A 72,089-nucleotide genomic window follows, 5' to 3' on the forward strand; every position below is an offset into this window, starting at 1 on the left:
CGACTTGACTATCTTTTGGTTTTAGAGTGTCCCCTCAAAGTATTTTCTTAATTATCTTTTGTTTTCTACTTGACTTAATTTTTACAAGGGAGAATCTTCTGATTTCTAGATTTCTCTTTCAATTTCTAAAAATTAAAAGAACCATTTTAGTTTGCTTAATTAATTGATAAATTGATTCCATCATGAGTGAAAAACATAGTTGATTATTTAAATTCTTTTCAGTTTACTGGAGCTTCTAAAATGACCTCGCATGTAGGTCTTTTGGAAAATGTCCTTTCTACATGTACATGAGAAATGTGTGTGCTCTGCTGTCTATCATCTGCTTAAGAGTTCTATGTGTGTCTGTTAAGTATTTTTGAATCATACTATTGAATTTTTCTGTTTTTACTAATGTCCAGATATTCCACTAATTACTGAAACAGAAGTATTGACATTCATAATTATTTCTCTTATATCTGAGTTAATGCTCTGTGTTTGAGGCTCTGCTTTTTGGTTGGTTTGTATGTTTCAATGTTTTAGGATTTCTAACTCTCTCTCTCTCTCTGCCCCTCTCTCTCTTCTGGTATATACCTACAATCATAGTACTTAAAATTGAGTCAGGAGGATAAGAAGGTCCTGGTCAGCCATGGCAATACAGAAAGACCTTTTCTCAAAAGAAAAGTATATATCTTATTGTCTTATGAAACATTTTGTCTCAAATGCAATATTACCCACGTCCATAGCCACTCCATCTTTACTGAGCTTGGTGACTGGATGAAACAACTTTTCCTATACTTCTATTTCTATTTTATTTTCAGCATTCAATGTAAAGTGCTTCACCGTAATGTGCAGAGCATCTCTCTGAAATTCAGTGTATCATCACAATATGCAGAACAATACATCACCAAAAATAAAGTGCCTTTATGCATTGTACATCATACCTCCACAATGAGCAGCACATCACCACAATGTACAGACCACCATCACCTTTCCTTTCTCTCTCTCTCCCAGGCAAATGATCAGAGCTGCAGTGCATTATCACAATATGAAGTGCATCACAACTATATGCAGTACATTACCATGATATGCAAGGAAGCATTTCAGTGTACAGTGAACCACAACAACATGTAGAACATTACTCACAGTGCTGTGCATTTCCAAAATGGACAGTGAATTACCTAAAGACAATATAGGGTTGGATCATGTTTTTAATTTGCTTTGTCCTTGTGTAATTTTTGAGTGAATGTTTATTTTTTTAAATTAGAGAATATCCTCTGATATTAAATAGTTATATGGTAGCAAACAGATAACAAGGGGCTTTGATATCCCTGCACTCATCACTTGGCCTTGTTTGCAGTGTCTAGTTCCCATCTCTGTCTCTTTGAATTTCACCTTCAGAATTCCCACTCATGACAGATGTTGTAGGCAAACCACATTTCCCCTTTCTCTGAGATTATTAAGACAGTCTTGCATTATAAAGAACTCCGTGAAGTGTGTCTTTCTTTCTGAGAGTGTGTACATTTTGAAGCACCTAATCAGCAAAGTCTTCACTTAGAAGCTGGCAATTAAGGATGTCCTGGATTTGAATGTGTCATCTTTCCATGACAGGACTATTAATGTCTGTGGAGGTCACAACAAGGTACAAGGTGGCTCTATTATTTGGCTGGTATGATAGCTGGCCATCTTTGAACTTTTCCTCACTAAAGAGTAGCCTCTGTGTAGCCCCTGTCCCCAGAAAAGCAAATGGCTCAGTTTTCATGCTCAGCGTCCTTTAGAGGGTTCCAGTTGAACTACTGTGACTACTCAAGGAGAACTTTGTTCTCTCTTCTCTCTTGATTCCTCTTTCCCTGCCTCTCTTCATCATTATCACATCCATTCCTTCTTTCCTTTTCTCTGTTCCCAAGCAAATGTACATATGTGCCTAGTGTCTGAAAATGTTCCACGAGAGTATTTTCAAAAGAAACCCCTCAAAAACTCCAAGAAAGGGATGATCACACATGTACAAGCTTTTATAGACTCCTTTCTCTTATATTTATCTCTGATGCCCGGCTAGCTGTAATTTAAACACAATTTATGATTCCAGTCAAGGTCCCGATTACATTTAGTTTGCTAGTGATGGGTTCAATTCATTTTGACCAGAAAAAATGATGCATGACCTGTCAAGCTTCCGATCTCTAGGGCTTCGAGGTTTGCCAAAGCTATCTTTTTATATTTAGAAGTGCCCCACACTTCCCTCTTGACATTTTACAATGAACAGCATTAAAGAAAATCTCACCTGCTCAGAGGTTAGGTGTAGTATGTTCTGATCTATCACCGAGAGAGAAGAACAGCTTTAGCAAACTGCATTCTTCATGAGAAAAACTGAATGAACAAGTGGGTGTTTAGTTTATGACAAGGTAGATTTTTGACATGCTGCTATTATTGCCCATGTTGCTGCATACAAGAATAAAAGACCTACAGAGAGTTGGGTGAAAAAAAAAAGGCAGGGAGATCAGCAACTAATTTTAGAGTATTTTTTTCTTATGAATTTATAGAATCCACACATAATTTATAAACATTTCACATTACTAACTTGAAAGCCAGTCTTCATTTGGAGCTTTTAAATTCATAAGGAATTTAAAATTATGAAATTTGAGACAATGCATAGGCCCACGATAGCTAAGTGCACACAATTTTTTTTTTGTTTAAACAAAGTGAAGCCACCAAGTCATCACGACAAATGGAGAGTAAATTTTGATAGGAAACATCAGGGAAAAATACTGTCATATAGATGACAGGTCTTCCCTTTCCTCTGTCCACATAGTACAGCAATTTGCAACACACTCTAGATCTCACTGTCAGAGATGAACAGAAGCTGAGGATAGCTGCCTGTCATTGTGGCAGATGTCAGTCCAATGCAATCATTGCAGGAGGCCTGTTTGAGGCTGAGAGAAAAGGGTGAAGATAGCTGGACATGGAGATTGACCACACAATGGTACTCCCAGGTGAAAATACCCAGGATCTATTTTTGAAACACAAATAAGACACTGAATATGCCTGCTATGTTGGTCAACATGCTAGATACTGCTCAATTTCTCAAAAGTTTGTGATATCGAAGTGTCCTAGTTTGCTTTCTATGGCTGTGATAAAACACCATAACCAAAAGGAACTTGGAGAGACAAAAAAATTTATGTTGCTTATATATCCCAATTACAGTCCATCATGAAGGGAACTCAAGGCAAGAACCTGGAGACAAGAGCTAAAGCAGAGGCTTGAAGAGTGTTGATTACTGGTTTTGAGGTTTGTTTTTTGAAATGCTATTTGTAGGCTTTTTAAAAAACTGACCCTGGAGTACATATTTTTCATTAATTTCTTTATTTATATTATATATTAATTTATTTATTCATATCACAGCCCCTTCCCTCCTCTCTTCCTAGTCCCACTCATACAAACCTCTTTCTCTATTACCTTTTCCTTTTGCCTCAGAGGGAGAGAAGCCCTCCATGGGTACTAAATCACCTTGGCACATCAAATTTTATCAAGACTAAGTTTATCCTCTCCCACTGAGTCCAAACAAGGAAGCCCAGCTAGGGCAAAGAGATCCAAGGGCAGACAGAAGAGTCAGAGACAGTCTCTGCTCCAACTGGTAGGGGATCTAGATGAAGACCAAGCTGCACACCAGCTACATATATTTAGGGGCCCTAGGTCCAGTACATTTATGTTCTTTGGCTGGTGGTTCAATCTCTATGAGCTCCATGGGCCCAGGTTAATTGATTCTGTAGGTCTTCCTGTGAAGTCCTTAAGACTCGTGGATCCCTTAAATCTTACCCCTACTCTTTTACAAGACTCTGTACACTCTGAAAGTGTTTGGCTGTGGATCTCTGCATCTGTCTGCATAAATTGCTGTATGAAACCTAGCAGAATACAGCTATGATAGGATCTTCTCTGCAAGAATAGCAGAGTATAATTAATAGTGTCATGGGTTGGCTCTCTCCCATGGGATGAATCTCAAGTTGGAGCAGTCATTTGTTGGTCATTTCCCCAATCTCTGCTCCATCTTTATCCCTGCTCATCTTGTAGGTAGGAAAACAGCTGGATTAAAGGGTTTTTGGGTGTGTTAGTGTCCCTCTCCCTCCACTGGAAGTTCTGCCTGGCTTCAAGAGCTGGCCACTTTCTTCTCCATATCCTGACATGGTAGGAGTCTCAGCTAGGGCCATCAGCATAGACCTCTAGGAGGCGCCTAGTCCCAAAGATGCCCTCCTTCTTATTGCTGTTCTCTCTCCAGGCCTTCTCTGGCCTCACAACACCTGATCCCAGTCCAATCTCACTCTTTATCCCTCTTCTCAACCAGTTCCCTCCCTCTATCCACTTCCAATGTCTATTTTAATTCCATTTGTGAGTTTCAATTATCCTTTCTTAGGTCCTACTTGTTACTTAGCTTCTTTGGGTTTGTGGATTGTAGCATGGTTACACTGTGTTTATGTGGCTAATATCCACTTTTAAGTGAGTACATACCATGCGTTTTCTTCTGCATCTGGGTTACATGACTCAGGATGATCTTTTATAGTGTCCTAAATATGCCTGAAAATTCATGATATCTTTGTTTTTAATAGCTGAGTAGTATTTGATTGTCTAAATGTACTACAAGTTCTTTATTCATTTTTTGGTTAAAGGACATTCCATTGTTTCCAGTTTCTAGCTATTACGAATAAAGCTGCTATGAACATGGTTGGGCAACTGCCATTGTGGTATTATAACGGAACATCTTTTGAGTATATGCTCAAGAGTGATATAGCTGGGTCTTGAGGTAAAATCTATTCCCAATTGTCTGACAATTGTTTACAGACCTACAATGAGAAATTTTCAACTTCATATAGAAAAACAAAAAAACCTAGGATATTCAAAACAATCCTCATTATTAATATAACTTTTTGAGGTCTTACCATCTCTGATTCCAAACTGTACTACAGGGCAATAGTAATTAAAACCACATAGTATTGACATAAAAACAGACAGGTTGATCTATGAAATAGAATTTAAGACCCATAAATAAACCCGCACACCTATGGACACTTGAGTTTTGATGAAGGACACAAAACCATACAATGTAAAAAAAGAAAGCATCTTCAGAAAATGAATCTTGTCTAACTGGGTGGCTACATGCAGAAGAATGCAAATAGATCCATATTTATCACTCTGGATGAAACTCATGTCTAAATCAAACAAAGACTTCACAATAAACCAGACACAGTAAATCTAATAGAAGATAAATGGGGAAATGCCTTAAACACATTGGAGAAAACTTCCTGAACAGAATGTCAATAGTTCAGCCAGTACAGTCAACAATTAATAAGTTGGACCTCGTGAAACTCAAAAGCTCTGTAAGGCAAAGGAGGCCATCAATGGGACAAAACAGCAGCCTATAGAATGGTAAAATATATTCACCAACCCTCCATATAACAGAGGACTAATATCCAAAATATATAAAGAACTTGAGAAATTAGACACCAACAAACCAAATAACCCAGTTTTAAAATGGGGCACAGAGTTAATCAGAGAATTCTCAATAGCAGAATTTCTAATAGGCTGAAAGCACTTAAGTAAATGTTTAATGCCCTTAGGCATAATGAAAATGCAAGTCAGAATAACTGAGATTCCATTTTATACTTGTCAGAATAGCTAGGATCAAATACTCAAGTGACAGCAAATGTTGGCAATGATGTGGAACAAGAGGAATACTCCTACATGGCTGGTGGGAGTGCAAACTTACAACCACTGTAGCAGGATGGTTTCCTGCTGCTGCTACATTATTTGCAATAAGAGTAGTGACTGGGGAGGAACTAATGTGGAAGGTGGAAGAGCAGGAGAGATGATGGCTGGAGACGTCCACGTGTCTTTAGCAGTCTCAGGTAGTTATTCATATCTAGGTTAGTTAATTGGGTTTACAATTCTAATTGTGTGGGCATTACCAAATATATGTTAATTGAGCATTACCAAATATATGTACCAACTGGATAGCCACTAAGTATTAAGAGTCTTCATTCTATCGAGTACTGCAGGATGGCGTGTATTATCTGGGCTCAGCCAAGCATTGTGAACAGTGTGATGCATTGGCTGATCTAGCCCCACGATGGCATCTCATGGGTGCCAGGGCCAGTGTTTCTGGCCAGCCTGAGCAGCAGTGCGGTGGGAACACGCTGCTGCTCTTGGCCTCAAACCTTGTCTAGTTGGGAACATGGCAGCCCCCTAAGAACAAGCCAGATCAGGTGCCGCCGTTTTAAAAATTATCCATTACAACCACTTTGGAAATTAATTTGGTTTTGAGAATTTTGCCTCTAGTAGACAATGACTTGAAGAATGTTAGTCATTTGACCTGACTGAGCTTCTGGCTTAAAGCTACCAAAGTCAGTGATTGTAGGGTCTGAATAATTGGCTCCTGATCTCTGCATATTTACACATCAGATACCCCTGCATCAATTCCTAGCAAGGTTTCAAGTAAAAAATGTATTTATATAGAGGAATGGGTAGCTAAATATGTCTCCTCTTTTCCTCTTACATTTATTGGGTTCCAGGGAATCATGCTTCTTTTAGTTTGATTTCCATTGCTGTGATAGAACACTGAAGACAACTCAGGGAAGAACATGTTTATTTGGCTTATGCTTCCTGGTCATACTCATTGAGGGAAACAAAGGAAAGAATGAAGCAGAGGGCATAGAGCAATGGTGTTGATTGGTTTAATTTCATTGCTTATTCTTTGTTCCTGTCCACGTGATCCCACATCTGACCTATAGCTGTTCTAGGTTCCTCTGTTCCACATGAAAGAAAGTCCAACCAGGCAAAGTAAGGTCTTTCTCCATAGTCTCATCGGCCTGCTCACACATTAGTCTCCTGCTGGCCTCCTAGTCTGCGCAGTTCAAATTACCACCAATTTTCCAAGGCATCTGCAGCTGTGTTCATGTCAAAGGCATGTTAAAGCACAGACTCTAAGGACAGAATGAGTATGCTTTAAAAAAAAAAACACCTAACTTTTTTATTTGATCTGGTAGTCTATAGAGATGTATACAATCTTGATCAATGTGAAGAGGCACAAAGATTGCACAATTGTTTAGGACATTTTGTTATGTGCTACTGTTTCACCTTTCTGAATGATGCCCCATTTATTTTCTTCCCTTGCCAGAAGTCTGTCTGTCTCCATATTAATGAATGTGCTAACAAAATTTTCTAATTGCTCTGGAGGATTGTCTAATTGGAAAAAAAATAGCTTTATTGAGAAGGCAAATGTTCTTTTAAAAGGAAGAAATTGCAGGACACTACTTCTTTGGGCATGCAAATCTAGTCCCAGGGTCTGACTTGTTCAGGCCCTAGGTCTTGAGTTCCCACCACATGCCTCCAGGCTCTAAACAAAAAGACGTTACTCTGAGCACACTGCTACCCATATACCTTTATCTACTGAAATCCAGCCCCACAAAGAACCTGCAAAGCATGTGCCATGCTCCTTCTCAAACTGCATCCTGGTCTACTACTAGTACCATGTTACTTCATCCCATTTGACTCTGAACTCCAAGCCCCAACTTAGGGCTAGGCCTGCCCACCCATGAGAAACATCTGCCTAGGAAGATATTTGGAGCCCTCAGGGAGCTCTGAGAAAATCCATTCTCCGTCCTAGAACCATATCTTCAGATTTCCTCTATTATCATCTCCTGCTTTTACCTTTAGCAAGACACTCTCTGAGGGATAAGTAACATACTCTCTCAGGTACTCTTGGACCAACTGCACCTCTGTAAGAAGAGTGAGTCACCACAATGGCCCACCATGTGCAGCAGTCCACGCATGCTCAGCAGGTGATTCCGCATTCACTAACCAAAGAACCTTACTGACACCCAGACATGAACAAAGACAGGGCAGCTGATCCACCCGCACAAGCTATGCAGAACAAACAGTTATGGACCAAAGGGATGTGGGCAGAGGGTGCATAGGTGTTCCACACTATTTCTTGAGTTTGTTTCTGCTTCTCATCTGCTTCCCTGGATCTGTGTTGTTGACTCTGAACCTTTTTACTCGCTACCTGTAAGGACCATCTCAGGCTAGGGCAACACACCTCATTCTCATTTCTTAATTATCATGAACTAAATCAATGGAGACAGCTTTTCTAAACAAAAGTATCATTCATAAGATTAGACCTTCCTATATGCAGCCTTGTTATGACCCTTGATAGTGTTCATCCAACTGCATTTACCACTTTTGGCTTTGTACCTGCTCACAGGTCCCTTGTATTTCACCTGAATTTCATTGTATCACCTACATCTACTGCCTTCACTCAGACATGCCAGGCTTTCTGGGATTCTGAAGTAAACACAGATAAGAACATAGACAGATGCTCGGATGACCAATGGCAGTTCACATTACTGTGCACACTGCAGGAAGTCTGGCAAGAGAAAGCTGTGAGCACCCAGAGGGTCATCGTGGAAGACGCTGCTGATCGTGCAGCATCAGAGAGCCCCACTAAACTGAAGAGACAGCTTAGTCAGTAAAAGTGCTACCATGTGTGCAAGCACGAAGATCTGACTTCATAGCCTCAGCATCCATAACAAGAGCTAGGGCTGCAGTGTGTCTTTAATTTGAGCATGAGGAAGGGAGACACAGGAGCATCCCTGGGCATGCTAGCCAGTCAGTGAGTAATCAGCAAACTACAGGTTCAATGAGAAACCTTGTCCAATAAATAAGCAAATAAAAAAGGTAGAGAAAGGAAAACAGCCAGTCTTGACTCTGGCCCCACATACACAGAAATGAATATGCATCCCGTTACCCTAACCCTGCACAAACACATCTTAAAAAAAAAAATCCAAATCATTCTTTTATTTGACTTGTAAGAAAATAGAGTTGTAAAGAGTCGTTTCCTTGGTAGCCCCACCCCTTCAGAAGCAAGGACATGGAAGGCAGAGATCAGCTGTCACAAGCAGACATATTAGCACATCTCACAGACAGATGGAAAATAACAGTCCTGCAGAGTGGATAGTTGATATTCATCCTCTGTTTTCACTTCCTCTTACTAATAGGCTCATTGCTGCTGTCCCTACATAGACTTCCCAGCCATTTCTTAATGGTGGACTGTAAAACACACTCTAAATACACAGTGCTGAATAAGATGAGGAAAATCAATATTTCTTCCTTGTCTATTTTTTTAGCCTTGCATAATGTAAGTGATTTTAATTTTTAAAAGCACTGGCTTTGATAAGGGAATATGCAGACTGCATACTTTCTGATTTTAGACATCAGAATAGGAAAAAAGAGAAGTAACTTTTGAATTTCAAATTATTTAAGAAAAGTCTTCCTTTTGCTTTGATATGTCTACAACTAATAAGACAGATTAGAAACCCTAGAGTAACAGCAACAGAAAAGCAACACCACAGCTGTAAAGACAAAACCATTATAAGTTGCACAGTTAAAATGAATGTCAGGGAAGCTTTGACTTCCATACCCTTCTCTTCTCATATCTAGCCTATTAAGATAGGTAGGCTTAATATTTGAGGTGATATAAGGGTGAGACCAAGCCAACCAATCTGTCCAGCAAGGAATTATCATGGGAAAAACTGAGCATATGACTTGAACCAATATTGCGAAACCTAAGATTGTCTACAGACTGTAGAACCAGAGATCAGGAAAGCACAGAAATGTGGAAGTCTAGCAATATCCTAAATATCAATACATCAAGGGCCTGAAGATCTCCTGAATCATCACATTGCATGCCGTGTTCTCTGTGCCAGGACTCAAAGCTGCTGCCTTGTCCTGACCTTGTTCTGACAGTCATTCATCCTCCTGTTTGGCACGTATAAAAGCTCTTCTTGCTGTGAATGTCTCTTCTTGTCATCTGTATGGACTCGTAGCCTTGAACTCTTTAGTCTAATAAAAATAAATCACAAGCAAGACCATTAGGTAGGCACAGAATAAATTCACAAGGTTGAGAAAGCCTGTGGTTAGCCACAAGCTCAAAGTTTTAGTTAAATCAGGATGTATTAGCCTCCAGACTTTCAGAAAGTTCTTGTAAGTCTGTGGGAACTCAGCTCAGGCATAGCTGAGAGTCCAGTGCTATGATTTAAGATAAAAGGAGATACTTGACAATCTTACTTGGATTCTTTACATTTAAAAGTAAGACTGTTTTCCAGAAGTCTTCAAGAGAGATTAAAAGAAGGCAGAGATGGCTGAGCAAAGAGATTGGAAAGTTTGTCTAAAAGTAGAATGTAGCAGGCAACATAAAACTTAGGAATTGCTTTTCACTTTAGAGAAATGTAGCAACTCGTAGTGTGAAAATATATAAAAATAGTACCATTCCACACTAACTCTGGCTACTTACTCTCTGGCCCCATGGTGTCACTGCCTTTATGGCTAGCCCCATTTAGTGACCACCCATCTTGTGGTTCTCTGATCGGAAGCTCTGAAATCTCTCTACCTGGCTGTTATGTTCCCATGGCAGGCCACTGCCACACTAGTCCCAAGCTTTTAAAGGGCACCTATTGGGAAAGAAAATTAGCATCAAAATACAAACATTACCAGGGTTGTAATGTAACTTCATTAAACAATAGTAACTTCTCTCAGAAAGGACCCAGCCCAACACACACTTGTTTATGCTTCTGAGGCTCAGGTGCTACAGCAGTTACCAGAAAAACTGTCCCATGGGAGTCTCTGAGATAAAGCTTGACCTCCATAATCAGCCAAGTAGTGAGAGACTTCCATAGAGGTCACAGATATACTGAGTCAATCAGTAGCTAAAAAGCATTTCCTGTCACAGCCTCTAAATCTATGACTGCATTAGTTATATGCTTTGTACTTATTATCATGCTTAAAAGTTCCTGGGTGAACAATTAAAAGAGAAAAGACTTATTTAAATTGTGGTTACACAAGTTTTCTCTGATCTTGTGAGGTGGTAGGAGTTAGACAAATCTCTGGCAGGCAGACATACTAGGAAAGGAAAATCTAGGTAGATTAAGATTATTGAATTCCTGCTTCTACTATGACAAAGATTTGGTGGGCTTTTCCTGTCATAATGAACCATTCAGTGAAATTCTCAAACTTTGCATCAAGAAGGGGCTTTTGGGGAAGTCTTCTGCAGTGAGAACCAACCAGTTTGCTATTATTCGCCAAGGTTATCTAATCCTTCAAAATAGCCAAATCAGCCAATTCTAACAAAAAGAGAACTCATCTGACTACTAAACATGAAAGTTTTAACTCTATCATGAGAACTCAAGACAGCATCTTGTGTTAACTCCCAAAGGAAAATTTACCTCTTTATATGCTTCTCCCCAACCCTGTGTGTGTGTGTGTGCATGCATGTGTACACATGTATGCCTGCTTCTATTTTCAATAAAACATAGCTGACAGCGCCAGCGCTGCCCGCGGTACCGAGCTCGGGTGTAGGCCTGGGGGATTAAAGAAATACTCAGACTCGGGTCATCCGTTGTGAGAGAATGCCAATGCCTTTACTGAGCAGGTTCAATATATATACACCAAGCCAGGGAAGGAAAAATACAAACTCAGGAAAAAACAAGAACTCAACTGGGGGGCAATAGAATATCAAGTATAAATTCCCCTCCTGGGGCACCATGTATTAGTCAGGATGTGAAAAAGCAGGAACTCAACTAGGGGCCAATAGGATTTCAAGAGTAAATTCCCTTCCTGGGGCACCATGCCTTAGTCAGGATGTTTTGATCCTAGAGGAACCGCATAATGTTACTTAGTAGACAGCAGCATACAGAAAGGCTCAGCCAGGGCATAGCAGCCCTTTGGGGTCCTACACATAGCTAAAGGAGTGATAAGACCTTACTTTTCCTGTCCTTTTCTTCTTCACATCAGCAGAGTAGAAAAATCCATTCCCGCAGCATTAAGTGATGACATCAGTTCTTTGACTCCATGTGGTTGACCAGAACATAAAAGTAAGTATATTGTGATTGGAATGGTAAATGTTCCACACAGTCTCATCCATTGGAACAGTTGGTCCCCAGTTAGAGGTATTGTTTAGGGAAGTCATAGAACCTCAAAGAGATGAAGCCTTGATGGAGGAAGTACATCATTAGGGGCAGTCAGTGAGTGCCCCAGCCTGTGGGGGATTCCACAAGACCCTAGGGAAGGAGGTGAAAGAATGAAGAGTCAAGAGACACAAAGGAGAGCAAGTCTAGGGTTCTGATCAAGCTCTCTAACTTTAATTTCAGGAGGCAGGAACGGGGAAGTTTAGGCAAGATCATTGTTTAAGGCTATCCCATTTTCATATCCTCATTGCCCAAGACCATCCGACTGCTGTGACTGGCTCCTAGGAAATACCAGATGTTCTTTAAGTTCCTGGGACCTGAGACTTGAGAACGTCCTTTCTTAACCTTGTACTTTAACTGACTTTGTTTTCCAGAACAGCAGGTAATTTCATGAGATTCTCTTAGAACAGCAGGTAATTTCATGAGTTTTGCTTTCGGCATCTCCTCCCTTTTAACAATATTTAATTGAGGCTGGCAGGTGAATACGGACATTAAGAGATCTCATCGACAGATGAGTGGATATTAGCCAGGGGGAGAAAGTCTTGACCTGATCCTCCCAGTATCATTTGTAACAGTGTTATGGGAGGAGAGGGTTATTTTTCTCATAGGCTGTTTAGGATATCAAGAGTTCTAGTCAGCCCCTTTGAGACATAAGAAATGAACACCAACCTCTATGCAATCAGTTTGCTTCACGGGGGACTCAGAAGCAGACAATTTGGGTCCTCCCTCTGTGGTACCTCATCACGCACCCCTTGCAGATACCCACATTGTGTCGGCCGGCACCAACTTGCACAGATCTGAGGTCTATGCAACTTCTTAAGGAGCTGTGTCATTGCAAGGCTCAGCCACGCCTCTATCAGCCAAATCAAGTCTATGATAATGTACTTGTAGAGGTTTAGATGCCATGGAGTCAATTTGTTGTTTTACAAAGCCCATGAGTCTTTTAAAGGCACAAGGCTGAAAGCCAAAAGGAGAAGGGGACCAACCACAGAGCCCAGGATAGAGGGGAGAAGGGTAGTAAGCCAGAGAGAGGCAGAAAACCCATTTTTTTAAGCCACTCCTCTTCTTGTTCTCATTGTTTCTTTTGCCATTCTAATTTCTCTCTGATCATGGCCATACTATCTCTAACTACCCCTGTGTGGTCAGTACAAAAACAGCATTCCTCCTTGAAGGCAGCACAGAGCCCCCCCTTGCTGAAGGAAAAGCAGATCGAGCCCTCTGCGATTTTGGAGGACTACTTCAGACAGCAAAACCAGGATTTTTCCATATTAGTGAAGCCAATCTCTAGCTGTTCGATGTCCTTGGTCAATGGCCTGTTGAAGTTCTGAGTAGTGCTAGTCCCGAGGCTGGCATCAGGATTAGAACCTCCAACACCACAAGTGTCTCATTTTTATCTGGAAAGGAAAAAAGAAGGGAATTCTCAAGGAGATCTCTCTTCCCTGGATCTCAATTGTTATCCATTTTATCTACAATTGGGTCTGGCTTTGTGAAGGTATCTATTTGTCTCATTTTCTGGTAGCCATCTAGTTGTGCCTTCTTTGGTATCAAACAGACATATTGATCCTTGGCCCCATATGAGATCTGGGTCCTGGCCGTTCCATTTAAAGATAAGAGGGTCTTCCACATAACTGTGCCATAGTTTTTATTAGTCTCAGGGTGCCATAGGTGATCAGCAGCAGATTTGCCACGAGCGTCCAGTTTTAGAAAATTGAGAACAACAAGGCATGATGGAGAATATTTTTAGGGGACCCCTTCTGGGGGTATAACTCCCCATCTTTTGTTTTTCAAAAGCCAATTTTTTTAGAGTTCCTTGCATAACCAGAGCAAAAGCATCAGTAGCTGCTCCTCCCACTCTCAGAGAGTTATGAAGATATTATTTTAAAGTTCCACAATATCTGTTTTACAATAGTTTGTCCTTGAGGACTGTAAGGAATCCCAGTAATATGAGTAATATTAAATTGTCAACAAAACATCTCAAATGTCTGACTGCAATAGCCAGTTCCATTATCTATCTTAATCTGATGTGGAACACCAAGCATAGAAAGATAATATAGGCAATAACTAGTTACATTTTTAGTTGCTTCTACTGGTAAAGCAGTTGCAACTAGAAAGCTTGAAAAAGTGTCAAGTCACATGTACATGTTTTAATTTTCCAAAATCAGAAATGAGTAACATCCACTTTTCATAACTGATTAGATATAAGTCCTCAATGATTAACACCATTATGAAAAAATTGAAGACACTGAGAACAAGTTTTTGCAATTTGACTTGCACACTCTGTAGAAATATCAAATTATTGTCTCAAGCTATTATTATTTTAATGATATAAAGAATGAGATTTTATGGCCAGTTGTTTCTGTAAGGCCTATAATCTACCTGGTATACAAATCTGCTGTGGCATTGCCCTGGGGTCCAGGTAATTCAGTATGAGCTCTTAAATGTCTTACAAAGTTAAGGAAAAGTACATGTTTCTTAAATTAAGCTGTATTTGTAAAATTTGAGAATCAGCAATATCTAAAAAAGAACAATTTCAAGCAATTATAAACCATGAGCTATATACTGGCTATGAGTATACAAATTGAAAGCTTGACTTTTCAGCATTTCAAACAGTGGCTACAGCACGTAATTCAATTATTTGTGCTGAACCAGGGGGAAATTGAAGAGAATGCACATGTGATCCAGTTACATATACTGCCTTCCCATTAGATAAGCTGTCTGTAAATACAGTAAACACATTTTCTATGTGCTGCATGCATAAATTTACAAGAAATACAAAGACTACATAAAGGAAAACTGTAACAACTTGTCTTTTGGATAATGATTATCAAACTTGTCTAAAAAGTTGGTCATGTAATAGGCCAAATATCAGTATTCTTTAATAACCAATTTAATTGCTGTTTGGAATAAGGAATATTTCATTAAGTTCTTTTTCAAAATACTTCTGTGATCCTGACCTACAATTCTGTATTAACAGAGCAACAGTTTCATAATAGGATGTTCGACTTTACTTGCAGATGAAGAAGGATGAATCCACATTAATGGTCCCTCTTGCCAAAGGACTGCTGTGAGCACATGAGTAGCAATAATGCAAACAGCCAACAATTTATCAAAGTCTATATAATCTATCTGTTGATAACTAACAGCTTACTCTACTTTCTGCAAAGCTATTCCTCCTTCATCAATTAATTGTTGAGGGGAATTAGGATTTGAATCCCCCTTTAGAACATCAAACAGAGGCTTATGTCCTCTTGTAGTGAGCTTAAGGTGAGGTCTTAGCCAATTAGCATCTTCCAGAAGCTTTTAAAAATAATTTAAAGTAAATAAAGTATCTTTTCTTATTTGAATTTTCTGTGCCACATTTGTTTAGGAATATAACTGATTTATCAAATATTGCCTTTGAATGTTTTGTGGAGCAACAAGCACTCCCCAAAATTGTAAAGCTCATTGTATGAGAGTGAAGGCTTGCATTAAAACTCCTTCCGATGGATCAGCTAATAAAATATCATACAATGAATAATATACACTGAGAGAGTCAAATTCTTAATTTCTTGTATTAAAGCAACAACAAATTTTCTACATAATGTAATGCTAATAGACATTCCTTGAGGCAAAACTTTCTAGTGGTCTCACTTCATGGACTCTCTAAAATTACAAGCAAACTCACTGAATGTAAACCTCCCACCTTCACCAGGATGTAAAGGAATGGTATAAAAATACTCTTCTAAATCTATAATAATTCTGTATGTATTTCCTGGAATGGCAGCTGGAGTGGGCAAGTCAGGCTGTAATGCCCCACAAGGTTCATAAATCTTAAGTTTGAACTTTGTTTTGGATTAATTGAATAACCAATCCCTTGTAACTGAGTGAGAATATCAGATAAAGGCCAAGTTGAAGGACAATCTTGTCCTCTCTTACTCTTTGAACAATTCTTTTATTAGCAGGCATAGTATGGCATGAAGGGAAGCAGGCATAATTTTAATTTCTCCAGCATTATCATTATCTATAACTCCTGGCCCATAAGCTGTCTGTTGTGAATGTGTTTGGGTCTGAGACATTTCCTCCCCAAAGAAGAAGCAAGGCAATAAACAAATTCTGGAAAACACTTTTCTAGGGGCTGGTCATGGTGATCATGACAAAAGGAATGTCACACAAGCTTCTGCTGAGCCCACTCAGGAAGCTGAGAGAGGAAGGGCTGCAAGTGGGGTGGATCTGGAAACCCTCACTGTCACTTGCTGGGAGCCAAACTCATGAAATTACCTGCTGTTCTAAGAGAATCTCATGAAATTACCTGCTGTTCTCGAAAACCTAGTCAGTTAAAGTACCAAGTTAAGAAAGGATGTTTGAAGTCCCAGGTCCCAGGAACTTAAAGAACATCTCAAAATGTGATTCATATTTTTTTCTGTGATCCATGAAGTTTGAAGCAATTCAAATCCTAAATGCATCTTGAAGTCATTACTTTCTAACTACTTTGATAAAACACCATGACTAAAGTACCTTCTAGAATAAAGCGTTATTTTGGGCTTACAGTTTCAGAAGGCTAGAATCTCCAATGGTGAGGAGTAGGTAGCAGATGGCAAGCAGCTAGAACAGCAGCTGAGAGCTCACCTTTGAACTGAAGGAAGGAGAACATACTAGAATAGTAATAATAGAATAAGTAACTTAAAAAGCCTGCCCCATAACACAGCTCTTCAAATAAGGTGATGCCTCCTAATCCTTCTCAAACAGTTGCACTGGGAGTTAATTATTCAAACATATGGTCCTGTGGGTGTCATTCTTATTCAAATCATCATGCAGCTGAAGCCTCAAAGCAGGTGCTAGAGGGATGTTTTTAACCCTACTTATTTGGAATTAGGAGAACCATTAAGCGGCACTGTGTATTGGGAAAGGCTGTTAAGTTTGATGGGAGGTAAATGTTAGCTTTGCTACACTACTAAAGTCTGTAATAAATACTCTTTGAGTAACAAGACAGATTCCCAATTGGAGAATCAGTGCCCATCAGATTGACCTATTATTCCTGAGTCCTTGTTGAAGAAATGTAATCGAATACCAGCAAAACAACAAGACTTGGTGGGCTTATTATTCTGTCAGAGTAAAACAGAAAATCAATAACTATTATGACCAGAAGTTGATCATGGCTGTGGTACCATCAATGTAGGACTGCTTGTTCACATTTGAATATATCAGAATATAGAGATGAAACAAAAAAAAAATCAGACAATAAAAGCCCTCTTCCCTGCAGCTCTCCCCTAGTGACCCATAATGTCCAGCTGGACTTCAACTCCTAAAGTTTCAACCTCTCAAAACAGGGAAATCATAGGGGGATGAAATATTTAAATACATTTGCTCATGAGAAACACTTCACATTCAAGTCACCAGGCAAAAGGAGCAGATTGAAAGTCAGTGTGTATTTTATGGTGAACGTCCTCCCAGAGATTGAAGTCAAAAGCCTCACATATGTTGCTAACTTCTTTCTGCCTGTCAGTTCTTCAGGGGTCTCTACAACATGATCAGGTCAAGACTACCTGCCTAAACTGTGTACTCAGTGTTCTATCACCTCTATGTTCAGCAGCCTCACCATTTCCTTTCCACGACACCGACCTGTTTCTGCTAGAGATAATAATAATAATAATAATAATAATAATGCCATAATTCACTGGCTACCTGTAAATTTAAATTTTAAATATGGAACAATTTTATTCTCTGTAAGAACTGAGCCTTCAAACTTTGAGTCTTAAGGTATATTTGTGTGACATAATACTTTCCAGCTTTAGAAATAAAGCTGTGGGAACAAGATGATATCCCAATAAGGGTACATGAAACATTCAAGCCTAGAAACAGAATATCTACACACGCACACACACACACACACACACACACATACACACACACACACACTTGCCTCCTTTCCCTTGGATGGCTTTCTAACAAATTATTTACGAAGCGTTCATCTACTCTCTGCTCTTGTAGAATCAGTGGACCGCAAAATATGATTTTATTACATGTGAGAGATCTAGTCTAATTTTTTTGTCAGCTTGATTGATTGAGCCATGAGAACATTGTCAAATATTGTTCTGGGTGTTTCTGTGAATATTTTGGGAGGATTTGGACATTTTAAAATTAAGTGGGAAGGAGTAAAATCTCCAATGTGAGTAGATCCTACTCAATGTCTTTGGGGTCTAAATGGAATAAGAGAATTCCCAATTTCTTCTCATATACATTTTATTGGTTCTGTTTTTCTTGAAAGCTCTAGTTAATACACCTGGATAGGGATTAGAAAACAATAAGAATAATGAGGAATCAGACATACTGGTCTGTGTATCACCATGTGAAAATAACACAGATAGGTGAATATTAACTTGATAAAAAGTAGAAATGCTGAATCTTTTGAAGAAGGTGAGTAAGAGATAAGAAAATGGAAGACATTAAGAGCATCTAGAGGAGGAATCTGCATGTGATTCTCCAGAGGCAACAAAAATTAAATACATACACATACACACATGCATGTGCACACACACACACATATGTGTGTGTGTATGTATGTATGTATGTATGTATGTATGTATGCATGTATATGAAGAATCTTGCCAGCTCCTGACAGAACCACCAGCACTTCTGTTGCCTATAAGCCCTGCCAGTAGACTTTCTGAGATACTGATGACAAAGCAAGGCAAAATTCTACCTCCCTCTGCACCCATGCCATTTCTCTCTTCCCATTAAAATATGTGGCCCACTCTTCCAGTGTTGCAGCCAACAGAAAATGGCAGAAACAATGCTGTGCAACGTGGATGTCTCTGATCCACAGTGAGATTGAGACCTGGAGACCTGCTAAAGGATGATTGTTTATGATGACCTGAGCCATGTTACTTGCTTAACTGCCTTATGTGAGGTCCTGCATAGATGAGAAACTGTAGGGTTCATCTGATAGTCCTAGGAAACTACCCTGACCCAGCAGAATTTCACATGAACTGTCAGACCAGTGGTTATGCTGTCTCTCACTATGCTTGACATGATCTGCTATATTACTGTGGCAATAAATAGAACTGCTATTTGAACTGTTTCCATTGGTTTTTCAGTTTTGCTGGTCCTTGATTACATTTCCTGATTATGATTCTAGCTTATTCTTGGTTATTTCTTCATCAGCGTTGTATAGCTGAGGGGCTCTGATTCCACTGCCCTGAGTAGTCATCTGCCTGGTGTTAATATGTTCATGAATTGCTTTCCATTGAGTACTGTCATTCTCTGGGAAGAAATGAGAAAATGATGGGTCCTCTATGAAACTACTAGTCCTTGACCACCCACTGTGGTAACATTTTGCCTCTTGTAGCAAGCAAAATATGTGACACATTGTTCCCTTCTGAATAATGTGCAACTCTTCCCTATTTCTATTCCTGTGGACAGGGCAAGGTGACCAAACAAGACAGATTTCACAGATAATAGTGGTTAGTCATTGAGACAAAAATTGAATGGCTTGTCATGGAAATGGAGTTTCCAGTTTTCAGACAATTATTTTTCACACAACTTTAGAGTCATAACTAGACCCCCACATATATATTCAATCCTTTTTCTCAATAGGTATGCATCTTTTCTAGACCCTTCCTGGAATCCTGTAGTTGTAAAGTTCACGGATTTTGGAGAAACCTTCTTAGGGAGTCTAGGCCTCTTGAGGACCCTTCTTAGTGGTTGGGAGAGAAATCCTTGATGAAGAGCCTGCCTTTCCTCTCATGCAAAACTGGGTTGCCAGTATTGGAGGATCTGGCTTCTGCATTCTGACACTCACCAGAAGCCTGGCTTCAGCTTTGTTTGAATCAGTGGTTGCCCAATCACGTGAATGAGTGAGCGATTAAATGAATGCTGGGCAAGTCCTGCCCAGAGGGATTCTTTTTATGCTTATTTCTGTCTTCTCTTCATTCCCCTCTATTGTCTGTTACAGAGAAAGGAAATCTGGCCTGTCTACTGAGCTCACTTTAATTTACTGGAAAATGAACGCTCGTCTTAGGTATGAGTTTCCCAGTAGCCTATGTTACATGAGTGGCATTATCCTGGTTCTCAGATTATATTGACAGTACCTGTAAGACACCACCTTCTGGGAAACAAAATAATCACAGGAGGTAAAAGGAGGGAGGGGTCTGGGTTGGAGAGGGCAGAGTAAGGGGAGAAGAGGGGCAGGATCAGATATTGGCAGGGGGAGACAGAAGAGAAGCCCAGGGAGTCAGAAGAATGAATGGAAATATGTAATTGCAGGTGTCAGGAGCAGGTGGGAGGAACCTCTAGAAAGTCTCAGAGACCTGGGATGTGAGAGGCTTCCAGAACTCAGTGGGGATGACCTTAGCAGAAATGCCCAACAATTGGGAGACAGAACCTGGAGAGAATACCTCTAGATAGACATGGCCTCAGTGGAAAGATGAGATCATCAACCTACCTTCAAATTTTTTGACCAGAATTGTTTCTGTCTAAAAGAAATGCTGGGATAAACATGGAACAGGACATCTAGTGACTGGCCCAACTTCAGATTCATCCCATGGGCAGGCGCCAAACCATAACACTATTATTAATGCCATGTTGTACTTGCAGACAGAAGCCCAGCATGGCTATCCTCTGAGAAGCTCTAAGAGCAGCTGACTGAGACAGATGCATACGCTTAACAGCCAACCACTGGAGTGAGGTTGGGGACCCCTATGGAACAGTTAGGAGAAGCATTGAAGGAGCTGAAGGTGATGTCAAACCCATTGAAAGAACAACAGTATCAACTAACCTGGATCCCTGGGAGTTCCCAGAGACTAAGCCAACAACCAAAAAGCATACACTAGCTGACATGTGGCTCCCCCCAGCATATATGTAGCAGAGAATTATCTTGTCTGGCTTCAGTGGGAATGGATCCACCTAATTCTGCAGAGACTTGATGCCCCAGGGAGACAGGGAGCACCCTCTTATAGGCAAAGGGCAGGGGGAGGAAGTGAAGAACTCTTGAAGAACAGACCAGAAAGGGGATCAACATTTGCAATGTAAATAAATAAATAAATAAATAAATAATTTTAAAAATTCACCCTCTGTGTGTACATTGCTTCTGTTGATCATTTTCCTCTGTATTTTTGTCTGCAAGCTTCCTAATTGTCTTTTTTCCACCATGACATGAAATTTCCCATCATACCAATAGCTCCTAGAGTCACCCCTCTATTCTGGAACCCTACTTGTTTCCAAGATCTTAAGTGAGTTTGTCTTCTTCTCCTTTGTTGTTGTTTCCAAGCTTACCCCATTAATCTTCAACCTCATCAAACCACACAAACTTTCCCCTAACATGGGTATCATATAAATTAAATATCCACTACTTCAATGTATGCTGAAAAACTTCACCCAGGGGCTATGGGGTGACTGTAGTGTTCTGCTCTCCAAGGGAAGCTGAACATACTTTGAAGAGTTGATTGACTGGCCCTCCTTTTGAATGAGCTAGAGTGGACTGGTTCCCACAATTTAACTATTGCCCAACAGTCTGACTTAGGGTCACAGCAAACTCCCTCATATTGATTAAATATCAGTTCCCTTATATTGATTAAATAGCTGACAGTTGTTCAAAATCTCCGTGTCTTGCTTAAGGTTTGTACACTTAAACAACTATCATAGTGTATTGTTCAGGTTTCTTAAAAGTTCCTTGTTGCTTCACTGTAGAGAGCTTTTGTGGTTGCATTATAGGAATTTGGCAGGAATTTGCTATTGGACTAGGACATAGAAGTAGGCTGAGGCAGGAATTTGACTTTGGGCTAGGACTCAGATAGGAGGCCCAGATAAAGAATATTTACATTGGGGCTAATACAAAGCTCAAGGCAAACTCAGCTTATGAATGTGTGGCATTCCTTTTATCTTGGTCATCCTGACAAACCCCTAGAAACAGTGATCTCAGGACTTTTTTTATTGTCTTGTTTGTTCCTTGACTGTTTGTGTGTATTGCCTTGTTTGTTCCTTGATCTAGAACTGATATTATTATTTGCATGTACTTAAAATGGTATAAAAGCAGAATGGGTAAAAGTAAACCTGCTTCAACCTCAAAACTGTCTGGGGTCATGCTACAGTGTTGTCTAATTGTCTTTTAATTTTTAATCCTCACTCCCTCCCTGGAGAACCCATTGATTGACTGAGCTGGCTGAATCACTTCACAACCTATTCTGACCCCTGCAGAGGCATTGAACTCTAAATGACCTTGGTCACTATATACATAGGAGGTCATTTTATTAAGTTCCTGGTAGATACTGAGGCTGTGGTTTATGTTTTTAAAACCTTGGTGGGGCCAGTTACAAATAAAAAGGTGACAATTTGGGGACCCACTGTCATAGTTAAAGAAAACAATGTCACCATTGCATCATGTGACGTCTGTTCTTAGCACAATAGTTATTTCAGTTACTATTTTCATTCTTTTGATGAAACACATGTTTGGACTCATAGATCTGGATTACATTCATTTCTGCTGTGGGAGGCTTTTCAGAAGAATGAGCTCCTGATTGTAGCAGTAGGAGTTACTTGCATCTTAGTGGATCAGGAGTTAAAGTAAAGGAAATGCTGGCTTCTTCCCTTTGCCATTTTTGTTCAGTCCAGGATTCCAGCCCATTGCATGGTGCTGCCATGTTCAAGGCAGGCCTTATGCCATATGCCTTCAGTTAACCATCTGTGGTAACCCCTCATATATGTTTGCTTTTATCACTCCCTGGTAGTGATTCCTTATTTTTCTTGTACATATGACAGGCAACCAGAAGTCATTAGGTTGGTAGCTTATATTGAGTGCCCAACACTCTACTTTCCCAAGCTAAGCTCACCAAAAGTCAAAACAGTCTCTGTTGCTCTCAGAGAGCCATCACCATTGTAACCTTCATAGCACTTTCCAATCATGCTTAATTTACCATGTAGCCCCATAGCAAAAGTTTCTACCACATCCCAAACAGCACCACCAGCTGGAAACCAAGCATTCAAATAGCTGAGCCTGTTTGGACATTGCACAGTCCTACCACAAAAGATTTATTGAAATTGGACCTGAGTAAAAATAGGGGAAATTTATCACCTCTAAGTCACAAATTTCCAAAGATAAAAGTCTAAATCATTTTTATAGGAGGGTGGGTGGAAAAAATCCCATTTTCCTATATCATTTATTTAGATTCAGTTTCATATATACATTTTCCTTCCGTTTGTAGGGCAGTGCCTTCCAATATCTTCTTTGAAAACCATGTTCACACCTGGCTTCTCATGAAGTGTTTTAAACACATCAATTTCGAAAGTAAAAAAGTGATAGTCAGGAAAGGAGTGGGCTCCATTAAAATATTTTTCTTTAGCATTCAGAGCAATTTCTAAGATGGATGAGTTACTACAAATTGGAGGAGGGAAGAAAGGAAGCAGAGAATGGAAGGAAACCACCAGAATGTTCTTACTCTGTATCTCTAAACTGATGGAACAAAAAACCAAAACATTGCCTCCTGGCTATTTAGTTGGATGTTTTATTTTTGTATATGAAGTCTAGTTACAAGATAAATTCCATAAGCTCATATTTCCTGTTGTTACATTATAACGGACTGTAGACTATGACAGTCTTCCTATATTTTACCATGACATAATTCAGGTCCTATTTACAGTAGTTACTTTGATGGTTTTTTTATACTTCTGTATAACAAAATTATTATACAACATATTTAAAGCATAATACAGTATGAAGAGACTTTTTTTATGAACTTTATGAACATTAAAACTATATCTGAAATACCCATGATACTGTAACTGTCGGACTAGGAATGTAAAGCATCTGTGACTAATACGTTACATCTCCAATAGAAAAGGTGGTAAGTGTACTTAAATGCAAATAAGAAACAAAGGTAGAAAGTAATACTAGAGATAAAAAAGTTTAAAACATTGTTACAGAATAAAGGATATGTTTAACGGGCTCATTAGTAGACTGTACACATAGAAGACACGATATCTCAATCGAAACCTCCAAATTTTAAATTCAAATGAAAATGAAACAAACAAATGAAATGAAATGAAATAGAGTGGGGAATTGTTTGTCCATACTGCTGCTGTATAAGATCCTCATTTAAAATTCTTTAGAGACTCATCCAATGTGAGAAAGCCATCTCCTAACACTACTAATGATACTCTGCTCTGCTTGCAGACAGGAACCTATCATAACTATCTCCTGAGGGGGTTCATTCACCAGTAGACAGAAATAGATGCAGAGATCCAGAGCTAAACATCAGGCAGAGCTCATGGAGTCATGTGGAAGATTGGAGGATAGAATTGAACAAACCAGAAGGGTCAAGAACACCACCAGAAGACCTACATTGTCTACTGACCTGGGTCCATAAGAGCTCACAAAAACTGAACCCAAACATCATGCCAGGGGTGGACCTATGCCCCCTAACATTTATAGTAGATATGCAGCTTGGTCTTCATGTGAATCCCCTATCAATTGGAAAGGATTGTCTCAGACACTGTTGCCTGTCATTGGTCCCTTTCCCCTTTCTGGATTGCCTAGTTGGGCCTCAGTGGGAGAAGATGTGCTTAGTCCTGCTGGGACTAGATATCCCATGGAGGGGTGGTACACAAGATAGGCTTTCTCTTCTCTGAGAAGGGAAGGGTAACAAAGGAAGAAATTTGTAAGAGCAGGACTGGGATGCTGGTGGGGGAGGGGGACAGCTGTGATGCAGATATAAAATGAATGAAAAAGATAAGTTATTGAAGAAATAAATTCTTTAGAAAAAACACAAGATGATATGGCTCAGAAACATAAGGCAAGGACAAGAACCAAACAAGAAAGAATTGAAAGGGAAATGAAACTATTATTTTTCTTTCTTAGCTCAGCAATTCCTTCAGATATCAACAGATCTATAAGTAAATTATTGACCAGAGAGACACAAAGGAATAGCTTTGTTATGGTGAGTTTTAGCATCTCTTGTACCCTCGAACATTATCGCAAAGAGTCTTTGTATTACTTGCAAATTGGAAAGTCTTGAACTAAAGAATAACAAAAAGTAAGTACAATCAACTTGCCTAAAAAGGGGTAGAAAACTGAAAGTATAAAATAATCAATTAAAATCCGAAAGAAAAAAGTAGAAGTCAAAAGTAGAAAAGCAATACTAAAATAACTAGAAAATACTGATAGATAGATTTATTTTATATAGTATTCCCAACTATATATATGAAAAGTGTATTCCCCCTTAACACATATCAGGAGAAAGAGCTAGGTGTTATATTTGTCTCAAAGTAGAGTTCAGAGCAAAAGTTTACATGAATAAAGAGAGACATTATAAAATGTCTAATTGTCAAATTCTCTACGAATTAGCAATATTCACACTTTGTATATTACAACATAGTTTAAAAATGCATGATGTAAAGGTTCATGGGATATAAGGAGAAATAATTGAATGCACTCTCCCATAACAACTATTTAGACGTGTAAGAATCCAGCAAACATATACTTGCTAAAGGCAGAGGTAGCCTCAAGAGAATTGACTGAACATACCTAATGCCAGTAGACTACATCATCCAATTGCAGAAGACACATTCTTCTAAAAAAGAGAAAGAAAAATGTGGAAATTACAAGACAAATTATATCCTAGGCAAAAACAAAAACAAAACAAAATCAATCAACCAATCAAACAAACAAAAAAACCCTCACACACTTTTTGAAGAATAGAAATTATACAACGTCTATTCTACCAAAAAATGAGTCAACACAGAAGATACCTAGAAAACCCTAAAATACTTACAGATTAAGCTATGTTTCTTAAAAACAGACATGTCAAACAGGGACTCTCAAAAGAAATAAAAACCTACTATAAAAATAAAGGTACAATTTTGCAAAATGTATTCAGTTCACTGAAAGCAAATCTTTTTTTTAATTTTTTTAATTGGATATTTTCTTTATTTACATTTCAGATGTCACCCCCTTTCCCCATTTCCCCTCCCTAGAAACCCCATCCCATCTCCCTTCCTCCTTTTTGCTTTTATACCCTTTTAATTACATGCAAGTATTAAGGTCAGTTCTAGGTTAAGGGGCTGGCAATACAATAGATGCAAATAGTCAAGGAACAAGCAAGACAATAAACACAGTCAAAGAACAAGCAAGGCAATAAACAAAATTCTGTGAACACTCCCATGATCACATGCCATGTTTCTAAGGGCTTATCAGTATGACCAAAATATCTGAGCCTATTTCCCTGTCCTAGCCCAAAGTCATTTTCATGTCTGAAGCCTACTTTCTGTTCTAGCCTAAAATTTAGATTCCTGCCTGAAATTATTTCTTTGTTTTAGCCTAAGATTTTGATTCCTGCCTGAAATTACTTCTTTGTTCTAACCTAATGTAAGATTCCTGCCTGAAGCCTACTTCCTAGTTCTTGGCCAATGCCATATTTCTGCCAAGCAGCCTATTTCCTTGTTCTTGGCCCATGTCAGATTCTTGCCAAGAAACCTTATATGCTCTCACCAGTCAAAGCAATTCTTAAGAAGAAAATATCATTGGATACATATATCATAAAAGAGAAATATATAAATGGAATTAATTATATTTCCATGTTAGGAACTTGAGAAAGAGTAACAAAAATGCAGCACACTGAAAGACAATAACTAGAGACAAAATCAAAATAAAATGAAAATAAGAAATTAATAGAGAAATCAGCATAATTGAAAGTTATATTTATTAACATTTTTGTAAATATTCCTTTCTTCAGACTAATAAAGAAAAGAAGGTAAAGAAATATTGTGAACACTTTATGCCCACAAATTTCATAACTTGGATGAAATGGACCAATTAAGTGAAAAATCTAATGTGCCAAAACTCACAGAAAACAATAGAGGGTCTGAATTTCTCTATGTCTAACAAATAAAGTCCTTAGAAAGAACCAGACACCAATGAGTTTACTGTCAAATTCCACAAAATAGTTAAAGATGAAATTATGACAATATTCAAACTCTTGCAAAAACTGAAGTAGAGAGTATACTCCCTATTTATGTAGCTAATTTTATATTAAAACTAAACCAGATATTATAAGAAAACTATAAAGCAGTATTTCTCATGAATATAGAAATATTCTCAACAATATAGAAATATAGCAATATTTCTCAACAAAGTATTTGCAAATCAAATTCAAAAGTGTTTAAAGAGAATTGCAACATAAGCAAGTGGGATTTATTTCAAGTTGGAAGGATTAGTTCAGCATTCAAAAGTTAATTAAATCCATCTTACTATTGAGTTAAAGAGGAAAAGTCCCATGATCCGATTATTAGACAGAAATACATTGTAAAAATCAAATACCAACCCATGATAAAAGAAAAAGCTCTCAGCAGACTAAGAAGAAGGCTAACTTTCTTATATGAGTAAAAGAAATCTTAAAAATCTACAAGTAACTATACACTTACATGTAAGGGATGAAAACTTTCCCATTAAGATTAAGAAAAAAGCAGATCAGCTTTTACTACTTCTAGAACTAGAAGTCTTACACAACATTATAACACACACAAGATAAAAGGAGAGTAAAATATATACAGATTTGAGTGAGCATGGTGGAACATGCTGGTATATCAGTACTCAGGAAGCAGAGGGATCAGTATTATACTCTCAATGTAAGTCTGGATAACAGACTGGTACTCCAATGAAAAACTTTTAAAAAATTAAAAAGTTATACAGATTTTTCAAAAGGAAATGAAAGAAGTGTTCATTGTTTCTAAATCAAAAATATTGAAAATATAAGAAAAGAAAGACACAAAAACACAGCAAAAGGCAGAGAAACAAAGATAGAAAAGTGGGAAGCAAAAGGGAGGAACAGGAAGGGAGGAAGGAAGGGAGGGAAAATATTTCTAGAATAATCAATTATAGCAAGGTTTCAGAAAAGAAAGATAATATACAAAATTCATTCAGTCTTCTACACCAATTAAGTAGTGGAATTTAAAATTAAAAACAATACATATTGACATTCAAAACTGAAATAGTTGTAAATCAAACAACTCAGAGGAAGAAAACCAAGAATTAATAAACATATTTCTAATAGTTCCCATCAAAAGAAAGATGTTACATTTTAAAATATATTTGCCTGAGTTCTTTGAGCATTTTGCATAATGCATCTTGATAATTTTATATACACCTCATCCTCCAACTACTTCCAGCATCTGCCTTACTTACTTATCAAACTTGTGTATGTCTGCGTGTGTGTGTGTGTGTGTTCTCATCTAGTACAATTTGTGATGCCCAAATATTCTTGTATGTGTGGTCTTCATTGGAATGTGGTCAATGTACTCTTTTCCAGAAGATATGAACTGTTGATAACTCTATTCCTAGGGGTGGAACTTGATGCTCAGTTCCCCTTTCCAATCTAGTATTTGGTTTGTCTAGTGTTTATGCAGCTCTTGTTCATGCTGTTGTAACCACTATATGTTATTATGTGTAGCTATACTTCTATTTCCAGAAGACATGCTTTCCTTGAGTCATCCACTGTGGTTGTATATTTTAGCTGGCACGTCAGATCATCTCACAGACATTGCTTGGGGGAAACAAAATAATGGGGCACTAGGCTAAGTTCCTTTCTTGAAGCTGGAGTCAACACATCACTCAGAAGAGGCAAAATGCAGCCTGTCATATGGTTCCTAGCTCACGCTTCTCTGGGTGAGACATGGCAGGGCCTTGGGCAGAGGCTGTGGTTTTCAAACTCCTGTGCACACAAAGCTACTGGAAAATTCTAAGAGTTGGGAATGGGTGGTGGGGAAGGACCTGAGATAAACCTGGGGCCATGGCAATCCAGCTTAGCTCTGGGTGAGTGCCTAGAGTACATAGGGGTTTTCTTAGGCACAACCGGGTTTGACAAAGGCTTCCTCCTGCACCGGTCCTTGATGAAGAATACAGTCCTTGTTTATCCAAATTATTTATTCATAGTGAATGAGGAAACATACAATTTACTCAGTAGGAACCAGAGATTAAATATCTTTTACAGGAAAGAATGCTGAGAAGGGGAAGCTTATTAGCTAAACACTCAGGGCCTATCTAGAAACCTCATTAGCATGAAGAACTCTGGGTTTCTAGGCTAGTTTACCAGTTGTCATGGTCCTCTTTAGTAGGATGTTATGATCACTTGCTCCAGGACAGGAACCTGGTCAGAAGTAGGTTTAAATACCTACCATTCTCAATTATGAGAATTGCCAGGATTCCTGAATCTGCTCGACCTCACCAGTTTTCTGTCTAGTGGCACAGTCCACTGCCCCACAGTCTACCACCTTTGTCCCTTACATTTTTGCCAATCCCTGCTAACCAATGATTCCTGAGTTTTGGCAGAAAGGATAAAGGTATAGAAATCTCACTTAGGGATAAGTACACCACAGTCTCTTATTCTCCATACCTAGGCCAGTTGTGGGACTCAGTATTAATCACCATCTAAGGACAAACGGAGCTTTTCTGATTTAGGCTAAGAGATGCATTAATCTATTGCATCTCTTAATTATCTATTAATCTATTATTATTTATTAATAATATTAATCTATGACTATTAACAAAAAGTCATTGGAAGTCTGTTTAATACTATCTCCATTTAGCAGAACAATAGGAGTAAGTTCTCTTGTAAGACCTATGACCTATATAACCATAGATTCTTGCCTCAGTAATGGGACCAAGTATGGGCTTTATCTAGTGGAGTAAGATTTAAATCCAATCAGAAAGTGTTTGGTAACTTCTATGATGTTTTTACCTCCAGTGGACCAGGGGAAAGATTCTACAGAATTGCAATGTCAGTTCTTCCTACCTTGATTTATATATTGAATACAGTCTTTCATTTATTTATTTATTTATTTATAAATCAAATCATAATTTTTACTTATTCACACAGGGGTTATAAACACAAAAAGGCAGGACTTGGGGAAGGGGATGACACCCCTTGGGGAAGGGGAATACAGATATCTTTCAGAACATGGTATTGGCTGGGTCACTATGACTCTGTCTATGATTCACTTGTCCTTATCTAAGTTGGTATTATCCACCAAGGCTACCTATTTACAAGGTCTATGACTACTCAGGCTGGTAAATTTCCACAAAAGCTGCTGAATACAGTCTTTCTTATAAAAAAAAACTCAAAGTATTTCCAGATTTGGGAAAACAAATCTAAAGTTTATATGTATAGAAAAAAGATCAGAATAATTAAAATAATATGAAGTATGGTAATTAAGGCTGTGTATTATTGATGATAGCAAGAATAGAGAGTTCAGAAACAGATACATGGCCTGATCTTTGACAAGGTAGCAGGTCAATAAAATACAGAAAATACAATTATTTCAACAGATATGCTGGAATGGTTAGAAATGTGTATAAAAAAATAATTTAGACATAGATATTACCGCTTTTTCAAAATACAAGATTATAGAACTTCTAGAAGACAGTACAAGAGAAAATCCTTTGGTTTCATGTTGATATTTTTTATACAGCATCAAAGGCAGGATCTATGAAAGAGACAATTGGTTACCAAGCTTCATTAAAATTAAAATTTTCTCCTCTGTGAAAGACAGACTTAGAAGAATAAAAAGACAAGTTATAATAGGAGAAGTTATTAACAAAAGACACATCATATGAAGGACTATTATCTTAAATGTACACTGAACTCTTAAAATTCAACAGTATGAATGCAATCAACCCATTTTTAATTGCACTGTCAAAATGAAATATTATTAGCTTCAAGTATAAATGAACTATCAAGCCAAGAAAAAGACACAAAGAACCTTAAATGCATATTGCTAAGTGAAGAAGCCAATCTAAAACACTGTATGCTGTGTGATTTCAACTATGTGACTTTCAGGGCAGAGAAAAATAATGAAGAAAAAAAAATGTCAGTGATTGTCAGGGGAAAGGGGAGAAAGAAATGAATGCCCTAGAGGATTGTTAAGAAAGTGGAAACATAGTGCAGGATACTCTAATGAGAGTGGAAATATTCTGGAGGACAACTCTAATGGTGACTGTATCATTATAAATGAACTCAAACGTATAGAACATACAAAACTCAAAGTGGACCCTAATAGGAACATCATGTGTCAGTGTAAGTCACCTACAGAAAATCAACGCAGAGTTAGGAGTACTGGTTTAAAGGAAGAAGAGTTGATCTGAGGAGAGAAGATATTTGAAAATCTTTCAATATTCTTACTCAATTTTTTGTGAACTCAAACTTCCCTGAAACATGATGCATATTAAACAAATAATAACTAAAAAGGTAAAATTAACCAAAAACTGCACAACAGCAAAGTACAGGCATAAGTCAACCTAGGAAATTTATTATAGTATGGATGAAGAGAGCGAGGGAGTAAACATGATCATCACAATTGATTCAAGGTAAAATAGTATTTTACAAAACCCAATATTCTATCATGATAAAAACACTCAACAACTAACAAAAGGAAGTGACCTCAGCAAGACAACACATGAAAACTCCACAATCATGTTACAGTCAATGCTGACTGAAAGTTATGCTTCCAAGAAGCAAAGAGGCTTCTTTTGTGTGTGTGTACTGCTCAGCATTTATGAATCTATCTCCTTTACAATAAACCATTAACCAGTGTGAGCAAGAAGCCACCCCTGTGAGGAACTTATGTAGTCATGTATTTTCCTTCATTGCCCCTAAGTCTTCATAATGACAGTATAATGCAGTCTGGTTTTTTTTAAGAGTCTAGTGCAGCCGGGCAGTGGTGTCACATGTCTTTAATCCCAGCACTTGGGAGGCAGAGGCAGGCAGAGTTCTGAGTTCGAGGCCAGTCTAGTCTACAGAGTGAGTTCCAGGACAGCCAGAACTACTTAGAGAAACCCTATCTCAAAAAACCAAGAAAAAAAAAGTCTAGTGAATGTGTTATTGCTTTGAAGCTAAGAAATAAAGCTGTTTGCTTGCCTTTTGTATGTACTATCTCTCCTAAACAATTTCAGGACAAAGTGATTATGAAACTGCATGTATTGCATGGTATTTGTGCTAAGAAAGACTTGTCCAAATTAATCTTTTGTAGCTTATACATCAAACAAACCTAAAATGTATGAGGAATGTAGGATTAGCCTGATTCTCTATTCACAAATAACATAGAACTGATCTATCATTTAATAAGGGTTCTGGCCACTGGGGAGCCTGCCCTGTCTCTTCCTCTACATTTCTAGCATAACCTGAATGCAAACCATCACGTGTGAATCAACTCTGATTAATTTATTTCAAACTGTCAATCAATATTTAATAGTGCAACTAAGACATGTACTAGATATTATAAAAATGACATGTATTATGGGTGATCATATCAAAGCCTGCTTAATTGATCCATCATTTATAAAATAAATAACGTTTGTTGCATTTACCTGAGTCAAAACTCAATATTATTTTTGATAGTGTATTTTCTACTCTACAAATCCTCTGATCTCAAGATGTGGTCTTTTATTTTTTACTTAGTTAAAAAAATATGTTGTATTTTTAATTGTATTATTTTACCTTATTAAAACTGTAATACTGACTCTCTGTTCCTCCCTACTCCAGAGACTCTTTTTGTGGTTACCAGGGCTGCCTTCTGCTCTGCACTTGGCAAAGTGGAGATTGTTGCCATCAATGACCCATTCATTGACCTCAAGTACATGGTCTACATGTTGCAGTATGACTCCACCCATGACAAATTCAATGGCATAGTCAAGGCTGAGAATCAGAAGCTTGTCATCAACGGGAAGCCCATCACCATCTTCCAGGAGCGAGATTCCACTAACATCAAATGGGGTGATGCTGGTGCTGAGTATGTTGCGGAATCTACTGGCATCTTTACCACCATGGAGAAGGCTGGGGCCCACTTGAAGGGTGGGGCCAAAAGGGTCATCACTTCCACCCCTTCTGCTGATGCCCCCATGTTTGTGATGGGTGTGAACCACGAGATATATGACAACTCGCTCAAGATTGTCAGCAGTGCATCCTACACCAACTGCTTAGCCCCCGCCCTGGCCAAGGTCATCTATGACAACTTTGGCATCTTGGAAGGGCTCATGACCACTGCCCAGGCCAGCACTGCCACTCAAAAGACTGTGGATGGCCCCTCTGAAAAATTGTGGCATGATGGCTGTGGGACTGCCCAGAACATCATCCCAGCACTCACTGGTGCTGCCAAGGTTTTGGGCAAGGTCATTCCAGAGCTGAACAGGAAGCTCACTGGCAAAGCCTTCTGTGTTCCTACCTCCAATGCATCCATTGTGGATCTGACATGCCGCCTAGATAAACCTGTCAAGTATGATGACATCAAGAAGGTGGTGAAGCAGGCATCTGAAGGCCCACTGAAAGGCATCCTGGGCTACACTGAGGACCAGGTTGTTTCGCGCAACTTCAAAAGTAACTCTCACTCTTCCATCTTTGATGCTGAGGCGGGTACTGCTCTCAATGACAACTTTGTAAAGCTCATTTCCTGGTATGACAATGAATACGGTTACAGCAACAGTGTCCTGGAACTCATGGCCTACATGGCCTACAAGAAGTAAGAAACCCTTGCAGGGCAGTGGTGGCGCACGCCTTTAATCCGAGACAGGCGGATTTCTGAGTTCGAAGCCAGCCTGGTCTACCGAGTGAGTTCCAGGACAGCCAGGGCTACACAGAGAAACCCTGTCTCGAAAAACCAAAAAAAAAAAAAAAAAAAAAAGAAGAAGTAAGAAACCCTGGACCACCTACTCCACCAAGGACACTGAGAGCAAGAGAAGGCCCTCAGTAGCTGAGGAGTCCCTGTCCTTGATAGTAAACATCTCCCTCACAATTTCCATCCCAGACCCCCATAATAGCAGGAGGGGCCTAGGGAGCCCTCCCTACTCTCTTAAATACCATCAATAAACATTCTCTGCACCCACCCCCCAAAAACTGGAATAGCATGTATATAATAAAGATCATGGACTTGATATTATTGCCAAAATATGAGTAAGGTAATAAATTCTAGATTGTAGAAAGGAAATAAGATATGCTATAGCCTCTATTACACCATTTAACTCTTAAAAAGTTTAAAAATAAGAAAAAATATACAGAAATACATGGATGAACATTCCTCACCTGTTTAAAAATATAACAAAATATCCACTCTATACATTAGAAAAATTTGTCAAGCCTTGGATTTAGGAAGATTGAATAGAATGGAATGCACAGGAGGCCCAGAATGCACTTACAGAGTTGGCTAGAAAGTAGATACCAACATACAGGCTTTTAAAATTTATATCTAATTATTACATAGTTCATATAAATTAGATTGAAAAGCAAGGCATGATGGTACATGGCTGTAATTCCAGCTCTCAAGAGGCAAGAACAGGAGGAAGTCCAAGAATAGAGCATACAAGGCCACCTACATAGAGCATTTAAGGCCAGCATTGGATATGTGAGGCCATGTCTCCCTATCAAAAAGATAACGATGCAATCATATGCAAATCATATGAAGTATGGAAACCTAGGATTATTACAGAAAATAAATATAAATATAAAACAATATTGAAGAGGATACAAATAAAAATATATATTAATTATAGAAGCACAGAGTTAGAATATACTATAAACAGAAAACAAGGGGAAAAAACACATCAACGTATCACATATGTAATGAAGAATAAGAAATCATGCTTATTAAGGCAAAAACTGTGTTATGTACAAAACTAGTGTTACACTAACTTAAAGATCACAGATTATACCAGAGATAATAACAAAATCTAACTGTAGAATACCTATTTGAGAAAAAAGTATAAAGAAGAAAATTGGAAAATAATATTAGAAAAAACATCAAGTAACAGTGGAAATCTCTTTCACTCTTTGAGAAAGTAGAACATGTGTTACTTTGTCATGGCAAAATGGAATGATCAAGCAAAAAGATAATAAAGTCACCATAAATGTCCCTTTACCCCTTCACACTGTAAAATGTTTTTAAGAAGGTAACAGTGAGAACCAGGGCTAGGTTCTGGGTTTGCAGCCCCATGGAGAGAGCAACAATACCAACCAACCAGAGCTCCCAGGGTCTAAACCACCAGCATGGGAACACACATGGAGGGACCCATGGCTGCAGCTGTATATGTAATGGAGGATGGCCTTGTGGGTGGGAGAGGAGGTCCTTGGTCCATGAAGGCTGGATGCTCCAGTGTGGGGGAATTTGAGGGCAGAGAGGTGGGAGTGAGGGGGGTGAGGGCACACCCTTATAGAAGCAGGAGGAGGGGGGATAGGCTAGAGGGTTTCTTGGGGGGGAATGGGGAAAGGAGATAACATCTGAAATATAGAAAAATAAAATAAACAATAAAACATTTAAAAAGTATTCTCTCAGAAATAGTAATCAAGAAGACAACAAATTAGGCAAATATGACATTATAAAGTAAAATTAAAGTTATACATATACTGTAGTCTTGTGTTGTAGAACAGCAAAAACACATCCCTCCGCTTGGGCCAATATGTATTCACAGCAAGGGTCACAAGTTTTCTTCTGAATGACCTGTGATGCTATGGTCGCCTGCTGTTCCACAAGCACCCTATTGATAACAGCTAGTAAATGCTGCCCAAAGAGAACCAAATGTGGTAGTGCAGTAGCAGCAAGATCTGTGGTCTGCACACAAAAAACAAGTAAGCCTCATGCCTGTGGCACACTCCTCGGGACAGTGGGCATCAGTCTCTCAGGACCCTGACTGGGATAATAGATGATTCAGGAAGCCTGCTAGGACGTCCACAAGCTGATTTGTGCCTATATCACTGCTGTCCATTGAAAATTGTCAGCATGTACTGAAGACTGCCATGACGTAACAGAGGAAGGGTCTGTGTGCAGCAGTGTTATAGCTGTAGTGCTCTTCTGGCTGCTTCCTGCCCCTAGGGATCCATACCACCCAAGTTCTCACACTACTCCTAATTGATTGGCCCCAAATTGACACAATGAATACACTGCTTTATGGGGTATTAGGACTCCTGTGAATTACTTTTCAAAATCCAATTATGAGAATTATTCCTGAAATAAATAAATATTTGAAGAAACCAATGATAAAAGTGGTTATTAATTATGATTACTTCAGAAAATGCAAATTACGTTATGCTGATATTTTTATTGTTGACAATGTGGTCCCTTTGAGCAGCTCTGACATAGAATTGAGTAATCATGTGTACTTTAATTCTGTAATCACCAGTGCTATTAGAGAAGTAGGGCAGTTTGAATGCCTGTCTTTTCAGAACTTTTGGGATTACAAGGAGCTTGTGAACACTAATTGCATTTAATCTTTCAATGTACTATTCTGGCACTCTCCTTAGCAACATCCAGGATTCAGTCGGAGCTCACTGGGTAAGAATAACAGTGAAGCAAGACGGTGAATAGAGTCATGGGAAGGGAAATGATAAGTCAAGAGAATTGCTAACCCACATAGAAATGTGCTGCTAGATCTCAACTAAATCATCAGATTGTCATCCATCTGCTTGCACTTTCACTTACCCTCTCCTGTTTTACCTGAAATTTTGTCTAAAGTTTGTTCCCATTCTCCGCCTAGTATCCTACTTTTATTCAGTTTTGTGTCTCTAAGACCACTAAAATGGGCAAAAATACCCCCTAACACCCATGACTGAATGAGGCCTCCTGCCTTTAGCTGTCAGCCCTTCAACCCCTGACCTGGCCAGATGGATTTCCTGTCTGGAATACTTTCTTGGCAAAGCAAGCAAAAGCAGATGGGAATTGAGTGTGTCACCATGCTTTGTTCGTAGATATTAACAATGTGTGCCAAAGGCCTTCTTGGCTATGTGGTCTTTTCCTCTACAGGGCTCAAATTGCACATTTTAGAGAGTGTGATTTTCATGTGAATTATTGCGTTTAGATGCAGTTAATGAGTGTGTGTACAAATTTGTAAAATATCAAACAGAGAGAAAAAGCATATAATGAAAATTGTCAAATTCTACTTCACTAACAAAATGCTATACCTTCCAAGACACTACATCTGCAGGCATTATTTCTTATGTTTTTAATGCTTTATTTTGAAAAATAATACATGCAAATATAGTTATTTGCCATGTAAATTTTAAGATAGTATTTTATTATGCAAATGTAAATTTGTTATGCAAATAGAAATATGCTTTTCCTCCCACAAGAGTGAAAAAATAGTCTGAATTTTACAATCTTTAGGCTTTAAATTACATATTATAAAAACTTAAACTTTAATCCTCCTAAAAAATACATGCTATTTCCTTGTAAACCAATGAACTCACTGTTTAACTGGTTGTCTGTTGACAATGATTTGCATAGATCCAGACTCCCTGTTAAGATCTTCCTGTACATTTTTTTTCATACAAAAATGACCATGTTAATTTCCCACACTGTAAGTGGCTAGAGCAGAATGAATTTAAATGATTCATTTTAAATTTAACAAGGTATCACTTAGCTGGTCTTTTTGAAGTTGCATAAAACTAGTAAGCTGGCTAGCAGTCTTATTTTTTTTTTTACTTTCTTTTTTATTTAAATAATTCCTTTTTAAAAGATTTTATTTATTTATTTTATGTATATGACAAGTACCCTGTAGCTGTCTTCAGACACACCAGAAGGGGACATCAGTTCCCATTATAGATGGTTGTGAGTCGCCGTGTGGTTGCTGGGAATTAAACTCACGACCTTTGGAAGAGCAGTCAGTGCTCTTAACTGCTGAGCCATCTCTGCAGCCCCATCCTTTTATTTTAAAAATATATTTTTATTTGTTCTTTGAAAATTTCATACGTTTATTTTGAGGTTATTCATCTCTCTTTTCCATCTTCTTCCAGATACACCTCAATTCTATACCCACCCAACTTTGCAGCCTCGTTATTTTTTTCTGGCCCATCTAGTCCCGTTAGTGCTAGGTACATGTGGCTACCCACTGGATTGTGCTAGATATTTACTAGAAGCTACATATAGTTAAAGAATATTAACTCGTGCTATCCCATCAGCTATCAATTACCAATAGCATCTAAGCTAGGGGTGGAACTTAGTGCCCATCTCACCTTTCTATGCTTACCTGGCTTAAGATTAAACAGGTCTTGATTATGCCTCACAACTGCTGTGAGTTCATTTGTGCAACTGCCCTGCTAAGTCTAGAAAACACTCTTTCCATAAGGTCAGCCACTACTTCTGTCTCTTATAATCGTTCAGTTCTCTCTTCCCTTAACAATATATGAACATTAGAAGAAGTGAATGATTAATTCCAATGTGGCTTACAAAGATTTCAGAAAATATCCTTCTACTTTCTTATTATCCATTTCTGTGGCTTTATGCCAGAATATTACTTTCACAATCCTAAGCTTTCTCTCATCCTCTCTAACAGCAGAGAGCATGCTATGAGAAAAGCATCCATCTGTTCACTGGGACTTTCCAGAACCTACAAAACATAGCTTTATTTCCTGTCAGGATACAAGTCTTAAGCACATCAAAGATTTTTTTTATCTTCCAATATATGCTTCCAGAAAAAATAATAAATTCTCACAAGTTCATGATATACTAATATTATGTATTCTAACAAGTTAGAACAATATTTGGGTTGTATTTTCATCCATTTGAACATGGATTAACTCCATAAATGTTCACTATAATTAAAGCAGTTTGTAATCTCATAAACTAGAGAATTATCCCAATGCTCGGGAAAGGCAGACTAAGATAAGTGATGCCTTCCTTATACTACCTTTCCAGACATAGAATCAGTAGAAAGTTTAGGGAGGTTTTGTTAAAGCCAGACTATAAAAGCCTGTAATGCAAGGTGTGGGGTACTGGAAAGGAACAAAGGACCAGTCTGCTGGAGGTTTTATCTATTGAAGTTTTTCTTGAGGTGGGAATAAAAACTTCAGCACAAGCTGACTTGAGCCTTGGGTTAATACACTACCTACATCACCTCCTCTAGGATGCTGAGAAGGAAATAATTAGCCGTATTCTGTTCCTGTTATTTTAACTCTGTAATCAGTTAAAGGCAATTCTACATGGCCCAAATCATTCAAGGAGGATTTACAATGGAAGCTAGCTAGCCATATTTACTCCTGTGAGTTTACCTTTGAGCTTAGGATCAAGAAGGTGCAGCTGATTGAATTCCCTGTTGTCAGTTTGATCTTTACTTTTGTGGACAGTTTAAAGACACTGCCACTGGTTCTTCTGTAATCTCTCAGCTAAAAGCCTCAGCTGCTCTTCTGGCTCACTATTAAATATGTGACAAGCAGTTTAAGGATTGCTTGCTGTGATATCATCCTTGTAGGTTTCTAAGTTACATTTGTGAGATACTTATTCCTCTCCCAATTCTGTAACTCCTTGTCTACCCCAATAATCCCAGTGTTACTTTAGACCTCCTTGGGTGTAATTCTCTGTGATTTTACTGATGTTTCAATTAATATCATGCATTCACTGAGAACATGGTTAAGACTCGAAGATGATGTGCCAGTCCTCTGCCAAAATGTTTTTTTTATTGTTTTAATATGTTTTATTATTTATAAACAATTTAATATTATTATTAATTATTAACTATAATTAATTATATATAATATATAATTTATATATAATTATATATTATATATAATTAATTGTAATTAATTATTAATTATAAACAATTTAATATTGTTTAATATGTCTGGTTATGTTGAGGGAAATAATACAGAAAGAAATCATTAAACTGGAGTAACATGTGTTGGTAAAGGCTATATAAGAAAGTTAATTTAACCCAAAGCAGGACCAAAGGAAGGTATTTTAAAAGTAAATCTCCTTTCTGACACATGTCATCACAGTAAGTTCATGATTTTCTAAGGGATGTAGGTTCTATAATCAGAGAAAGGAACTGACAGACCCCAGAGGTCAGAAAGAGGAGCCAGAACATCCTCAACCTTCAGCCTCTGGACAGAACAGTGGATGATAGTGGCAGACTCTGACAGACACTGTCTTTGGGAGATTCCATTGAGTCTATGAACTTGCAACTTGCACATCCCCAAAGGAATGTTCAAGAGAAGTTCTTTGGAATTTCTGTGATCTGTCTGTCAATTAACAAAATGTTTGTCCAGAATATATCTAAAGGAGCATGTTCCATGAGATACTCATCTGCTCACCATATCCATATTTGAGTCTCAGAAAGTGATCAGAAAATGAGCTCTGAAAACTGGGTCGTCAGAGACAGTCTGTGTGACACTATCAGAACGCACACTTGAGTCCTCATTGTCATTTTTGTACTACCAAGATCATGACTTCAAAGAAAGAAAGCATGGAATTGGGACAAAGGGAGTGCCCCACAGATTTCATGCCCTCCAGATTTACCTACAGAAGGGTCAACACTAAGACAAACGGAAATATAATCACTCTAGTTTCATGATGTAATTGTATAGAAACACACACACACTTACCTCAGGTCTCACAGGAGATGGTTCTCTTTAAAAACTCAGCCCCACTCATTCTAGCTTTGCAGAAACTATAAGAAGCAGTCCTAATTTCCCAGTAAGCTCTTTCAATAAAACCCCACACCAAGAAATATGAAGACAGGATCAATATATGCTCAATCTATTATCAAATAAAGTGGGAAAAATATTCTTGACTCTCTATAGCTTTGGAGTCCTCCAGACATGGTCCATTGAATCACTTTTATTTGTCCCTTATGGCTAATGCCCCACACACTTTCTGTCTCTCTTACCCTCACACTCAGAGAGTTTCCAGGGTTTCACTTTCTACAAATTTCTTCTTTCGCACATCACAGACTTCCTGATAGCTATTTGAAGAAATGAAAGCTGAAAACTTTCAAACTTGATAAAACACATACATGCAATAACTGAAAGAACTGAGAAGCTTGCAGATCCATTTCAAGACATGCCATTTTGGGCTTGATATAAGCACAGCTTCATGGGAAGCTAAAGTAGGAGGATTACAAATACAAAGACTAATAACTATGTTCATGGCTAATCTGAGAAAGTAGTAGGATTTGTCTCAAAAGAAATGAAGCAAGGCCTGAGGTACTAGATCACTGATAGACCAGTGGCCTATCAAATGGCTCTAGTTTAAATTCCCAGGACCATAAAAAAACAGAGAGGGTGGGTAGGTTAGGAGTATTTGGCAAACTTTGAAAACTGAACTCAAAGGAAAAACTTTGAAAGAAATGAGAGAGAAATGACACAATACCAACGAAGGAAAAGCAATTTGAATGACAGCAGATTTCTCATTAAATATCATGATACCCTAAAAGAAGAAGATTGGCTTGTTTAAAGTGTTGACATCTAAGAATTGTCAAGTCAGTATTTTATAGAAGAAAACTATCTTTTAAGGTAGAGAAGAAAGAAAGATGTTTCTTCTCCCAGATGAGGAAAATATATCACTACAGAGGAATGGCTGAAGGAACTTCTCTAAAGAAAAAGAATATGACAAAAGGTAGCATCATAAAGCATGAGGAAGACAGAGAGAATACGATTTTTTAAATGTATGTGGGCACAATAGTTTTTCCTATATTCTGCCAGTTATACATTATTTGATAGCTGAAGTATAAATCACAGCATTAACTATAGTTTTAAGAATATGTGGAGAATTATTTTTTTAAAAGTAAAATTGTTTTATAATTGTTGAGCATAGCAACTGTACAGGAGACTTCCTTTTTTGCAACTGGCAAACCATAACAGTAAACTGTGACATTCTGCAAATGACATATAATACTAGAGCAAATATTTAAGAGAATAAAAGAAATAAAGCTACACAGAGCTAAATTGAAACTCACTCAATAATTTTAAAAGTAGAATTTTAGAAATGTTTGTAATTGGGAAGGGCTGGAGAGATGGCTCCAAGGCCTCAAGGCATGACACTATTACTGATGCTATGTTGTGCTTACAAACAGGATCCTAGCATGACTGCCTTCTGAAAGGCACAACAAGCAGCTGAAAAGAGTCAGATGCAGATATTATACTATACCAACGGACAAAAGCTGGTGATTCCTATGGTAGAATTAGGGAAAAGCTGGAAGAAGTTGAGGAGGAGGGTGACTGTATAGGAAGAGCAGTAGTCTCAACTGACCTGGACCCCAGAGATCTCTCAGACACTGAGCCACCAACCAAGCAACATACATCAACTGATATGAGCCCCCCCACCCAACACAAATACAGCAGAGGACTGCCTGGTCTAGACTCAGTGAGAGAAGATGCACCTAACCCTCAAGAGATTTGAGACCCCACAGACTGCGGAGGTCTGGTGGGGTGTGGGGTTAGGGGTAAGGACATCCTCTTGGAGACGGGGGTTGGGGGGAGGGAGCTACAGGATGTGGAACATCAGTTAGAGGGAGGACAAGGAGGGGGATAAAGATGAACTGTAAAGAAGATTAAAGAATAAAAAAAGAGAGAAATGTTAGTAATTGTCAGGGAAGCAGGAATAAAAAAGAGAAACAACAGCAACAAAAAATGGAAAACAAGAACTAAGACGCCAGTTTTAAACTCAACATGTGAATAATCCCATTAAATGTAGATTTTTTAAAAATACAAAGTAAAAGGCAGAGAGTAGAACCAAAGAGTATACATGGGCCTGTTCACGGCTCCTGCTACGTACGAAGCAGAGGACTGCCTCATCTGGCATCAGTGGGAGGGTGGTGCGCTTGGTCCTGCGGCAGCTTGATGCCCCAGAGAAGGAAGATGCTAGAGGGGTGTAGTGGAAGTGGGTCAGGGCTAGTAACCTGTTAGAGGCAAATGGGAGGGTGAAAGAGTGGGGAGTTCATGGAGGGGAGACCAGGAAGGGGGATAATGTTTGAAATGTAAACAAAAAATGATTAATAAAAAAGAGTAGAGTAATAATTTTTATTTAAGTAATACTTGCTAACATCAAATATAGATTAAAGTTAAAAACAAAAAGATAGAAAGTGGCATCTTGCAAACAGTAACCAAAGGATACAGGAGTATTAATATAAGATAAAGTTGATATCAGGGCAAAGAACATCATAACTTTATTCATTTAGTCTATATGGGTAAGGATAGTTATTTCAAAAGCAGTTTGGTACTAGGTCCCTTTAACAAAATAATAGTGGATCCTGTGATCTATGCCTATATGTATTTTTGTCAGGCGTATGACATTAGGTGTGAGTTGTTTTGTTTGTTTTTCTTTAAGGAATAAGTCATAACTTTAAGTAGAAAGTCATACCAGCAGGAATATATGGCCAAGCCAGTCATTATTGTAGATCTCAGTGTTTATGGCTGATTAAGACTATTTGGGAATGTTTGGCCTGGCAGCCTATAAAGAACTTCATGGAACTATGAAAACAATCTAGCAGGAAAGATAGTTTCTAGTCAGTACCAACTTGATTTCTTAATATCCTGTAATCAACATATTTATTGTCTTCAGTATAGGGTCTACTCTTTAAGATTTAGTAAATAACCAAGATCAATGGCAATAGTGTCCATTACTTCATCTGTTTTTTTTTTTTTGGGGGGGGGGCGGGTTCTCTGGGTTCCCACTAGCCAACAACTGGAGGAAGATTATGTGAGAGATTGAATAAAAAAAATGTTCTTTGTCATCTTACATATTTGAATAGCCGGTTCACAGTTGGTGGTGCTGTTTGGATAGTTTATGGCGCTTTATGGAAGTAGAACCATGGTACAGTAGTTATGTAATTGGAGGCAGGCTTTGAGACTTTATATCTTTGTACTACTTTTAGTTTGTTCTCTCAGCTTCCTGTATGATGATATGTGATGTATTTCATACCACTATAGACTCCCCTTCTTGTCATTATAATATAAAGCAAGTTCTTCTCCCTATAGATTGCTTCATCATGGTATCCTAGCATGACAACAGAGGAGTAACTGATGCCAAATTTGGTACAAGGAGTGGAGCATGAGGTTTTTTGGAATATGAAGACTTTAAAAGTTTAGACTAGGGGCTGGAGAGATGGCTCAGCGATTAAGAGAACTGACTGCTCTTCCAGAGGTCCTGAGTTCAATTCCCAGCAATCACATGGTGGCTCACAACCATCTATAATGGGATCCGATGCCCTCTTCTGGTGGGTCTGAAGAGAGCAAAGTGTACTTACATACATAAAATAAATAAATCTAAGAAAAAATGTTTAGACTAGAAAGGTGGTTAAATGCAATAAACAGAGCCTAGTGGTACATGTAATAGAATCCTGGAAGACAGCAGTGTTGAAGGCATGGTGAATGAATGGTAAAAGATAGAGTCAAACTGTTTCAGAGGGGAACCAAGATTTCAATAGCAACAGGGCTAGAGGCCATTTGTTTAATATTTTGGCAAAGAAACTTATTTCCTGCCAATTTCCTGAGATTAAATGTAAAAAAAAAATGGACTAATTTCTTTGGTACAGAAAGTTACAGGACAGTATTAGTCTGTGGAATTTACTGGAACAATGGAAAAGAACAATAGAAAACTAAGTCTTCAATTTGAAAAAGAGCTCAGATTGTTGCATTCTCCTAGGAAATACCTGCTTTAACCCACAAAAGAGGCTAAAATGTATTTCAAGTGACCAAACGTCCATTCAAGTGGTCAGTTGAAAATTGACAGTGTTGCCTACATGGCTCTGGCTTTGGTGGTATGAAATATGCAAGAATGAGGAGGTTGTTGGTTCTTCCTCCATGGTTTTATTGCAGTGCTAAGGAGATATGCTGGGGCCAGGTAACATATGATAGGCCCAGAGTCAATATGAGAAGAGCTTGGGATGATCTTACAGGAAGGTACCAATTGGGGACTCATCTGGGTGGCAATGGAGACTCCAAACAAGACATTCTAAATGCCAGAACTCTGAGACATCTGCCAAAGAGAACTGAATACATGAAGTAGAGCCAGCCCAAGAGAGAGTTGTCTATGTTTCAGCAGAATAGATAGAAAGGTGGAGCTGTCTAAGCGCTATTAAATCTAAACAATACAACCTGAACTTGAAGCTATGAGATGTGATACTAGAAGAGGAGAGGGCAGGGCTGTGATTGGGATGTAAAGTGAATAAATGAATAAAGTGTTGGGAAAGAGAGAGAGATTTGATGCTTTTCCTTGCTAATTTTGGTCTTGGTAAAGATCATTTCTCACTACGCTCTCATTTGTTCCTTTTGTAATGTAAATGTATATATTCTGTGCCATTGTATATTGGTAGGGTGTAATTTGTTTTGTTCGGTTTGAGGTTTTTATAGAGTCACACATAAGATATTATTTTGAGTCTCAGAAGAGACTTTGGACTTTTGGCCAGTCATAATACTGTTAAAAGTGTGGGGACTTTTAAAGTTTGACTAAATGATTTCTGATATAAAATGAAATGTTCATGAGGTTAAGGGATCAGGAAGCATAATTGGTAGTTAAATGATTACTGTCTCCCGTATGTTCATATGTTTGACTATTTTAATTTCTAGTTGGTGTAACTATTTTGAGAAGTTACCAGTTTTTTACAACATGGACTCTTGCTGGAGAAAATATGTCACTGAGACAGAGTTTATAAGCTTATTCCACTTCCAGTTCTCTCTGGGCTTCCTGTTTGGTAAAATATGACCAGTCAGCTTTCTGATCCACTTTTCTGATGCCACGGTTTTTGCAACGTTATGGACTCCTCTCCTATAGAACCTAAAGACAAAATAAATTCTTAATTTTGTAAATTGCTTTGGTCATGATAGTCTATCACAGTAACATAAAAGTAGATAATACAATGGGCCTCTCTTCCATATCAGAGAAGCTTCCTTATTCAGCAAATGGCATACAAACAGAGACTCACAACTGGTAAAGTGTAAGTGACCATGGAATACTGAATCCTAAATGGGACACCTAAAACACACGTGTGTGCACGCACACGCACACACACACACACACACACACACACACACACACACAGAGAGAGAGAGAGAGAGAGAGAGAGAGAGAGAGAGAGAGAGAGAGAATGAGGCAATGAGGCAAAGAGGGAAGAGATCAACAGTACCACCACCATCCATTAAACAATTTCATCTTAGACACTTCAGTGTGCTTCTCCCCACAAATCAAAAGATACAGTCTTTTTAAGCATTAACAGAACATTCTGAAAATTAGGCTGTATTTTAAACCATAATTTTTAATGAAAATAATTGAAATGATACATTGCATGTTCTCCTAACAGAAAAGAAACAAGCTTGATAGTCATAGAAATGTAGCAGGACAGTCTCCAAACAATAGAATACAAGTCAAACATTTCTAAATTTTCAGAGTGGTCCCCAAAGCTAGAATAAAGAACTGTAAAAGCTTATGCCACAGAAGAGACACAGTCTTTGAAGCTACAAGTATATTTAGACTGATTTAAATAAGGAGTTAAAATTCACACTGTATATATACATATCAAAACATCATGTTCTGCTCCGCCAATATGTGCAACTTTATACTTTCATGTACTAGATAAAAATTAATTTGAAAAGAAAAATGTGTTTTAAAGTCATCTCAAAAGAAGTATAAGGTAAAACGAATTGAATGAAAGTGAGAATTCAGTGTCTGCAGATTGTGCGACAGTGGCAGTTTCAACAGGACTGCCTAGCACTAACAGAACTGCCTAGCACTAAGGCTCTATTAAAAAAGAGAATATGATGAGCCTATCAGCTAAGCACCTGCCTCAAGAACAAAGAAAAAGATGGAAAGAAATGCACTGTGATGAGAATAAAGATAATAAAAGTCAGAAGAAAATTAAGTGAAATAGAAAAAAAAAAAGAATGAAAACCAATAGAAGCCTCATTGAAAATGTAGACTGGCAAGCTGCTGGGAAAGGAGCCAATGAGAAAAAAGGAAGGCTGAGGTGTCAGTAACACAATGAAACTGAAGCTTCCTCAGCAGGCCTTTCATCTAAGGGAGGAAAAGGAGGTACCAGGGACAGTTCCACATTGTCATGATTAGACAACTATGATGAATGGAACAGTACCTCAAGCAACAGAGTTACCACAGGTAGCTCAATATTAAACAGAAAAAAAACCTATAGCTATCAGGAAAGAGGGAAAAGCCTTTATTCATTTTACACATTAACTCAATGTTCAAGCCAGACAGAGTGAAAAACAAAAAGGAGCTGGCCATAGCATCAGACATCTCTAATGCTAGCACTCAGGATGCTGAGGAAGGAGGATTGAACATGTTGAAACCTGAAACTACACAGTAATTTATAGGTGAACCTGGGCTATGAGAAAGCACTTTAAGAAAAAAAGGAGAAAGCGATAATGCAGACCAGAATCTTTATGAATTTTATGAAGATAAATAGAAAACATCTTAATGAAAGATCAGTGAATATAAAAAGGTGATTAAACATCATGACTAATTGAGGTAGAGTCCAAAGATGCTAGAGTTCAATATTCCAGACTCCACGAGTACAATTCCTCACGTCAAAACACCAAAGGAAAGCTTACATTATCACATCACTCAATGCAGAGAAAAACATTTGCCAAAATTGAACTCTCATTCATGATGAAAATTCCGATAAAATATTGATAATACAGCAGAGCCCTCTGAATTAATAGATGTCCATGTGCACTAGCTGCAAGTGGCAAGATGGAGCAGGGTATGTCAGGAAGAGTAATGAGGGAGAAAGGGAGAAGCTATGGTAATATCGGATATTGGCATCTCAGAGCAAAGATACTAAAAGCAAAATACAATAAATAGAAAAAAATACCAAAGAACTCATGTAAGCCAAAACCACTTTCTCTATCCAGGGGAGGGGGGTACAAAAATAGATTTTCTATTCACTATCTTGTGGAAAGCAAACAAATGATGTATGCTGTGATACTGGAGAAATAATTGTTAGAGGAAAACATTAAAAATCAAAGGAGATTCCATTTCTCAGCTCTGCAAAAGCATAGATCCACACAAATTGAAAATGTGATGAGGTAAGTGATCTCCCAGGAAAAATATCATTTTCCAAACTGAGCTTAGTCATGGCATGAAATCTAAAGAGATCATTCTCCACAGATGAGATTAGGGAACATTAGCAATCCTGTTTCTCTCACCACACCGAGTGCTAAGGCAGCCTCAGACATGATGGTGAGAATGCTTAATGTCAAGACCTCTAGGTACATTCTAAGAATCATTCTAGCTCATAGACAAAGAGATGATTGTTCACATCATTTTTAACATGGGAGATATTATTTTATATAATAAGAAAAAACAAAAACATCACTTTTGTATGTAGATATTAAAAATTCTAAACATGACTGTAACAAAAAAGATGTAACATTTTCAAGTGCTACTCTCAACCTCCTCCTAACTTTAAGAAGAATTACAGCAAAACTTAAACTAAGTAGTATAGAGAAAACAATATACTATAACCCATGCAGAGGGCCATTTAGCACCACCTAACAGCAAAGCTCCTGCATTCCATCTTACTCAATCACCCCGTTTCTAAGCCTCCACTCTAAAGATCCACCTGCACAAATCTAAAACACCTGGGCATGTATATTCATTTTTGGCATTATGAACAATGTCAAAAACCTGGAAAGGAACCAAATCATTTCCCACATGCGCACTTGAATAAACTGTAAAGTAGATGACAGTGGATCACATGATACAGCATTCAACATGTTGTATAAGAAATAATCTTCAGAATTTGCTTAAGGAGAATTAGGGAGGGAGGGAAGGAAAGGAGAGGCTTATGTATATATAATGTCTTGGTATATATAAACTAAAAAGTTAGATACAAACAAACATTTTTACACATAGACAGAATTATTATTTTATTTTGTTTTATTTCCAAAAGAAATAAATATTGAAGGAAAATATTATCAATGTCAGAGTGATGGCTATTCAGTTAAGTTCTCGGCACTCCCGTCAGGCCAACCCAAGGGGATCTGACACATTCTTCTGGCCTCTGTGGATACCCACTCATATGCATGCATTAATATACAAACATATGCACCTAAATAAAAAAATACACAAAAGCTCCATATACACCTAAATAAAAAATAAAATAAATTTTTTAAAAAGAAAACAGTGTTGTATCTCATCTTCTGAACAGAACATTACATGCCTGTAATCTCAGCACTGAGTAGGTTGCTGCAGCAAGATAGCAACCTGGAGGAAATTTTCGGTGAAACATTGAGTTCAAAGCAAAATTTCAATTCATAGAAAGAGTCTATTTCAATGTCGCTTTCCCCCCAAAAGTAGTTCTTTTTGCCAAAAGAGACTACAAGGATGTTAGAAAGTAGACACCTTAGGTGGTACTTATGTGGCCCAGTATGTAAATATATCACATAATTTTTTAAAAAATGGAAAAACTACACTTGCAAAACTGGAAATAAATAAGCCTGGGTACATGGATGTACCTCATGAAGACTACAGGTTCAGTTTTAAATATTACAATCAAATAGTGTGTGTGTGTGTGTGTGTGTGTGTGTGTGTATGTGAGAGAGAGAGAGACAGAGAGAGAGAGAGAGAGACAGAGACAGAGACAGAGACAGAGACAGAGAGACAGAGAGAAACTTTTAGTTTCTTGATGTGTTTATCAGGTGTGTTAATCATCTGCTATCATTTATGAAATGGAAATATTATCATTATATATAAAAAGCCATATGTTAAGATTAAAAACTCAGGTGATAGTAGATCCTGGCGAGGGTGAGGAGAAAGAGGAACACTCCTCCATTGTTGGTGGGACTGCAAGATGGTGCAACCACTTTGGAAATCAGTCTGGCGGTTCCTCAGAAAATTGGACATAGCATTACCTGAGGATCCAGCTATACCACTCCTAGGCATATACCCAGAAGATGCTCGAACATATAACAAGGACATATGCTCAACTATGTTCATAGCAGCCTTATTTATAATAGCCAGAAGCTGGAAAGAACCCAGATGTCCTTCAACAGAGGAATGGATACAGAAAATGTGGTATATTTACACAATGGAGTATTACTCAGCTATTAAAAACAATGAATTCGAGAGGTTCCTAGGTAAATGGATGGAACTAGAAATTATCATCCTGAGTGAGGTAAGCCAATCACAAAAGAACACACATGGTATTCACTCACTGATTATTGGATATTAGCCCAGAACCTTGAAATGCCCAAGATGCAACTCACAGGCCACATGAAGCTCATGAAGAAGGAAGACCAAGTGGGGATGATTCGGTCCTTCTTAGAAGGAGCAACAAAATACTCAAGGGAGCAAATATGGAGACAAAGTGAGGGACAGAAACTGAAGGAGGGGCCATCTGAAGACCTTTCCACCTGAGTATCCATCTCATGTGCAGTCACCAAAGGTAGATGCTGATGTGGAAGTCAGGAAGTGCATGCTGATAAGAGCCTGATATGGATGTCTCCTCAGAGGCCTTCAAGAGTCTGACATTCAGAGGCAGATGCTCACAACTAGCCATTGAACTGATCATGGGGTTCCCAATGGAGGAGTTAGAATGAAGGCCATTGGAGCTGAAAGGGTTTGTGGTCCCATGAGGAGAGCAACAATAACAACCAACCACAGCTCCCAGGGTCTAAACCACCAGCCTGGGAGCACTTAGGGAGGGATCCAGGGCTTTAGCTGAATATGTAAGAGTGGAGGGCCCTGCGGGGCATAGGTGGAAGAAGAGTTCCTTGACTTCATGAAGGCTGGACGCCCCAGGGGGTGGGAATTTTGAGGGTGGGGAGGTGGGAGTGGGGGGGGGGAGGCAGGGGTTACATCCGCAGAGAAGAAGGAGGAGGGGTGAGGGGATAGGGTGTTCCTGGGTGGGTGGGGGATGGGGTAAGGGGACAACATATGAAATGTAATTAAAACATCCAATAAAAAAGAAAGAAAGAAAGAAAGAAAAAAGCCATATGCATTTCAAACTGAAGATACTTTATTGCTGAAATCTTAGCAAAGACTTAGTCTATCAGTTTTAAGACAGAAATAATAAGGTGTTTGAGAAGCATAGTAATTTGTGAGGGGTAATAAAACAACGAAAAGGATTTTTTTCCTATATAGTTGAATATATGTGGACAAACAATTAATACACTAATGTTTTGGTGAGTATGAAACAATGCATGTTTAAAATTTTAGAAAATGGCTTATAAAATAAAAATTCTTCTTACTAAAAAATAAACAAAACACCAACAAAATAAATGGCAGATTTAGAAAAGTAGCTTTTTGTGGCACTCAGTCCTGTGGTTGATTGGTTGTCTAGAATCACGAGTCAATGCTAAAACTATTAGGTTATGGGTAATAAAAAAAGTCCCACAGGTGGTATGCTAGTCAGTTTCTATCAACTTGACACAAACTAGAGACACCTGAAATGTGAGAACCTGAACAAAAGAATTGTCTCCATTCAGTTAGGCAGTGGGCACGTTGGTGGGGCATTTTCTCTTTGCTAATTGATTTAGGAGCATCTACCCTACTCATCTCTGGGCAAGGATGCCCGCCATGTATAACAAATGTACCTACCTGACTACAAGCCTGAAAGAAAACCAGTATTATCATTTCTCCATGCTTTCTGCTTCAGTTCTTTCCTTGGGTTTCTGCCATGACTTCCCTTGATGATGAACTGTCATTTGGAAATGTAAGATAAAATAAAGCCTTTCCTTCCCAAATTGCATCAGAAAGTAACTAAGACTGAGAGCTTATCAATTTCTAGGAGACACTTGTTTCCAACAGAGAAACATGGCCATTATCCAATGAATCAAGTGAGAACAGGTGATTAAACATCACCAATTATAGATTCAGAATTTAAAAGATAGTGTCACCCATGAAATGTTCTTACCACAGAAACTCAGGTTGAGGCAAAGCAAACCTTTAAACTGATTTCTGGTTCTTAAGAAATAAAGAAGGCAGTGGAGTAAATTACATGATTCCACAGAGAAATTCTTAGATAAATATAGCAACACATTCAACATAACAACCAGTCCTGTGTTCTTTAATAGCTGAACGTGTAATAAAAAATGAAAAGGGCATCATCCTATTCAAGATTAAGGAACAAAAATGATTAGAGTGGTAAGCACTGTTACAATTGACCAACTTTGATTGGACCAAGATTGGTGACAGGGCCAAGAATAATCATTTCCAATGCTCTATGATGAATTATATATGACTGCCATGTTTGCCTTGTCAGTCATGGGAAAAGTGCCAGCAGAAGAACAAGGGAAAGAGAATAGGATAGTTGTGCATAAATGCATAGTCAAACGTCTGAGGATTCCACTGTATCCTTATTAATTTTCATTGCATACAAGAGACTGATTGAGTCTTCTAAGTATAGAATAACAACAGTGATTCCAGTTCTCTAGGGAGATTTTTTTTTCACATTGACACCTGAGCTCCAATGAAAGGATTAAGGGTGCTTCATCTAAGAGAAATCACATGTAATTTTGAATAACAGAAAAAAAATAACCTCTAGTTTTTTTCCCCATGTACTGTATGGTTCATGGGCTGGTAGCATTGTTATCACAGGGGATCTTGTTAGAAATGAAGAATCCTTATCTTAATACAGTTGCCAGAGCCACATTAAAATTTGATAAGTTAGGTCAGTACTGCATTAAGTCCTCGTTTGCTCCTGATCAAACCCTAGCTGAGAGTTAAAGAAGTTGTTGTGTTCCACTGGGAAGCACAGACTGATCATTATGATTAAATGTGTTTTCCATACACTGGGTCTTATAGCTAAAAATTGGGCAGAGTAGGGCACTGGAGAGGACGTCAGTATGCCTTCTGTGCTGTTAACCACCTAAGCTCCTGGTTACATAAGAACATACATGCTGTGGTGTGTGTGTGTGTGTGTGTGTGTGTGTCTGTGTGTGTGTGTGTTTCAAGACAGGATTACTCTGTGCAGCATTGGCTATCCTGGAACTAGCTTTGTAGACCAGACTGGCCTCGAACTCATAGATTCACCTGCTTCTGTAGTCAAAGTCCTGGAATTAAAGGCATATGCCACTACCTCCTGGCCCCAGACAAGCATGTTTTGACAACTGTAACTACTTTAAAGTGCTAGAACTGCCAGACAGCACCACTAAGGCTTGTTTTGAGATATGTGGTGCTAAAACCAACTGAGACCTCAACAACATCCCATCTCTGCATCACCAGCAGGACTAGCACAGTCAAACCTGCCTCATTTGTGGTCTTAGATGTGACATAGGGCTCTGTTTGACTAAAGACCTGCAATGAGATTCCACGTAATCTTCAGAAATGGCTTCCTGGAGAAAGAAAAAGCTGACAACTACTTGCCTTCTCCTGCCCCATCTATGATAAGCGAGAGTGCTGGGAGAACATTGATATACAGAATTTCTAGACACTCCTACCTGTATCTATAAGACCCACTACTGACGGTATACTGGAACTAGTATGCTGGAGTTCTGTCTCCACTCCAGTGCTCACAGCATGAAGCTGTGTTTGTGAATGGATACATGTATTTTTAATGTACTTTGTGTATACATTGGAATATTATTTTGCTTTTCTTAAAACCCAGAAAATCATGTCATTCACAGCAGTATGAGTGATTTGATGGGATTTTATATAAAGTAGCATAGAAACAAATACCACATGATGTCACATCTGTATAACATTCATAAGTCAAAGTCACAGTAGAGGTCACAATGCTAGCCAGAGCCCTGGAAAGCTTCATGAAGAAAGTGGAGATAGACATGAATCAAAGAAGACAAGGTCAAAGATCAACTGGAGAAACAGTAAGTTCTGGCTTTGTACTCTCCAATCACTTTACCAAAGTTAACAAGAAAGCATTCAGATATTTAAGAATATCTAAATGGCAATGTTTTAAATACCCTTGTGAAGCAGTAAGTGCTTGAATTGGGATGAAGTAAATGCTAGTCAGCTTGTTTTGATCATTCTGTACTATATACAATGTGGAAACTGTATTCTACAGCATAAACAAAGTGATCAAAAGAACAAAACAAAACTGAAAAATATTAAATATAAGACTTTGTCCTAAAGAAAAATTCAAACAGTCTTCATGCTATGTGTGTGAAGTCACATGGTGGGGGAAGGAGGGACAAGGCCTGTATTTGATCATACCCAAAACATATTTCTTATAGGGCATGAGAGAGCAAATTCAGAGAACCGTGTCCAGAGTCCCTGTAATGTGAGTAGAACCCTTGATGCTCATAGACATGTGACGTCAGCTTAGGGCCCTCTGACATCTATCTCGCACACAACTTCACATCTGGTATTGTGAGAGCTAACTTGACTGAGAAACATTGGCTCATTTTTACTGATGCATTCTGGCAATGGCCTGTATACTATTTTTCCTAAGAATGATTACCTGGCTCATGACTGAAGATAACCTTAAAGTTATCTAAGAGAATTAGGTTTAGTTGGGCCCAGGTATTAGCCATAGAGTCAGAAGTTACTATAAAGCCAAGCATTGTTTTTGTTGTTTGTTTGTTTCTTCATGTACAACTCTGTATTCACAGTATCTGAACAATGAGATTCTGGTTCATATGCATGAGAGAAGAAGCATGGATTTCAGAATGAAGAGAAGCTAATGCATAGCACACACCAGAAAAAAACATAGTGCCATTCTTTATCAGGTGTTCCTCAGCCAACATTAAACAGCTCTGCTTCTTCTACCATCTATGAATATTATGAACAGGGAAGAAGCAACCCCTACTCTGCATCATGTTTCCTGTCAAAGCAGATAAGACTGTGAGCAAAATCACAATCGATATGATAAAAATGATCTCCTAGGGTATAGAGTTCATGGTAGATTTTCAAAAATAAATAAATAAATAAATAAATAAATCAAATAAAACAAATTAGTGATAGTAAAATAATATCAGAGAAAATGCCCTCATTTCATAGATCAACTATTAGTAAGTCAATCATGCTCAAATAGAGATGGAGGGATCTCTGTCCAGTACTGTTTCCTCTGTGGCCTAAAGGTCTGGATGCTAGGAGAATGGGTAAAAGTGCACACTATGGACAGTTCCCATTGTTGCAGGGCTTAGAGGTATCATCCATCTGTTAATACTTTTTTCTTGTATAGCACTTGTCACTTTAGGCTCTAATTTTCACCCTCCAAAAAAAAATTTGGGAGTTTGACTTAAATTACTTAAGACTTTTTCTATGTTAGTTATTTCTTCCATTATATCCTGCTACTCAGGCAGTAGTCACTGTCACTTATAAACCAGTCCAGACTCCATAGCTTTCGTTTAGTGAATTAAAGAAAATGAAGAGGCTGTGAAAGACTGAAGCGACACACCAGGTCCTGGGACCTTGACCAAGATAACATTATAGTCAAATCCAACATTATTTTCATAAGAAAGCGTTCTTGATAACAGTGTGGAGGGAACTGTGTGAAATGAGAGCAGCCAGAATTCCAGATAAGAGTTCAAAGAAGAAGGACATCATCCCAGACTGAGCTTGGCTTATTTGTAGAATTTGACTCATTCCTCATGTATCTGCCAAATAATCCTATGATGACTCAGAAGCCTCGAGACTGAGGGTCAGAGATGCAAAGGTCATGAATTTTTTAAGAAGGGGCTTGAGTTATGGAGCCTTTAGTTGAGGCACCAAGACACACACCAGAGGTCAAGGAATATAGTATGTGTAGAACCTAAAGGGAGATGGGCACTATGACTGTAGGCTTTTGGGTTGTTTTATTTTGTTTTTCTTCTTTCTTTTACTAATTCATTAACTTATTTATTTACTTTACATTCTGGCTTCATTTTTCCCTACCTCCTCTCCTCTCAGTCCTCTGCACACCATCCATTCTTCTTCCATTTCTCTTCAGAAAATGGAAGGCTGCCCATAGATATCAAGCAGCCTTCAAGTATCAAGTTGCAGTAAGACTAAGCTCATCTCCTATTGAGGCTAAACAAGACTACTCTGTAGGATAAAAGGGTCCCAAAGGCAGGAAACAGGGTCAGAGACAGGCCCTGCTCTTGCAGTTAGAAGTCCCACCTGTAGACCAGTCTACATAACTATAACCTGTGCAGAGGACCTACGTCACCCACGCTGCCTTATCAGCAGTTCAGTCTCTGTAAGCCCCTATGGGACCAGGTTAGTTATTCCAGTAAGCTTTCTTGAGGTTATATGGCTAAACTATATGGCTATAGTTTTATTTGTTTTCAGCAAGAAGAAACTAATTGAGCTAAGGCAAAGCAAAAACAAAACAAAAAACAGAATTTTGTTAGATCTGATGATCAAACATGAAAGTGGAAAGTGGATCACCTGCTCTCAGGCAGGATCCCACATAGGCCTGCCTGTACCTACCTTAGCTTCTCCTTGACACTATGCTTTCAGTTTGTTTCCCCAGTAACTGGATGCCTTTTTGATAGACCCCTTGCTACTTACAGCTTTTCAGCAAAATTTTACACCCTTGACATCCTACAGTCAAAGTGTCTCTGAGTGTGGAAATAAAGGACCACTTTGAAGCCACAAAATAACTCAAATTCTCTTATTGCTCTACCCTAAAGGTGTATCTGAGACCTGGATTGCCAAAGTGTTTCCCAAGAAGCAATAAAGAGAGTAGGATAGTGAAGCAAAAGAGATAAAGCCACACAAATGTGGGGTGTTACTGATCTGGTCAGGGACTTGAGCTGAGCTTTCAGAATTCCTTACAGATATGATCACTGGTGAGATAGTGCTTTTCACTGCTGAGAAAGATATCACCACCTTGTACTTTCCATATTGAAACAGTTCCATGGCTTTCCTGGGGGCAGGAGAGCCTGAGGATTGTCTCACACAGGTAAACCAGAAGCAGGGGGAATTTGGGGGTAAACTTCTGGCTCCAGAGAAGTTCATCCAGAAATCTTATGTTTGGAGAGTGGGGTAATTATTAGGATAGACAATCATTTGGTATGAAGACAAACAAGCAACTCAATAAAGAACTCTGGGCCAAGATATGGAAACTTGCTCTTGATGGCTTCTAAGACAGCATCAATCCCTAGGTTCCCCTTTACATAGATATTTGCTCACATCAGTAGTGAAGGACAAAAGCCCAAAAGAAAGAAACCACTTCTGCAACAGACCTGCTGACCAGAGAGCACCAGGTACAGGCGGAATCCACTTGTCTCTGGCTACTCATCTAAGAAGATGCCTGCCTCAGTAACAAGTAGATTCAAGCAATTGGAGGGATGCAGTAGAGCTACCCACACACAGGGCTTCCAACATGTGTGTGTATGTATGTGTATGTATGTATGTGTGTATGTATGTATACATATATATAACCTGTGCAGAGGACCTACGTCACCCACGCTCCCTTATCAGCAGTTCAGTCTCTATGAGCCCCTATGGGACCAGGTTAGATATTCCTGTAAGTTTTCTTGAGGTATATGACTATAGTTTTATTGTTGTTTGGCAAGATCGTTGTTTTTTTATATATATGAAAAAAAAAGAAAAAGATATATATTTTCATCCCTAATATTAGCTGAATCTGGGATTTAAAGGTTTATCTTGTGATATATATGGAGGTTTGTGTGACATTTTATTCCTTGGCCAAGATGACGTGGAATGCTGTAGACAGGGAAGTTAGCAGGTTATATACGCAGCACATCACAAGTCAGCCTGGGCACAATCTGGTCTTTGAACTTCCACTGCAATGGTTGTTATTCATTCATTATTTCCAGGCAGGAAATTTGAAATTAGAACGGTTTCATAAAGCTTAGAGATGTAAGGAAGCACTTCTGGCTCTCTGGAGAAATTAAGCAATTTAACACTAGACCTAGATGCTAATTCTCCTGATACATGCACAGCAGTGCCTGAATTGGCTCCCTCCCAACATCAGCAAACCTCTGGCGGCTCACCCTGGAAAGCATCTTTTGCTTCATTCATTCTTGATTTTCTAATATCAGAGCACTCTGTTCCAAATAAAATAAAAACCTCTGGGTTTTTCTAAATGCGCAACCTTAATGGAATGATCTGATTCAAATCATACCACAGGAGCTAAATTTGTCTGACATTTGTACCCCTGTATTCCATAGTTCATTGCTAAAGATAATTCAAATGAGTGGAAGATCTTTCTGGAGTGAAACTAGCCATGTACCATCCTTTTCCTGAGTTTGTACAAGTGTCAGCACTTTCCCATTAAAGTCAATACAAATATATGTGTATATGTATACACACACGTAAATGCTTATATGTATTATATGTGCATAAAGTGATAATAATATGATTCTTTATCATTTCTTTAGATATCTTTATTGTTATTTTATCCACCTCCCTCTATCTTTTATATTAATCTCTTTCACCTCACATTTATGAAAATTTTCTGAGGTGACAATTCTCCTCACCAGAACCATAGACCATATAACAAAATTTCTGAGTAGCCCTCTTTTGAGTTGTTGGTCATGATATTCTAAGACATTTCCAAAACATAGGCTATTGCACTCCAGAGTTTAAAGGGTGTTCATTATTGCAAGAACACTATATACTTCAAACATAGGACCAAAAGGAGCTAAGCTGATTCTGACTTGAAGTCCTCTTTCTTAATACTAGCTGTCATGGTACTCCAAGAGAGAGAAACAACCAACACTATGATGCCTATGAACTAAAAATACAATCAACAATGGCACTATATCTCTAAGTGTGCAATAGTAACATAAATATCTTGGTGGTAACTAACAGCTCTCTAATAGTACTTAAGGTCTGTTAAACATGGGAGAAATCATCCCTGGAACTGGAATCCTAGCCAAATCCCAGATCTAGTGAGGCTCATACATCTTGGAAGAAGACCTACTATTGCCATATTACTAAAAAAATATTAATTACTAACTGCTTTCTAAATGTTTATCCTTATATCCACAGATAATAATATGTTTCACTCTTCACTAAGAGTCATCTTTCGACAGATGGAAATCATTACAGAAAACTCCAACTGATCAGAATGCAGAGACTACATGACTGTGTAGTACCCAGCTCCAACTAATATATCTACACAATTCCTGGACCTGAGGCTCAGGTATCATAGTAGAGGAAGGAGTGGAAAGATTGTAAGAACCACAGGAAACATGATTTTACTGTGGGAGTTTGTCTTCTAGGAATGTCAGAGAAGCTACACCCATGAAGTCTTATTAGTATAGTGGCCTGAAGAAAACATGAACAAGAATAAAGTGACAACATGAAAAGGACATTTCATAGGACCTCAACCCATGACAAAGAATTACAGGCAACAAAAACTGCTGAGATTAATAGCAGTAGTCTTCCCCAGAGGAGGGACTCTAAGTTGATTCTTCAATACAAGATGGTCAGCCTGAAATGATATACATGCAAATAAGTTTATATTGACTGATCAGGTTGTATTTATATATTTATATTATGTAACAAAAATTGATTTTATAAACTTGAGAAAGAGAGAGATCTGCTACTATTTTAAGCAGTAGCTGCCTGGTCCCTGGGTTGTAGTTGACTCTGAGTACCTCGGAGTCTGTTCAGTGTGATAAGGGAAAATTAATTAAATAAGCTTCTACTTTATATCCTGGTGCCTATGGTAAGTGAGTGGATAGTCTTGCTGGTAACTAAAATGGCCTCAAGACTGCTCTCTTATTGTCCCATTACAGTGTGGCAAAATGCTTGTCTTATTTTCAATAGCATTAATATAATTAACCATTACACCCTCTACTTACAACTTTTAATTGGTCCCTTTTATGGTCATTTGTGTATTTTTCCAATCTTTCTGCTATGTCATTTGCTCTTAATTCTCATCAGTGTAGACCTGGATAAAATCAACGAAGAATAACCATGCCACAGCCTAAATTCTACACTGTCATTATTAAACTTCCTCCCAAAAGTGTTTAGTTTATCATGTTTTACTTAGTGTCTCTGGAATTCATTAAAAAGGACAAAATGTAGGCATGAGTTTTTGTCAGAATATAATTCTAATTCCCAGTACAATCTGTTCTCATTTGAAACCCCATAAGTAAGGACTGTATTTTCTAAATTTCTGTTTGTCTTCTAGATTTCTGAGATTACAGTGAAATTTCCCATTAAACACTGATTATGTTATAATGTTTCTCTGAATTGTATCTCAAAAACTCTTGCACATTACTCCCATATCACTAAACATTTCCAAAGACCTAAGACGACGTACATATGTATGTATGTATGTATGTATGTATGTATGTATGTATGTATCAAGCATTGTTATATTTAGCAATAGCAGTGATCTCAATCCTGGTACAAATTTTCTAATATTAGTTATATATTTTTATTGCTATGATCAAATACTTGACATACACAACTCAAATAAAGGCAGATTTATTTCTGCTTACGTTTTCATTCAGGTCATCTCAGTGGGAGGCTGTGGTATAACAGAGCAGCTTCATAATGGTGGCTAGGACACAGAAAATAGAAACAGGTTATCAGCTTCATTTCCTCCATTTCCCTATTTTTCCCATCCTCATTCCAGTCCATAGGATAAGGCTACTGACATTTAGACTGAATCTCCTTTATCAATTAATACTTTCTGTAAGCACCGTAACAAACATCAGGAATGAAAGATTGATAACGATCAATATCATATAGGAAAGAAAAGATTCTGAGCTGTCACCTAGGCAAGTGGTCTTAGTAGAGCCCACATTCTGGTCTGTCAATCAACCACTATTGAAAAATTGGTTAAGAACAGATAGAAACACCAACAAGGTTCCTAGAGGCCAAAGCTGGAAAGAGTTGTAAGTCAGATGCTATCTGAGGTCTTCCTATGTCCCTGCATTCTGATGTGGAACCACTTCTCACAACTTTGAACAACCTGATTTGAATTCTAGTTGGAACTCAAGAAAGCAATTATTTCACTTTTTAGAAACTTGAGTTCTTCCTTGGAGAAAGAGTTTATAATGTAGAGTTGGAGAAAACCTGAACAATACAGAATTTTAAAGTTTGGATTATAAGGCCAGCAGTAGTGCTAAAATCAGATCTGGAGAGAGGAGTAATTCTGTCTCTGCTCTCATGCTCTCATGCTCTAACCTACTATCTCATAATGTAGAATCAGAAACACCTTTGCATGAGCATTGGTTTTTGCATGTCTAGGGCACCAACAAGAGCCTGCTCTAATCTTCCCAATCACTCCAGCTTACAGTTATGCTTGGCAATACTAGACAATTTTTAAATACGGGTATGTTGTTAGGATTAGGCAACAATTGAACAGTGTGCTCTGAATATACTTATCCAAACTGCTTGAGACTAAAAGCACTTACTTTTGTCAGATTTACATATTCAGAGTCAAACAGTTTTGGAGTAGAATGTAAGTCAAACATGAAGTCAATTTGTGTTTCTTATTTTTTAATTGTATAACGCTAGATATGGACTTCTTCACTGTGGTATTCTGTGGGCATTCAAAATGTTTTGTAACATAGGGTGCTACCGATTTTCGATTTTTATTTGTCGTACACTCAGTGTGTGTTATCCTTACGGGGGGGGGAGATATAAAAGAGAATCTGATGTTAATGAATTTAGATTCTGTGCTCTTGAAACTCAATGCCAGGCCTCACTTTCATATAGTTCCACACATACTATGCAGGACATATTTGTGGCTTTCTATGTAACTGTCATTCCTTGAGCAAAGAATGGAGATACACTTCCTATAACATGTCTCATAGCTTTACTTGAATACTATAACTCCTTTAGAACCCACATGTTCCTCTTCTGGGTTTTTCACCTAGAAAAGCTCTCACTCACTTTAGGATAGACATTTTCATGTGTGATAGAGATGTTTTCAGTGTTGTGCAATCATTAACTATGCTTCTTATATAAAAATATCCGACAAAGAAGAAAATTTGAGTCAAGATTCTGGGAGGGTCTCACACACTGAGGGAATTAGCATTGTCCACTCACTGACCAAAGTTCCAATTTACATCAGTCTGAGTCATTAAGCAGAACCTGATGGTTCATGAGGACCCTCCTAGGAAGAAAGCCACTATCTCCTGAGAGGAACTGATTGTCTCATATAGTTACACTTTCCATAGCTCTCCAATACTTTTATATAAGTCTCTTCCTCTTAATTACTAGTAGGCTTTGCTAAGAGGCCTGTAAACTTCTCTGGAGCAGCTCTCCCTCAGCACCAACAAATTAGAAAACTTAGCTGATGTTGCCATTAGTATCTCTCTTTACTGACTCTGCAAAGCTTTTTGTTTTTAATTCACATCAGAAACTCCATTAAACACCATTGTTTGTAATGAGGAACAAGCTGAAAACAGTAGAATCTTTTTGGCACTTGATCCTAAGTATGTCCTACCTTGTTGGTTCCCCAAGATAATGTTTGCTACTTGTCTATCCAACTTACCCTGTGTAGTTTCCACTTAACGTGGCCAGGGAGACTCATCTTGTGATCCTCTATAAAACTACTATAAAGATTTAGAACTCTGCAGGAAGAACAAGAAAGTCAACTAATCTGAAATCCAGGGAGTTCTCAGAGTGAGAAACTAAGCTGGACCAAGGCCCCCAGCAAATATGTAGCAGAGAGGCAGCTCAGTCTCCATGTAGGTGTCGCAGTAACTGAAGTCAGGCTGCCCTAAAGCTGTTGTCTGACTGTGGAATCTGTTCCACTGACAGGAGTGACATGTCTGGCCTCAGTGGGAGAGGATAAGTCTAACCTTACAGATATTTCATGAGCCAAAGTTGAGCGATATTGGGGGATGGGGTGGGGAGGCAGGTACCCTACTCTCTCAGAGGAGAAGGGGAAGCAGGATGGGGGAAGGACTCTATGGGGGGAGTGCTAGGAGGAGGGCCACTCTTGGGATACCAAGACCAATGAAGATGTGGTTTGAGAAACCAAGCATATCCCAATGAATCTTGATGCAGAAGCTATAGACCACTCTTGGTCTGCCATCATCATTCAAGTTTTCACAAAGCTGCTATAGTAACTTTCAGACTGACATACTGACTTTCAAACAAATTACACAATCATATTTTAGAAAAGTTTTATTGCTTGTTCTTCTCTGTGACTTTATTCCATTTCAAATCTGAGAAGTCTCAGTGATCAAGTTCTTCCCATCATGTTATCTTAACCTTTTACTGGGAATTATTTCTTTCCTTTAAACAGTACTAGTAAAAGTATAGAAGCTCCTTAACATTTGATGGAATTATGTGTCAGTAAACCAATTAGAATCCTAAAGAATGTATTGATCTACATTACAAGCAGTACTGGTTAGTTTTTGTCAATTTGATACATATTGGAGTCACCCGAAAAGAGACTTCAACTGAGGAATTACTTTCATCAGATGACCCTATAGATATGACTATTGGAGCTAGAGAGCCCAGGCCCTCTCTGTGGGTGGTACCATCTTTAGGCATATGGTCCTGGCCTGTATAAGAAAAATGAGCAAGTCCAAAGGAGCAAGCCAGTAGAGTACATTCTTCAGTAAAACCAATACTGTATTCTTTGCTGGTCTTAGCTTCAGTGTCTACTTTGGGTTCTTCTGTTAATTTTCTATCTCAGCATTCCTTGATAATAGACTATAAGATAGAAATAAATTTTTTCTCCCCAAATTGGTTTTGGTCAGGCTTTTTTTTTTCACAGATAAACAAAACTGAGACACATGGCAAGCCAACTCATTAGCACTACAGCATGGTACTCCAAAGTCCAAACTGTTTCTTCTCATAAAAAAGAGTTAACTGTCAGCTGGGTCTCATCTCTGCTCAGCACATATAGATTGCCCTGTAAAAGACCAAATTTCAAAATTCGAGGTCAATTTTTAATGAGTAATCACTTTAACACCACAGTAAAAGTTAGAAAATCATTAATCGACCATCATAAGCTTGCCATCTGTATCCAGGACCTTAGTAAATATGAACAGTACTAATTTCATAAGCATATGGCTGTGCATTCCTTATGAATTTGACAGAGATTTTTAGTTTGTCCACCGAGAAGTAGGTCCCAAGTCATGTGCTAATAATACTCATACAAAACTATTGTAGCATCTTCCTCCCTCAGGAGGGAAATGTTGAGAATGGGGAAAACTCTCAAATTCCATGATGCCATCTGAGGTGTAGCCTCAGGGGTCTGTGTAATAGATGGCTTAATGCCATGTCGTTCTTCTGGATTTCCCACATTCTAACACAAGATTCAAGCTGCCTCAAACATACTATATAAACGCCTTGCTTGGGGTCCTCTTTAAACAGAGCTCAAATCAAAACAAATGGATCATGCACATTCTGCCTTGCTTCTACTACTATCGTAGAGATGAGCTTTATTCTGTTAAGCTTGATTTCTTCAGATAAAATATGCCTGCTATTTGATTGCTTATAGCAAATTTACTATAGAATAAGCATTAAAAAGGCATTAATTTCCTTCTCTTTTGCATTATAACATGTACCCACCATTATCTATATTCTATATGTGAGACATGTACTATATATGAACAGAGTAAATTCTAAAAAGTCAAATAAAAATTTTAATGAGTTTTGTAAGTTTGCTGAACACAATAATATACACAGAAATATATAGTTGTGCTCTCTCCCAGTAATTAGAAATAAATTAGAAAAGCTATTTTGCTTATATACTCAAAATAAGTGCAATAATTGTAAAATAATTAGAAATATGTACAGCAAGGAAGATCAAGAACAAATATAACTGAATATACTGTAAGAATATACACATAAATTATCTTTATAGGATGTGAGAACCTAATATTGCTAATAGAAAGACATAAAATAGGAAGATTTACTGTCACAATGACACCAACATATTCTCTCCAAAATGAAGTGTGGACAATATTCTCTTAGTTACTTTTCTATGGCTCTGCCAAAGCACACTGACCAAGGTTATTATAAAGAAAAATGTTTAATTTTGGACTCAATCATTGCAGAGGGTTAGAGTTCATGCCTATCACAAAGGGAAGCATGGCAGCAGGCAGACATGCACAGTGCTCAAGCAGTAGCTACATGCTCATGTATCTATCTACTAGTAGAAGGAAGAGAACTATCTGGGAATATTTTAGGCTTTTGAAATCTCAAAACCCACCTCCAGCAACATACCTCTTCCAAATGAAACAACACCTCCTAATCCTTCCCAGTAGTTCTGCCAAATGGAAACCAACTATTCAAACTTATGAGCCTATGGGGGCCATTCTCACTCAAACAATCACACATAAAGGAACTGTTTACAATGAGTGGATATGCTAGCCTAGTTCTATGCCCCTGAATCTGATAGAAAGTTCCTAAGAAGATACCTGTGAATAACTAGTTAATGACTATTTGTTGAATGAAGAAGAGGACCTGAGGATAGAAAGAGATTGAGTCTTCATTGTGTCTTTCCTTGAAGACAAACAAACAAAAACAAACTTTGTATATATTCTTTTCCATGAAAATAGCTAATAAAAAGACACAATGGGTCCAAACAAAGAGGTATTAAGGAAGTACAGGTGAAAAGCAGCCAGATCTAAGTGACAGCATTAGAAACATGAACATTGATGAAGGGTGTTGTCAGAGAACTAGGCAAGAAGTTAATGGGAGAGCCAATAAAAATGAAACTAGAGAGGCACTAAGATTCCTGATATGGTTTCCAGTAACTGATGAAGATTTTCTTCCCTGGTCTTCATGTTCATTCAGGAAAGGTATCAAGAAACCATAATTTCTACCAGATTCATAGCTACAGATCTACAAAATCCCTTTCTGTGTACCCAGTAACATATAATTAACAAATAGCTTGAGACATTGTGGGGTCACATCCATAAGAAAAAGGCAGTACGAAAGCACTGCAAAATGTGATGCAGAAGTATTCATAATTTGTCCTGCTCACAGTAGCTCAGTGATAAACTGCTGGGGTAAATAAGCTTGTTCAAAAGATCTTTGCTGAGGTATCTATCACATCCCGGTTTCTAGTCTCTGCTTCTTGTGATGTTGTATTACATTAACAGCTCAGCATTTAAGTTTATAACCACAGCAGTATACTCTAAAGGCCTCAACACTGATAATATCACAGATAATTTGTACATACGACTGTGTTCCTCCTGCTCACCAGTCAGGAAGTTTACATTTTCTTTGCTGCCAAAAGAATAATGGCTTCCTGTAATTCCCACCATAAAATTAGTTAGGAACCTCCTTTCCTATCTCTACTCACATCTTGTATCTCTCGAAGATACTCCAGAAAAGGATTCTTGCATTTCTTTCTGTCCTTTCTTTAGGTCAACATCTTTATGAAGTGGACCTTAGAAATCTGCATTCTCTTCACAGCCAATTCTCTTTACAAAGTACTCACTCGAGTTACCCCTCCCATAACTATCAGACTTAGACTCCATCTCATCAATACTTTATTTATGATAAAATTTATCAGAATTACAAATCAAAACATCTGCCATTTATCTGTGAGGTGACAAAAATCAGGTACCACTCCTATATCCTAAGCAAGAAGAACTGCAATGAATATCTAGTTTCATGGGAGAGTTGGGGTAACTGAGAGATCTAAGGAAGATGCTTGAAAAACTGCCATTTAAAAAAATTAGCAAAGCACTGGGCATCACTGAGAGAAGAATGCTCTCCTAGGTCTTAGATACACACCAAGCATGAAAAAGATTTTTAAAAAGCCCATCAACAAGTACGAACATTCTTTTAGTGCCAGAAAGTGGGGAAGTTGGCATAAGTAAAAAAAAAAAATATTGTTACAAATCCAAAACTCATCACAAATAAAAATGCCAATCCCACTGCTGGGAAAACATTCAAGTGAAATGAACACATTATATCAAAAAGACACTGAAGGCCTTTGTTTGATACCACACTGTTCACATAGTTGAGAAACAGAATCCACATGTAACTATTTGACAACTCAGGCATGTGTAAAGAAAATGCTCTCTCTCTCTCTCTCTCTCTCTCTCTCTCTCTCTCTCTGTGTGTGTGTGTGTGTGTGTGTGTGTGTGTGTGCGTGTGTGTGTGTGTGTATTCCCCAAGGAATATCATTCCACCATAAGTAATAATGAAATTCTTACATGGTTGAGAAACAGAATCCACGTAGCTGTTTGACAACACAGGCATGAATAAAGAAAATGCCAAATATGTACTCCACAGAATATCATTCTACCATAAGTAATAATGAAATGTTTTCTCACACAGAAAAAAAATTCTGTTAAGTGAAATGAGCCAGGTGAGAAATGATGAGTGCTCATGTTATTATCCATAAAACTCAAAGCAGTCAATGTCATAGAAGTGGACAGAATGTATCTGACAGACGGTTGAAAAGTGAGAACAGTGTAACAGGCAAGAGGCTAGATAGTGGATACAGTCTACAGCAATCTAAATTATATTCCAAAGTGTGTTGTCTTTTTAGAGTTCTTTTTTTTTTTCTTATCAGGGAAAGCATTTAATTGAAGCTTGATTACAGTTTCAAAGGTTTAGTCCGTTTTCATCATGGCAGGGTAGCACGGTAGCATGCAGGCAGGCGCGTTGCTGGAGAACTAGCTGGGAGTTCTAGGTCTTGATCTGCAGGCAGCAGGAAGAGCCAGACACTGTGCCAGCTTGAGCTTTTGAAACTCCAAAGCCCACACTCCCAGTGATACACTTCATCCAACAAGACCATACCCTGTAATTCCTCTCAAGTAGTGCCATTCCCCGATGATTGCCACAGGGAGAGAAGGTTTTATTTGGCTTACACGTCCGTCGTCAATTAAGGAATGCCTGGGCAGGGACTCAAGCGGGAACCTGGAGGCAGGAACCAAAGCAGAGCCGATGGAGGAGTGCTGCTCACTGGCTTGCCCTAATGGCTTGCTCCCTATGGCTTAGTTAGCCTGCTTTTTTTTTTTTAATTTCTTTTTTTTTTAAATTTCTTTTTTTTTTTTGAACATGAAATGCTTTTTTATAGCATGTTTTACAAGGGGAGGGGGTAAGAGGGTCCAGGTGGTGGAAAAGTACAAAATCTTCTTGGCCTGTGCCTTGAAACATGTCATGGTCTATATGGTACACTGCCTTGAATTATGATCTACCTGCAGTTCTTCAGAAGATATGGTACACTGCTTGAGTTATGGTCTCCCTGCTATTCTTAAGAAGACATGGTACTCTGCTTTGAGTCTATCTGCAGTTGCTAAGCAGGATCTTGCAGTTGCCAAGCTTCAGAGGACATTGTGCAGGTGGGGAAAGGTAGGGGGTAAGGGTAAGGGCGAGGGTCCTGGCTTCTGGCATCTCCCCCTTCTCTGTTTAGTTAGAGAAGGCGTCTTATGTTCAATCCCAACTATGTGAGTTTTGAATTTGGATGTCTAATTATGGGGGGTCTTAGACAAGTTCACAACCCCAAAACACTGATGTGAGACGAGTCACATCGATGGTCAAAGGCTTTAGGCTGTCGACGATGGGCAACGTCAAGGGACTCTGATGTGGGTAAAAGGAGGGTGAGAGCCCTGTCTTAGGCCATGTAGGCTGCACCCACTCCCAGCACCACGCACTCCTTTTCGGCTGCATTGGGTTGGCCCCTGGGAAGTGGACCTACAATAATCCCGTCATTGGGCTAACTCACAGCCATCCTAGTCTCTTGTAAATGTTCAAGTTACCAACCATTTGTCAGTTTGGGGTGTAATATTGTCATAAAGGAAGGCTCCCCAATGTTAGCGGCCATATCAAGGGTGGCCTTGGTTTAGGAAAAAGCCAATTTTTGTTGTGGTGATCAAGAGGCCAAGCTCTCTAGCGAGAGAAATGAGGGCAAAGCCGGGCATACCAGGAACCCTTCTGGAGGGCGTGGAAGTCTAGGGGTCGACCGTAGGGGGAGGCAGGGGAGCTGACAGCTATGTCAGTCTCCTGCGGAGTCACTTCTGGATCCTCTGCAATTTTCAGCTGATGGTAATGAACTTCAACTGCCTTCTTGATGGCAGCATCAACCTGGTTCCGTGGACGACAGGTCACGGGCGATGATCTCTGTCTTGCTCAATCTTGATGTCGTGCGCACATCCTCTCAATGAGGGTCTGTCCGGATGGGTCCGTGCCTCGAGCCCCACGTCTGGGTGCCACTTGACCCGACCGGTGGGTCCTGGTTATTCGTGGGGGCGAGGAGGACTGCAACCTGCTATTCTTCAGAAGATATGGTACACTGCTTGAGTTATGGTCTCCCTGCTATTCTTCAGATGATATGGTACACTGCTTTGAGTCTATCTGCAGTTGCCAAGCAGGATCTTGCAGTTGCCCAGCTTCAGGGGACCTTGTGCAGGTGGGAAAAGGTAGGGGGTGAGGGTAAGGGCGAGGCTCCTGGCTTCTGGTCCATCTGGGTTAGAACTTCTAATAGGAGGCATCACGGGTGATTCAATTTTACCTGGGATGCTGCGTGAGTTCAAGCTCCTGGGAGTCCCTGTTTTTCTTGGTTTTCTGCGGTTGGGTACGGAGCTGCTGCCTGCGACCTGCTCTGGGCTCGGTCCCAAACCGGAAATCCTTTTTAGAGTTCTTAAAGTACAGAAATGATAAATGTCTGACAAGATGGAAATATAATGATCCCAGTTTTATCATTATAGACTATATACTTGTCCTAAATATTCTGTACCTCATAAACATATACAAATATTGCATGCTAATCTAAAATTTTAAAGGTAATAATTTTTTATCCTGTTTTATTTTTTGAGACAAAGGCTCATGTATCCCATGCTGGCCTTAAAATTCTTGATGTTTTTGCTTCTACCTTATGAGTATTGGGATAATAGGTATGTGTTACCATATCTTCCCAGGGAAGTAAAATTTGAGACCAAACAGAGGGATATAATAAGCACATTTTTAGCTGAGCAAAAGTGAGGGAGTATCATCCTTGCCTGCAGCCTTCTCTGAGGAATTAGAACCAGGCTTGTTTGCTTGGAGAAAATGACTGGAGGATGACTTTCAGAACTGTAATAAACAGAGAAGTGAACTAAGAGATTTGTAATACAGAATGTTTTCCAATAGGGTTAGGTAGACCTAAAGTCTGATCTATAAGAAGCTCTTTCTGTATTCCACATGTTGACCAATAAGGGGTAGAGTTTCCATCACCCTTTTATTAGAAGCAAGTAAAATGGGAAAAAATATCCTGTAATGGGGGCGGGCAGTAATTACCGGGTTTCTATAGTTCTTACCATAAAGAGGGAGCTAAAGAGTAGCATGGCACTAAGAACAGTGGTGACCTTCCTCTGTGCTTCTACAGAATGTCTACCATGACTGATCATTCAAAGCAAATTTGGTGCTGGTGGTCAGTTGAAACCTCATGTTGGGAAGTTGGAAGTGTGTGGTGATCAGGTAGCTTAGTGGCTGCTGCAATAACCAAAGTGGATTTCAGAGGCTGAGCAAGGCTGGTAGCAGATGAGTTCAGGTCTCAGCTTTGTCCTCACAGTACAGTTCTTCTTGTACCTGCTCTGCAGCTTGTTTTCCATCATTTCTTTACTTTTTTATCACCATTACATAAAAGTTTAAAAGTTGTGGTAAATTACTGTACTACCTTCCTTTCCTTTTGAAATTTATTCTATTGTTTTTGAGATTCAATATTTCTTATCAGAAAATCTTGGAACCAAAAAATGTTTCAAATTTTATAATTCTTCTGTTTTTGAAATATTTGTACACACTTTACCAGGGAAACATCTGTCTGAAAATAGCAACATTGAAATACGTTGCACCCTACAGCAATAAAATTATTGCTTTCTATCTAGTTGGCTTCAAAACACGATTCTGACTTTCTAAATGCTTCTTTTAAGATCCTGCTTTAAAATATGTTTTAATCTATCTGAAATTTATCATGGTGTTTTTCAAGTACTGAACTGTGTTTTCTATAATTTGTCATTTTGTTTTTTTATTCAGGTAACATTCATAAGTTAACGGGTACTGTGCCAAAGCTTGCTGTGTGTATTTTAATATGTATTTTGTTTATATTCACATCCAAGTATTCATATGTATTGGATTCATCACTTCTAGTAGCTGTAAAATGTGTTACCATTCTAATTATGACACTGAAATAAAGGTAAAATTAAAAATATTTTCTGGTGTGTCTGTTAGTTTACCTGCTTGCTTGCTTTATTTTCAGAGATCCAGTTTTTTGCCAAAGATTGTCTCACATTCATGATCTTCCCACCTCAGGCTCTGGAATGCTGGGATTTCAAGTGTATACCACTATTCCATGCCTGCAAAGTTACTTTAAATTAATCTATAAATTAAATCATAATTATTTTTCATTGGTACTCAGTTACCAATAGACATGTAATGTCACAAGCTTTAATGTTTTAAATAGATTATAACAAAATCATTCTAAATTTTATTTTGGAGAGTAAAAGGTCAACAACTAAAAGGATTCTGAAATATATTAATAAGCAAGAAGCAATCATTCAAATCTTCATAAAGAACATTACTTGTTTATTGCTACAAGAAAAGAGCAACCTGGTGACCAATAACTACCTGGGAAAGACACTCAGGGAGAGCATTTGAAATACCCAGGAAAGTTGTTTGAAAATGAAAGCATATCCATGTGAATATGGAATGAAGGGCCTCCTATATACAGCTGCCTGGGGTGGAAATTGATGACATTGGGGAGCCACTGACAATATGCAGAATATGAAGACGCTGATACCCACATTCCCAATTCTAATTAATTTTAATCTCTGGAAGCCTCATGAACTCAGAGCAAACACAAAGATATATGCAGCCAAACTGTTTGCATTAGGAAGAAAATGGAATTGTATAACTGCTCCCACGTAGAAAGCCATAAAATAAACAGCACGCTCACAGAGAGAAAATCAAACAGATATATCTCTATGTACCCTTATAGATAGAAATGGTTACTGTCCAAAAAGTGAGTGACAATTAGTTAAACACAATATGCTTGTGTCTGGCAATTAGTACTAATTTTCATCTTGAAAGGATCTGAGGTTAGCTTGAAGATGTGACTCTGAGTATACCTATAGAGAATCCTCTTGATTGCACTAATTAAGGTGAGAAGACATGCCTCTGTATAAGGAAGGCACCATTCCCTGACTCGGAGGAATGCATTCACAGCATTCTACTGCTTGACTGTGGATGTAATGTGGCCAAATGTTTCAAGCTCCTGTTTCCTTGACTTCCCCCCCCCCCCGTACCATGAAATAATGAAGCAAAATAAACTCTTGTTCCTGAAAATTGCTTTTGTTGGGGTATTTTATCATAACAACAAGAAAAGGATAGAAATAGGCACAGAAGGGTGGTGTGCTCCTGTGTAGTTCTGTGGGCTTTGAAGCTACGTCACAAGAGGAAGGTAGAGGTTTTGGAACTTTGGTTTAAAAATGCCTTTGGGGGGACTTCTGCCCCTAGACCAAGCAGGGAGGGGCCACCCAGAACCCCCTCTGACAGGTGATCTGAATTCTTGCTTAGGCTGTGAGGCTAAGCACTGCAAGGGAATATAAATAAAAGATAAAAATACCTCTCTGGGTTCCCTGAGGGACAAGCCTGACTGCATAGGGGTTGATGTCAAAA

The 72,089-nt window shown here is 38.5% G+C and overlaps 1 pseudogene; it reads left to right on the forward strand.

The window, feature by feature from the left end:
- Positions 1–32,496: 32,496 nt before the first annotated feature.
- On the forward strand, positions 32,497–33,453 carry LOC114628486 (annotated as a pseudogene).
- Positions 33,454–72,089: the final 38,636 nt, after the last annotated feature.

The sequence above is a fragment of the Grammomys surdaster genome, unplaced genomic scaffold (assembly GCF_004785775.1).
Source record: "Grammomys surdaster isolate TR1022 unplaced genomic scaffold, NIH_TR_1.0 268, whole genome shotgun sequence".
In the NCBI taxonomy this organism is placed as follows: Eukaryota; Metazoa; Chordata; class Mammalia; order Rodentia; family Muridae; genus Grammomys; species Grammomys surdaster.